Raw genomic sequence first — 68,437 nt, 5'->3', positions numbered from 1 at the left:
ATAAGATAATAAATTATAGCATTTTACATTCTTCAAAGAAGTTAAACAGCTTTGTTCCTAATGAAATCAAATTGCTATTCCACATATGCCTTTTTCTTTTTTTGAGCCCTTGCAAAAACAGTTGCCTCTGCCTATTATGAGTTCCCCTTCTCCCCTTCCAAACATTTTCTGGTGGACTTTTTCACTCATCGTTCGAGTCTCAGCCTCTCAGCCTCCTCCTCTGGGAAGCAGGCCTTGACTGAGGAAAGCTGCTTGGACGAGGCCTCCTGTGTTCTCTCACTATGCCCATTGTTATCTCTAGTGCCTTTTTAAAGCTCGTGATCAAAGCGGTTCACTTAGCCATTGATCTTCGCTGGCCCATGTCCTCTTTAATAGCAAGTACTGCCACTTCCTTACTTGGTACCTCCAGCCACCAAGTAAGTGCTTGGCACCTGGCGGCTGCCTGGCAAACATTGTTCAGAGGAGTAGATTATTGCTTCCCACAGGATCGTCCCACATTAGACAGCTTCCTGGTCACCAACTCAGGCCTCCTCGATCAGATAATAAAACAATCTGGTCTGCCACATGTATACTGTCTTTAGCGAGAGATGCTGTGGTACTTTTAGCAGTTGGTCATTCCTGGGATCAATATACAAGCCCCAGAAAATAGGCCGGCTGAAGTTTGTTGGGTCTCTATTTGATTCCGCTTTTGTACAGATGAGCTGTTTGGAAGCTTCGCTCTCGATACCAACTTGTTAAACCCGACCATCTGTCGGAGAGGATTTTATTTTAGACGACAGCATCTGGGTCCCCATTTACATTTGCTGAGGTTAATAGACCTGACAACCTTTCTCTGTTCTCAGCAGGAGCACATCCTGGAGCTGCTGGGGGTGGGGGGGAGGCGCCCGAACTTGTTCACTGGTTGTTGTCAGCTGCGCTCTCCCCACTGGAAGGCACTTTTATATTCCATCTTAATACTCTTATTTCTTAAAGTCATAGCTTTCAGGTCCAGAGACTGCACAGAATCCATAAGCTGTCTCAACTAAGATGAGGTGGTGGTAGGCAGTGAGGCGCAGGGGGAAGGAGAGTCAGAGACCTGCTCGGTTCCGACCCCAGTCGCTGCCACTTGGTAGCTAGCTCGGTTAGCCGGGCCAAAAATTATGACCTCTCTCAGCTTTGTATGTCTTACCTGAAAATAAAGGAACAAAGTCTACCTTGCCATTGTTTGAGAGAAATAGATCATATTTATTAAAGTGCTTAGCACCGTATTCTGTAAGTAGTTGTCATTATTTTTACCTTTCAGATGGTTTTCATTTCAGAGGTTCTGCGGAAATCCCACATACATTTGATTTCATTCTCCCAACAACCCTGTGGCAGGTTGCATTTCCTGGGAAGCAGGCTCTGAGACAGCTTAGTGGACAGGGTGTTTGTTATAAAGAATCCTTGGGATGATCAGTGAGGGAGGAGGAGGAAGGAAGCAGGATGGGGCAGAGGGAGAAGGTGAACTATGACGAAGGTCCAGTAAGTTTTGGTCAATGTCATGGAGGCTCTGGAGCTGGAAGGGTGCGCTGACAAATTGTCTTGCATCTGGCCAAGAGGTCCAGATCATTATACCCCTGCACCTGTCAGCCACTGAGTGAGGCTGCGCTGTGTTTGACGGACAGGAGGTCTTAGGCAAGGGTACTCTCTGCAGTGAAGCAATCACTGATGGAGATACAAGCTGAAGGCTTTCCACAAGAGCTCTTTCAGCAGCTGGGTGACAAATCCTTCACTGCAGGGCAATCTGGTAGTTGTCACATACCCCCGGCCTGGAGTTTCTTTTCTAAATAAATGAGAAGGGTACAGACTTTCCCTAAATGAGGTGGAAATGTGTGTGTGTGTGTGTGTGTGTGTGTGTGTGTGTGTGTGTGTGTGTTTGCAGAGAGAGTACAGAAAAAAAGAGGAGAGAGAGGGGAGAATAAAACCTAATACCGATTTCTTAACTAGAGATCTTTTGAGAGTAAAAAAAAAAACCATTTTGTGTTTTACAAAATGCATCTTGCTTTAGGCACCAAAATGATCTCCCTCAGTTTCCCAGGGAGATGAGGAATCCACTAAGAATCCTATTTCCCCTTGTTAAAAAAACCACTAATGATTCATAGGATGAGCCCAAGAGAGAGGGAGGTATCAACATAAGAACTGCCCGTAACAAAAGGTAAACGGGTGAGGAAGACTTCATGCAAGACGATTACAAAAGCAGAGGCAGATTGAATTCAAGTAAACAGGGGGATGTTCCAGGTGTCCAACATGAGTTCATAGATCTTGCTCACCAGAGGGTTTTCAAAAGCTGTGAAGGGGAAGTCAGAGCCACCAGTATTTCCTAATTGGCTTAACCCGAAGGCAAAGTAAACTTTCTCCCCTCTGCACAACTTGGGTCTTACTTAGTTTTACAACCCAGAACTGAGGTGCGCTGTGGAGTTAGGCTCCTGCTCTCCCACAGAGGCTCCTTCGATTTTCCCATTTTAAAGAGATGGTTTTCTGGTCCTTGAGAAAGACATTTCCTGAGTCGAAAAACCAGTGAAAGGCTTCTCAGGAGGTTTATTTATATTTCAAAGGGGGCAGGGAAAGAAATGGCATATACTAGTTTTCTAAAGGAAATGCTCTTAGAAAAGGGAGAACAGGGCCTATAATCAGGAAGAAGCTTGCCTAAACTTTAGTCACGATGAGGGGAATATTAAAGCCGTTCAGGCTGTCTTGATCAGAGCTTTGCAAAAGAGCTCAAAAGTCAGGACATGAATGCTGGGTTTTGACAAGGCAGGCCAATTAAACCTGCTCACAGCCTGCAGCACTCTGGAAGACGGGTCCTTGCTGGACTGCCTTCAGCTGGGTAATCAGACGCTAGCCGCCTGAAAGGATCTGTGTGAGCCAAGGTCCAGCCAGGTAATCAGAAAGCACCAAAAGCAGCAAGTGTTGTGAATTGAATAGCTTACAGTACCTTGTCTTTCAAACCTTAGAAACTAATGAAAGTAGCATCTTATATCTGAAATTTTTTTCTTTTTTTGATTATTACATTTTTATTTTTTTATTGTTCAATACAGTTGTCTACATTTTCTTGCCACCTCTCTTTCTCCTGCCCCACCCACTCTCACTTCCTCCCACTTTCAATCCTACCCCACTTTGGCTTTGTCCATGCGTCCTTTATACAAGTTCCTTGACAGTCCTTCCCCTTCTTTCCCTCATTATTCCCCTCCCCCACTCTCTTCTGGTTACTGTTAATTTGTTCTTTATTTCATTGTCTCTGGTTCTATTTTGTTGGCTTGTTTTGTTGATTAGATTCCACTTACAGGTGAGATCAATACTATTTGTCTTTCAACACCTGGCTTATTTCACTTAGCCTAATGCCCTCCAGTTCCATCCATGCTGTTGCAAAGGGTAGGAGCACCTTCTTTCTTTCTGCTGCATAGAATTCCATTGTGTAAATGTACCATAATTTTTTGATCCATTCATTTACTGACGGGCACCTAGGTTGCTTCCAGCTCTTGGCTATTGTAAACTGTGCTACTATGAACATGGGGGTGCATAGGTTCTTTTGAATTGGTGTTTCAGTGTTCTTAGGGCATAATCCCAGCAGTGGAATTGTCAGGTCAAAAGGCAGTTCCCTTTTTAGTTTTTTGAGGAAATTTCATACTGCTTTTCATAGTGGCTGCACCAGTCTGCATTCTCATCAACAGTGTACTAGGGTTCCCTTTTCTCCACAACCTCATCAGCAGTTGTTGTTGATTTGTTTATGATGGCCATTCTGATCAATGTGAGGAGGTATCTCATTGTGGTGTTTATTTACAACTCTCTAATGGCTAGCAATGTTGAGCATCCTTCCATATGTCTCTGGGCCCTCTGTATGTCCTATTTGGAGAAGTGTCTGTTCAGGGCCTTTGCCCATTTTTAAATTGGATTGTTTGTCTTCCTGGAGTGCAGTCATATGAGTTCTTTATATATTTTCAAGATCCAACCCTTGTCTGAGGAATCATTGGCAAATATGTTTTCCCATATGGTTGGTTCCCTTTTCATTTTGCTAATGTTTTCTGTAGCCATGCAGAAGCTTTTTAATTTGATGAACTCCCATTTGTTTATTCTTTCCTTTATGTCCCTTGCTCTGGGAGACATATGGGTAAACATATTTTGCATGGAATATCTAAGATTAGGGAAGTACAGACATGATCATCGCTTCTAATATTCTGATGTATTTGTTTTAGTCATGTGTATTAGTAATTTAAAATTTTCCAGGTATTGTCAGTCTTCAGGTAATGCAAGGTCCTATTTATGCTAATGATTGAAGTTTCACTGAATTCTTCTTCTTGAGTATTGGAGAAACTTTCATTTCCTTACCCCTGCCTAATCTCACCCAGAGATTTCTGGTATCCCCATCGGGAGAGAGAAGTTTCAGATGTCAAACATGAGTTCACAAACAATTGTCACATATATTTCCATTCCGGTTTATGGCTGCCATTCATGCTGGAGAGAGGCTAGCCTGGGCTTGTTGCACGTCGAGGGGCCAACACTGAAATCTGCATCTTGCATGTCTCAGTGCTGGTGAGTAACATGTGAAATACCTCATTACCAAAGGATTCCGTTTCTAAGGCCTTTTGCTGATTTGGACCTGTTTGCCCCTAGATCCATTCCTTGCCCTTCCTCTGCCAAACTGTTGGGACCCACCCTGCCTGGTTTCAGGAGCTGTAACCACCCCCCCACCCCCCCAGCTAAGTCTGAGTGAGTGACCTTCAGACCATAAGCCACTAATGAGACGAAGCTTATCTTCCTGGCAGGAGCACTGCTTCTGCTCCTTATAACTGGCCCCCAATGCTTGATCAGTTAGCCAATGACAGGTAAGATTTCCCAAGGGGAGAACAACCTAAGACAGGCACGATCATGTGGAGGCTCCAAGGGACTTGGCGGGCTACAGCAAAAGGGGGTGATGAACCCCTGCCCCTCGGCTATGACATAGCCTGAGTCCTCATTCTGTCTGGAAGAAGTCTCCTAATCTTTTGGTTGCCTTACTACCCCTGCCTGACTTAAGCCTGAAACAATGCTGGTGGTGGGTACCACCCTGTACTAGAAAAGGCAGGTTCCCTAGGGCAGTCAGGTCTAAGAAAGAGTATGTAAAATCCTGTGAAACCTGCTTTGTTTAGAATGCTCTTAATTAAATAAGAGTCCAAGCAAGAAGTGAGTTTGTTCCTCAAAGTTTTATAGCTCTTTAGCTATCTGACTCAAAATAGGCCCTCAGAGTTCTTTGTTATCTATTGTTTTACCCTTATTGCCTGAGAATGATTAATAAGCTTTACCTGCATTTCTGTGCAAAACAAACCTAGTAAAAGCTCATTGAGGAAAAGGCTCTTGGCCCTTCTCCTTTGAGAGATTGGCCACCTTTCCTCCCCAAGCAGATCATGTCTAGGTAGACTTATTCTCATCTGTGTTGGCCATGTCCAGGTAGACTTATTCTCATCTGTGGTGGCCAGGGGGTTCTGCCTGAAGGGCCCCCCACACAAAACCACTGGGATGTTTTTCTTCAGAGATTGGAGGGTGGGAAGAGGGGATAATTAAGGATAATTCTTTACTTTCCTCTCCGCCTCAAGCTTTACCTCCTCCATGGCCCCAACTCAGGCTGGACAAGCCCACCATAGTCTCAGTTAGCCTTGAGAGACCTAGCCCTTGATTTGTGGTGTTACTACCACCCACTTTATCCTAGGGGTACACACAGCTTCCTAATTTTCCTAGTCTCCAGTTTTTTCTTTTCCCCTGTTTTCACCCAGCTGTGTCTCCTATTCTATGAATTAAATTCTATTGAAAATATTCAGTCATGTCTCTTTTCCTTATCAAACCCTGACTTGTACAGACTTTCTCTGCATAGCCAAAATGTAATCAGATATAACCTTTATCTTTCAGGCTAGCTCTTATTTTCTCTGAGGAACCCCACAGGGCAAAAAAACTCTCTACAGTTTCAGCAATCTCTCCACCACTAAGAATAAAGGAGGGAATGTTGTATTAGCTGAATTCTTTTTCCCCTCCTGGCTATGTTTGCAGCACCAGACTGAAGGAAGGAAAACATGAGGTCATCTGTTAGCCCTCAGAGCTTTTCTTCTCTTTGTTGAGTGAAAGAGGGGAGATAGAAATTTGGTGGGTTACAGTGAGATATTTCAGGATCATCGCCAGCACCGTATTACGTAAAGGAATAGATTAAGAAACAATTCTCTTTATTTATGATATCAAAGCTTTCATTGTTTGATTAGTCACAAATACACACCTGCCTAAGGCAACTGGAATGTGCTGAGGTAAGTAAATAGCTTTAATTTTGTGTTTGTGTATGTATTATTTTTAGTTACTCCATTCTGATCACTTCTTTAAGGGAATTCTGTGGTTATCTTTTCCCAAAACATAGTGAATACATTAAATGCAGTTCAATAAACAAACAAATTAGAGTTTAATTACTGGAAATTGCAAGCAACCATTAATGCAAAAGGGCCCTCATTATTTGTGGTGAATTAAGAAAAAAAAATGGTATTCCATAAAGGTTATATGAAGTGTTTAGCATAGTAGGCTCTTGGTAAACATTAATTTCTTTTTCACTTCAACTAAAAATTCATTTTCCTTTTTGTTGTCTTGTTTAAACCACCTTTAAAATTGTTCTAGTGTGCTCTAAGCATTCATCTCTTATTTGCATATCCCCACCCTCTTAGCCTGGTAACAAGCTTGGATGGGCATAACCCATGGTTACCTCTCTGACTCTCATTTCCCTACACTTTCCTAAAACATTTGGATCTGCTTCTCAGGGCCATCCCCTTTGTATCCATCACTTTCCAATAAGTTTTTCTCCCTTTTGTCATTAGAAAATCAAAAACTCTAGAGTCCTTAAATATAAAAACAGGTTAACGAAAATAAACCTGTTATATTTGCACAAAACAACATATAGTGCAACAGCTACTATTTAGATATATGTGATATTTGAAATATAAGAATGTCTTTTAGGAATACATGTTAGGGTTAGTGAGTGTTCTATACCTAAGTTCTAGAATGCCTGACCACTCACTGTAAGAACTGAGAGCCTTAACAGTATATGTGTAATGACCATCTATCCAGGGATTCCTGAGGTTACTGGGCACAGAAAGAGCCTTTTAGGTAAAATCACTCTTCTTTATTGATGAGTTTCTTAAGGGCATATGCCAGTTTCCCATTTACTTTGTGTTGGGTCCCTTAGAAATAAGTCATCAACTGTTTGTTGAGTAGGAGTTGAATTGAGTGTTGCCTTTGTGAGCTGATTGATGTTGGCACTGGGGTTTCCTACATTAAGGGACAGAAGACAACATGCCTGTTATGAGGCCCATGCTCCACTATTGCTCTCCTAGATGAGTCATGAGTCTAGCATGAACTAGAGCTGAGTCCTAGCTTCAGAGCTTTTCAACTGTGCAGTCTTCAGTAGCTCATTTCACCCATTTGAGTCTTAGTGCCTTTATTTATAAAATGGAATAAAAATATAGTGAATATTTCACTAGATATTTCAAAGATAAAATTTGATAACTATGTATGCAAGGGTCATGTAAAATGTAGACTACAAAACAAGTATAATCAGTTATTATTAACTTGCATAGATATAATTATAAGATGAAAATTGAACAAAGAACGACTTGGTCAATATACACTTAGGTATTTGTGAATTTTTCAGATTTACTGCCCTATATTTTAGGATAGTGCGTACCCTCTTGTTTTTTTTTTTTTGTACCCTCTTGTTTTTAACCTTAATTGAATTCATTGCCATTGAATGTCTCAGTGTATGTTTCCTTCCATTCAACTTTGTGGCCAATAAATATAATTTATATAAAAACATCAGGGAGTTAAGGGAAAGGAGAAGGCAAGTCACAAATTTTCATCTTTCCTCATGGAAAATGTTGATCTGAATGTCCATCTACTCAAGATCTGATGATAGCCCCAATGATAAATTCACTTTACACTAGAATAAAAAATGGTCATGGAGAACACATTTTTAAAAAGCCATGAAGGAACATATTGTTTGAAATATTAGAGAGATTGAAATGAGAAGAGCTGGATGATCTGATCCCACTGTCTTTATTTGAAGTTGCACTCACAGGTGGGCTGAGTCTAGACACACTGCAGAAGTGGAGGGAGGCAAGAATGTTTTTTGTTTTTTTTAAGCATGGAGTTGTAGAGGAATAAGGAAGGGGTCAGTATCTTGTTTTTTTGGACAGTTGCCTGAGGGTTTCAAGATGTGAGTCAGGACAATAGGTATGGTAAAGGGCCAGGCTGTTCCCAGGTGCAGGAAGGTCAGTCTGACCACCTGCCATTATGGCTGGAGTGAGATGTACAAGGTGGGAGACGGTTTCAATTAAGCCGAAGACTAGCAAGTGAGTTGGGACAACTGAGTCATGGGCAATCTGGCAGGTCAGAAAACTGGCCTGACCCTTTTACATATAAATAAAAATAAAATAATATGTTGAAAAGAAAATTAAAATGAAATAAATAAAAACAATTTTCTTATTATATAAAAGCTTCTAATTCCATATTTTTTTCAAAGATATAATTGACAAGTCTTGGTCTACCTCAAGATTCCTACATTAAAGAAGATGGTCTGAGTTATTATGATAAAGAATGCATATACAACCTAGGAATCATAAGACTATTGTGTATGTGAGAGAATTCTTTATGACTTTTCAGACAAACCTAGGCAACTATTTGTAGATGTATGGTCTGTTTATTGTCAGTAATACTTGCCTATTTATTGTCTGTTCTATAGCAAGTATTGCTTGTGTATATGACACCATAAAATAGATTATATTAAAAAAACATTCAATCTGTCAAATGGCTTTTTTCTTGACACCTTGGCCAAATCACTGGAGAAATTGTTGAGGAAATAATACATGGACAGAGTGAATTTTTTTAAAGTATTTTTTAATCCTCACTTAAGGATATATTTTTATTGATTTTTAAGAAGATTTTATTTATTTATTTTTAGGCAGAAGGGAAGGGAGGGAGAAAGAGAGGGAAAGAAACATCATTGTGTGGTTGCCTCTCACATGCCCCAACTGGGGACCTGGCCCAGAATGTAGTCATGTGTCCTGACTGGGAATTAAGTTGGCAACCCTTTGTTTCACAGACTGGCGCTCAATCCACTGAGCTGCACCAGCCAGGTTTTGTTTGTTTTTGTTTTTGTTTTTTTAATTTAGGAGAGAGAAAAGGGGAGGGAGAGAGAGAGAGAAACATTTATTGGCTGCCTTCTGCATACACTCCACCTGGGATTGAACCACAATCTGTGTATGTGCTCTGACTGGGGATCAAACCCATAATCTTTTGGTATATAGGATGACGCTCCAACTAACAGTGCCACCTGGCCAGACCAGACTGAATTTTAATAAATTTTTCTCATGACGCAGACACAACTGGCAAGTATAACCTCACACAAGTCACATTTTTTGAATTTTAGTTGTATCATAAATGAGAGCAATAATAACTAACTTGCAGGCTGATATATTTAGTTCATCAGGTACTGAGACATTAATGAGACGGAATCATGATTAGAGTTGTAAGGATTAAATGTGTCAAATCTGATAGCCCCATGGCACCATATAGTAGCTATAGCTGCAATATGTCAACTCTATTTTCTGCCACAAAACTCACCCTGTTGACTGTTCCTTTACCCTCAAAATTACCATTAACAGTCACTGGGCATCAATTACATAAAACTACTTTGTGCTGGTAACAAATGAGCCAGGCCTTTAACAATATAAACAAACTGTGTTCCAGGTTATATACAGCTAGCATCCCAACTTTGGATGCTAGACCGGTACCTACCACAGTCACTGCTACCTCAGCTAGGGAATACATGCAGGAAAAATGCTGTAGGGAAACTTTCACTCTTTGTTGAAAACTTTCACCCCAAATCTTCATCTGATCTGATCTGATCTTCACTATGGCAAAACTCAAAGCCTGTATTTGGTACCAGAATTTCTGTGTTCCCTTTGGAGTTATTTCATTTTATGTTATTTCATTTCATTTTATTTTACTTGACTTTACTTTGCTTCTATTTCATTTTGTTTTTGGCTTATGAGGAATATGAGGTAGAGGGCAGGTGCATCTTCCACTGGCAACCTCCCTCCAACAGCTTCCCGGGGGTTGGCGGTGGGGGTGTAGAAATCAGGTAGTTCCAAGCAAAGAGGATTGTGATTTTTACCTTGTTCTATTCAGAATTGTGCTATTTCACCCATGCGAGCAAAACAAACAATAATAACAACACATTCCACTTTTTTTATGATGACCTCATTTTGTTACCTTAGGAGTACATTTTGTGTTTGTCTCAGAATAGAGTTCCTTCTTCTTGGGGGCAGAGGTGACCATGGCAGGGGGACAGAGGAAGGACAGAGTGCTTTACTGCCGACACAGAATGGGGAAGTATTTGTTTGGAAAATGGAGCTATACATATGTAAAAAAAAATGATTAAAATGAACAAAAGTGAACTGAAATCTTGTTTTGATTTTGACAGAGCCCATGCAGATTTGGGGGTTACCAGTGTCCTGAGGAAGGAGGGGGAAGGTACATAAACAATCCTGCGAAGATGGGAGCTATTCCAGGGACTAAGCTGTGAGCATGTGAGTATTGGGTGGGCCACAAAGTCCTTTTGTTTTCTTCCATAAAAGAAAAGACATTTCTCATTTTCACCAATAACTTTATTGATTTGGGTGTTTTGAGTATGTTGGCTATTTCCTGTGTGGTCAGACATTGATTGTTCTCAGTGTCTTGATTTGATTGCTATCAACTTCAACTGGTCTGCCTGGCTGCGGAGCATCTTCCAGTGAGAGATCTCCAGCAAGAAACTTTGCAAAGCACTTCTGACATGTTCGGTCAGTCACAGCACCTTGTCCATGCATTGCACAATTTTTGTGTGTGTGTGTGTTTCATTGCGTTTTTGTTTTTCTTGAAATAATAAAGCATATTATGCTAAAAAAAAGCATAAGTTGCTTATTTTCTTGTATTTCAATATTAAACTAGCTACACAAAAATTCACCATTTTTGATAAGTTTTTCAAAAAATGCACGCTGATATGACAGCTGTCACAATACAATCTAACAAAATTGTTTTGAATGAAGTTGAAGACTAACTGCTGTTAGAGCCATTGTATGGAGAAAACCAAATGGACTTTTTGACCATCCCAATAAATGAAATTTTCTCTGTGCCTGGGAGCATGTGTACACGTTGTGTCTAGTGGGAGGAAAGGGGATGGGTGGCAGAAGCTCATTTACAGGCCAAGATGTGTGGGCAGAACTATTTTTGGGAAACTCTGTTAACATGCACCAGCTACAGAGCACTGTGTATTGAGGAAGGGCCAGATTAACCCTCTGTGAACAATATTACTTCTGGCATTTCAGAGGCATGTTTACTTAGTTGCACAGGAACAGTGCTTGGGGCTTGCTTAAACACATTTCACTAAAGAAGTTATAGGTCTACGGTATTACTGCTGACCATGACTCGCCCAGCCAGAAATTTATGACTTATTACAGCACCTGTTTTTTCTGTCTGCAATTTACATGGTCTAGGTATGTGGGAGGACAAAAGTGGTTCTATGGAAAGTAGCCTCACAGGGTGATCTGATCATAAATTCCTAACTGGGCAGGTTATGGTGGGTAGTCACACCACAGACCTACTATCACTTCTTCAGTAAAAGGCTTAAGCAAATCCTACCCATTGTTTCTGTACATCTAGGTTAATGCTTCTTTGCAATACATCCTTTCAAACCTTCCTTCTAAAGTGTGAGAGTACATAATCATAACTAGCCTCTAATCTGACCTCCAGCTAGCTTTCTCTCACCTTCATGTCATCTTCCTTACTTAAGTCTTTCTTTAATTTTAGATGCATAAAAGAAGCTGCAAAATTGTTATTCTCCAGGGTATTTGATAGCTTGCTTCCCAGCATATATCATCAGTGTGGCTCCAAAAACCTTGAAAAAATTCTCCACAGGTTTGGATGTTGTCATACATGGTCTATGTGTATATACAGGGTCTATGTACATGTATGTAGTGTATATACATGGTCTATACATATTCACATGGTCTGTGTATATTGTTGATGTAAGAAACATTCAACACTGTGGAGTATTTTAGAAGAGATTTTTTTGTATAAGCCCAAACTGATAACAATTGCCTGAGAGCAAGTTCTCATATAATCTACAGAATGACAGTTTTGGAGTTTATGTTATGCATTTGAAATTAAGGAAGGAAGGTAAAGAAGGTTACATGAAGGTGGGAGAAAGCAAGGTGGGAATTGGTTATACCTTCAAGGGGTATTGTTTCTGGCACTTCAAAGGTGTGTTAACCTAGATGAACATGAACGATGGACAAGGCTTGCTTAAAAATCTTTCACTAAAGAAGTTATAGGCCTGGGGCATAACTACCAACCCTGACCTACCCAGTGGGGAATTTATGATTAATTACAGAACAATTTTTCATTCACATTTCCCCTGTTGGTCATAAATCAATGTGAAGGATACATCGATGATCGACCTTTGGTTGGATGTTGTGGTCTCACAGTGCTAGGAAAACTCATTTCTAGGAAATCTTGATATTAAAGTCTTCTTGTTGAAATGGTGAACTGTTGGGGCTGGTGCAATGCTGCAACCATGAAATAGGAATTGAGGCTGTATTTTTCCAAAAGGGGAGGGCAGGTCAATGGGAGGCAGTCAGATCTTATAGCCTTCATTGTAAAACAATACCCTGGATCATTTCCATCCTTTGAATGACCATGCTCTGAATTTTGCCTTCTGTCTCACTTTTTTTTTTGTATTTTATATCTATTACATTGTTTCCACAAATCACTGGGTATTAACAATTATTTTATATATGATTAATAATCATAAGACTTGGACTATGTACAAAAACCCACAGAACAAGTATAACTGTCATTATGACTAATATTATCAGCAGATGTGTGAAGACAAACAGCTGGTTAAACAGCTGAGTTAAACATCAATCAATAGGTATATAGGTCTTGTCAATGTCTGTCTACCTCTGATTTTACTGGCTTCCTGTAACATTCACCAGCTAAAGAATACACTGTGTATTGATGAAGGACCAAATTAACACCATTTAAGTAACTTAATGGAATCCACCAGAAATACTTTTCAAATGGAGCCCACTTCTACATCATCGTCTATAAATCTGAAGTAATCTAAGTGCAGAGAAGGAGGGAAAATGTTCTAGGAGATAATGCTTAAATACATCAGGCCTGGAAGTCACTGTAACCAGTGTATTAAATAGAAAAATTCATGATAGGTGATCTGAGAAAGCTTTCCCCGTGCTCCCACTCTGCCTTTAAAATGTAAGCCATGGAAATGATCCCTCCCCTGCTCCTGGGTGGAAACTTAGGCAAAACTTAGAAAACAAGTCCAGGCTCTTTCCAGTCACTCTCCTATAATAGAAAATCTCACCATCACTTTAAATCACAATTATAAACTCAGGCTATCAATTGAAAACGATCCGTTCCAAAGCATAATCAAAGCACAGAACTTGATTTTTAGGTTACCTCCCTTCCTCTGTGGAGGACTGGGGTGAGAGTGGAACACATTTTTTTTTTTCTTTTTCTTGCCTCATCTTTCCTGCAATTGCTAGCAATTAATTGTCCCTGTCAATGGCCAGGGTAGGAGATGGATGAGGGAGAAGAGAAGAGGCGAGACAGAAAATTTTCACCTGACAGTCCAGGTCTGGAGTTAACCTTGAGCCCCTTGCCCCATATAACGCTGTAAGTCGACCCCTCACTGGCACTTGGTGGAGTGTGAGGAGGCTGCCTTGCTGGTCTTCACTGATTATGCCTCTGTTGATTCAGGTGTGGTGCCTCCTACTGGCCTTTTCCTGCAGCTTCTGCCCTGTGATAGGATGGAGTGGTCAGCACCCCATGTGGTGTGGCTGTGGGGCCCCTTTTGCTCTGGCAAGTCACCTTGGGTAATCACTGCTTATTTTTGGCTCCCGGAGCAAGGCCATCCTTTCAACATGGAAAATTGAACAGCAAATTCACCACAAAAGAGCAATTTGAAGGTAGAATAAGTAAAGCCAAGGATGGGGACTAAAGGCAATAACAAAACAAAATAGTGAAATATTACAAAAGGGTGATAGAGTGCTTTGCCTTCTTTCTTCCAGAGAATGTTTTCCTCATAAGGTTCAGTGAGCTCCTTTCTTTTTGATTGGGCTATTATTCCGGACATTTGGTGGATGGGTAAGAGGGGAGCTATAGGTAAAGGAAGACAGGGGCTGAGAAGGCCTTTCTGAAGGTGAAGGGTGCCTGTTCGGTCCCTTTCCTCCTTCCTGGGGAGAAAGGAGTCTAATATGTGAGGAAAATTAAGAGAAAAGGGAAAATTTCTATGGATAGAGTGGGAAAGGCCCCTCTGAAGGTAGTTGAGAGCTCAGGACAGACCAAGAAGCAGAAACTAGAAATGGATATGATACTATGAACACTTCTGAAGCTAAGTGGGGGCAAGGCAGGGAGAGGGCAGGGAACTAACAGGAGATGATGGATCAGATAACCTGTGTTCTCATCCCCAAACCTCTAGAATGGAAGAATCCACCCCTTCCTTCTATGATTTCCCCTTCCTAATCAGTTAGATCAGTTCCCCTTTTCTCTTGGTTACCCGGTGGGTTTGGGATGGTGGCCATTGTGATTTATAGCTCTTGATGGGAGGCTTTGGATGAGATTTTTGGAAAAGTATCTTGGGAATTAAGAGCTAAATAAATCAATAGGAGGTAAATACTAAATGGGCAGATGGGAAAGGTAGACACTACGGGGAAATAGAGTTCCAAAGACCAAGATCCTTTTTAATACAACTCTGCTCTTTCATGGTGTCCATAGCTGATCTTTGGGCATCAGGCATATTTGCCCTATGGACAGATGAGTCTAAGAAAGCCAGCTGTCAAATGAAGCCCTCAACTCAGCCCTCCCAGGTCTAGTTGTTTCCCAGCTGCAAGGACACTTATCTAACACCCTCACAAGGCATAGAGTTAGCAGATTCCATTCTCCTTTCCTTCCTGGGATGTGGATGTGAGATTCAGACCAAGCCTCTCTGCAGATAAATCCTTTTCATAAATCCACTCTCTCTCTCTCTCTCTCTCTCTCTCCTTTTCTATCTTCCTTAAGGGTCAGTTATCTATTCACTCAGGCCAATGTCATTTATTGATTGTTTTCATGCATTATCTAGAGCTGAGTTATATAATCTAAGCACTGACTTAATATTGCCCAGTTCCTGGCCGTGATAAAACCTCCTTTGTGCGGTTGTGGGAAGGTTGGATTTAATCCTGTCTGCTTAACTCCTGCTAAAATACACTGCAGAGCAAAACTTCCTCAGACTCAGTAATTCCTTATACCCTCTCTTGCAATTGAAATGACTCCTGTCTCCTTATCTCTGTGGCAGAGGAAATGAACGGTGCTCCCTTCCCAAGATAAATGCTGCCACTAATGAGGTGCAGTGGGCAGCAGATCTGTTTCTCAACACCAAAGAGTCTGAATTTGTTGCCTTTTCTACTTTTCCCCACAGAGAAATAAACTCACTACCCATTATAGCAGAGACAGCACTGGAGATTCAGGAGATTTAGAAATCTTTCAGAGCCTTCATTTCCCTGCCAGCACTGAGTTTACCTTTGGAAGGACTTTTTAGGGATTGTATGAGTGTTCAGGGAGTTCTTTGTTGACAAATTTTCTGAAAAAAATCTCACTTGTAGCCCTCTAGACATTTTCCAGTTTTTAGTAGTGCCTTGTCAAGTTAGTGTCTAAATTTCCCCTAAATAGATTAGTATTGTATTTTCAAGCTATTATCTGTTATGTTGCTAATGGAAGGGAAGTTACCAAAAGGAAATGAGGCATTGGTGTTATATGATAGAGAACCTGTTCCTCTGCTAATACCTTCTCAGCTGTGTGCATTCACTGCTCATCTGTATTTTTTGAAGTACCTGAAACCTCAACTGGGACCATCTATGTGAGTCCATTTGGTCTGTGCTTCATATCTGCTTTATATTATTTTAACACTTTCTTGTGCAATATCCTCTATTTACGTTTTTAGTTTCTTCTTTTGTGAAATATCTGCTGGCAAGAGGAAACATTTGGCTAAAACAAACCATCTTTGGCTTCTTCCTCTTCTAGCAGTGTCAATGTGACTTACTATGTCTGAACCTCAATTTCCTGATCTGTGAAATGGGAATAGTTATAACGGTCCCACAGAATGGGAAGTGTTAAGGCACATAAAACTGTGTTAAAACCCTAGCTGGAAGGGTGCTCAATCAATATTTATTTAATGTATAGTAGCTAAAATTATGGACCATTTTGGAAAGTACCTGCCAGGTAAGGTGGTCTGGGGCCAGTGGATTGTTTATCACTATTGTAGTCCGCTCTTCTGGTGGCGATGCTCACAGAAATGTCGGACTTGGGGTAGATAAAAATTCTAACCCACTTTTTGCCCATGCCTACTGTATTCACTGTTCCTTGCACATCTTGGTATCATTTGTTAAACATCATGGCTTTAAAACATCAGTATTTTCACCTTATTCTACCAATTAATAGGATATTCTATGGGAAACGTTCCAAATAATTTAATACATTTAAAACCTGTTGTGAAATAAATTTTGTGTATAAATTGCTGAAGGGAAAAAAAACACCCTATCATTTCAAGGTTCTGGGATTGTCATTAATGCAAATAGTCATGCCCTCATGTATTTATTCACCTGTACATGTATTTATTTTCAAGGCTCATCATTTAGGGAATTTCTCAGAGGAACTAAGTGATCTTTTTTCTTGATAAGGCACAAAAGTTTAAAATTATAAATGATGCCTTTGAAAAAAACTAGGGGAGTGTGATAGTTCCAAATATGTTTCTCAGAGGAGTCACACAGGAGATCTAAGTATTCTACTGAAATAATATAATAATTATATATATCTCAGCCATTGGGAGCCCTCACACAGAGAATTAAAACAGAAATAAGTCTTTTTCTATTCTGCTTTTGGTTTAGTTTGTTCATTAGATTTCATCTAAGAGGCAAATGGACTCATGGACATGGACAACAGTGTGGTGATTGAAGGGATGGGGATACAGTATAATGGGGAAAAATGATAATGGGAAAAATATAATAAAGGTAAATTAAAAATAAAAAAATGAAAGACAAATAAAATGGCTATGAGATGGTTGGTGCAAAATTAATACCATTTTCAACACTTCTTAGGCTCAGAAACTTATAACAGATATTACTGAAAGAGAGAAAATGATATTAGGGTAAAGCAAAATTAAATCCGTATCAAATGTAGGAAACATTTCCTTTCTCACTCAATTCTACTTTTTATCTCTTCTTATACCTCAGTTAGTTCCTTTTTTACTACATGTTTTATATGCTTTGTTACTTTTCAAATTTTACTGGTATTACAAAGTTGCTAGTTCAAAATGTTTATTGGTTTTCTTTAGTACTTTTTAAAGTATGATTTTCTCTTCTTGAGTACTGGTCTCTCACTCATAGTTCAGAATATTTTACTAATCATCATCTTGTTGGTGGTGCCTTTTAAATTTTTAGTACCAATCATAGGTATAAATTATTTAGAGTTTAAATGAAATTATTTAGAGTTTAAAAGTACTGTCCTAAGCATTTTTCATGCACTGGTGGGAGTTTTTACATTACCTCTGGAAGGGTGTTAATTCACTTTTAAATGAATGAAATCTTTTCTGGCTTGGTGTTTTCCAAAAACAGGTGGGTCAGTTTTTCTTGGCTGCCCGTATTGTCCAGCTTGTTTGTATCAGATTCCCTTTCTCAGATCCTTCAGTTGGAAAGGAGGCTCTTGCCACCATCCCTGGAGGAGTTGCCAGGATTTAGCAGATCATGGAGGTTCCGTTGGACAGAGGGCATTCATTCCGTCTTTGTTTACCCAGCTGTGAAATTCTGAACCCTGAAATTTTTCTGGATATTTTGAAGTTATCTGCACTGCATAGAATTACTACAGCTCCCATCTATGTTTGAGTAGTAAGAATAGATTCTGACACTTGTCCAATTATGGACCGATATTATTAGTTTAAGTACTTTTATTTTTCATGTATATTTCAATAGGCAGCTGAAAAAAAATGAATCAATCTCTGCTATGTAGTTTCCCCAAACTTTGAAACTACTTTTATTTATTCTTTTATTTTTCTTATTCTTTAAATGTCATATTATTCACAGAATTATTGAAATCGGCTCTAACCTTTTCATGTGCCACCACAGAGATGTTGCTGTAAAGATCCCTGATAAAGTTGTTAAAAATATATGCATTAAAAAGTTTTTTATTGGCTAGAGAGAGAGGAGGAGGAAGGAAGAGAGAGGGAGAGGGTGAAACGCCCATTTGTGTTTCTATTTATGCATTCATTGGCTGCTGCTTCTTGTATGTGCTCTGACTGGAGGTTGAACCCACAAGCTTGGCATATTGGGACAGTGCTCTGACCAACTGACCTCCCTGGCCAGGGCTAAAAATATTTTTATCATTGGTTGGAATGTTCACTGTGCCAACCCAGAGCTGGTGAGTGAATATGTATTTTCTCTAAAATGAAAGTTATAATAAAAACACAGGCTTCTAATTTTGTTGTCAGGTTTTATTATTATGACTTGTGATAAGTCAGGAGAGAAATTTAAGACTCGTAAAGGGCTGGCTACAAGTTTCTGGCTCGCTTCCCACTGTTGTGGCATACGAATGCTAAGAATAAAGCCATCATCAGGAGATCAGTAAAAAGGAGATCAGTAAAGGAGATCAGTAAATGTGTTCGTGCTGGATAATTATTTCACCTAAAATATCTGAAACCTCATGGTTTTAAACTCAAGTTTCTCTAACTCATTCATTCAGCAAATACTCACTAAGTACCTGATGTGTTTTAGGTACATACCTGCTAGCTGGGATTCAGTAATGAAAGACCACTGCTTTCATGGAAATCACACTCAGTCAAGGGACACAGGCAATAATACATAATCAAATGAAGTAATTTCACAAGTGTTAAGGGTTAAGAAGAAAGAGAAAGTGATGGAGTGATGGGGAAGAGGAGACAGCGTTAGCTTAAACAGTCACTAAGGCCTCTCCAAGGTGAATTTTGATCTGAGGCCAGGATTATAGAAAGAAGTCATTCAAACAAAACTGGGAAATGATTTTCAGGCAGGGAAAGAGCAACACAACTTTCTAAGGCAGGTAAAATTTCTGTGTATGTTCCAGAGACAGAAAGAAGCCCATGAGGTGAAAGTATCACAGAAGAGGGAGACCCACGTGGTGGATGAAATTGGAGGGCCCCACAGAGGCCAGGGCACGTAGGGTCTTAGCCTATGCTAAGAATTTGTGGTTTCAAGTGTGATCATAAACCGCTGGAAGATTTTAAAGAAAAATGTGTCAGGATCTTATTTATATTGGGTTGGCCAAAAAGTTCATTTAGTTTTTTAATGTAAAATAAAAGACACATTTCCCATTTTTACCAATAACTTTATTGAGTTGAATATTTTGAATATGTTGGTTTTCTCCCATGTGGTAGAATACTGCTTGTTTTCAATATCTTGATTTGATCATTATCAACTTCAACTGGCCAGCTGACCATGGAGCATTGCACAGTGAGAAATCTCCAACATGGAACTGTGCAACCCACTTTTGACACATTTGATTAGTCACAGCATCTTCTCCATACACTGCACAAATCTTTTTTTTTTTTTTTTGCGTTTCAGTTGCGTTTTTACCTTTCTTGAAACAATAAAGCATAATATGCTGAAAATGTTGTGTATGTTCCATCTTCAATATTAACACGGCTACACAAGATTCACTAATTTTGATGTTTTTTTTACAATGCACACTGACATGACAGCTGTCACAATACAATCTAACAAAAGTGTTTCAAATGAAGTTAAAAACAACCAAGCACTACTAGAGCCATCTTATGGGAAAAAACAAACTTTTTGGCAAATCTAATAATTTTAAGAGATCACTTTAGCTGTTTGTGTGGAAAAGACTTAAAGTGGGGAGGCTGGGATTTGGAAATAGTGGTCAGGGGCTATTGCACAGCACTGCGATGCTGGCTTATATAGCACTGCAAAGGGGAAGCAGCAGACTGAGAATAGGTGTGTTTTGGAAGCAGAGCTGAGAGCATCTGCTATCCAGAGAATTGCTGTTTAGCCAAGGGCAATGATCACCTTTTATTTTTCAAACAGTATGAAAAGAAACATTTGAGACAAATATTTGCCTGCTTCCCCACCAATTCATTTTATTTTCTGTATTACATTTATTTCAATCCACAGAATGTATTTCTTTTTGATAATCGTTCATTATTTTCATACATATTATTCATTTAATCCTTATCCCAGCCCTCCAAGAGAAGCAATGCAGATTATTTTTAAATTTATTTTATTTTTCAATTAATCATTTACAATTATGTTAGTTTCACGTGTACAGCTTAGTGGTTAGATATTTATATAACTTATGACGTGGTCCCCCAGATAATTTCAGTACCCACCTGATTACAGGATCTATATAGAAACTGAGCTTCACCTAAGACCAGATGACTCACCCAAGAAGGCCCAGTCAGTGAAGCTATAATTTGAGATTCAAAGCTCAGTCCATCAGGTTGCTTTCCTCTAGTTGAGCACAAAGAGATGGAGCAGATGAAGTTGGTCTCCATTTTCTCCCTTCATTTGCAGTTATTTAGAAGTATGTCATCTGCCCTCACCCCTTCCCACACCCCCTTACTTCTCCTTGTCCACTGGAATGGTTCTGGGGAGGAAAGTTGAAGACATATGTTTTTCTCTTCCAGTTTTATTTGTCAGACCTGTGAAATACTGAGATTAGGCATTCTCCTCATCACTTCATTTTATTATGCTATGGCTAGGAGCTCTCTCTCTAACTTATTGCTTTGGATGGAGGTCTACAAAAAACAAGAAAGCAAGGAAGAAAGATAGAAAGAAAGAGAAAGAAAGAAAAAAGAAAGGGAAAGAAGGAAAGAAGGACAGAAAAGGAAGCCACAGGAGAATGAATCATCAAGGAAAAAGCCTTTGGAAAGTAAGCATTACTCACTCAGTATGGACAATTAAGAGTAATCAGTGCTTACTCAAAAGCCATGATGTACTCAAGCGATGAGAGTTATGGAGAAATGATAAGAGTAGTAAAAGTGATACTTTAACAATCAAGTTCCATTCAAATAAGTTAAATTCAATGAGTAAAGCTGGGTTATCATTGACTACAGCACACTTACTCTCAGGGAGTCTGGTGCATGCAACCCCAGATTTTTCATAAATCTGCAAGAGCTTGTGATCACCTCTTTAGTTTGCAGAGGGAACAACTGATTATTTCTTACCAGAAAGTATGATAGATTGATTGTGAGGACAACAATATATAAATAATTTAGTATTCTACCAAATTTATTATTAGTTTTATTCGTTGTTATTCAACAAATAGCTACTTAGTCTCTTCTGTAATCTAGGCACAGCAACAAAGTGGTCAGATTCTGCTCTTTCTCTCTCTTCTCACTCTGAAGTCCCTGGCCATCTTGCTATTTTTTGCACATTCCATGATAATCCTCAGAGCCTTAGCCTTAGCGTATGCTGTTCCCCTGCCTGAACCCTCTTCTTCCAGAATTTCATTTGACTCCCTCCTGCACTTCCCTCAGGTGTACCTCAACTCCCACCTTCTCAGTGAGTCCTTCTCTGATTTTTCCCTCTGAAATTTCATCCCCATCCCCCACTACCACAACACATAAACACTTTATATCTTCCAGAGTCTTCCCCCCCCCCCAAATATAAGCTATATAGAGAGAGGGATTTTCATCTTGATTGTGTCTTCTAGACCAGGGCAGTGCCTGTCACATGGCGGGCAATAATGTATTTTGAGCAGATGAATGAATGAAATTAATCTCTGTATCAAGGAACTCGAAGTCTAAAATTTCTGTGATCAGTATAATCACTGTCATGAAAAGGTCAGCAAAGGGTATCACGAAGTACAGAGGAAAGGTGGTAACTCACAGTGGGAGTGGGGTGTCAGGGATGTCTGCCGTGGGGAGATGCTGCTACCCAGGTACCCAAAAGTTGACTGGGAATTAGTCAGGCAAAAGAAGGATACTGGTTAAATTGTAAAACTTTGACTTAGATTTAATCACGGACATGAAGGAAGGATCATGTGCTCATCTGAACACATAGCTAGATCTACATCCATAAAACAAAAGTAAATAAAAACTAAGAAGCACCTTTCTAGTTACCATGAGACATCATCACATTTAAATCTTTGAATTGTGATATTTACACAGATGAGATACTGACATGAGCTCACTTCTGGGATATTTATAAAATCACCATTAGCCTTCACTTGGTTTATCACTCAAGATTCACAAGTTTGTTCTGGCCGGGTAGCTCAGCTGCTTAGAGCATTGTCCCAACAGGACAAGGATGCAGGTTTGACCTCCAGTCAGGGCACCTGCAAGAAGCAACCAATGAATGCATAAATAAGTGGAAAAGCAAAACTAATGTTTCTCTTTCTCTCTCTCCCATCTTCTTTCCCTCAAAAATCAATAAAGTAAAATAGTCACAAGTTTATCAATCAAGAAGATTTTATTTCTCTCCTACACACTATAACTTACGTTACCTGGAACCTTAGGTGCGTGATCAGAAGCATGTGCTAGAAGTTGAGATTCAGATCAAAACTGTAGATTTCCTAAATATTTATGTTATAAGTGATTTATTAATAACTGTTTATTATTGAACAAGTGACAACTCTGAAAGAACGAACATAAAGGTGATGCATGTTTATAGTAATATTGTAAAAGATTAGGTAGAGAGTAATATTGCAGAGAATTAGGTAGCAGAAAAAAGTAATTTATTTGCTGTTATCGAATCCTTCCTTACGCCTATTTTTCGCATAGGAGACAAAACATTGGTTTAACTACTGTCCCTTATCAGCACCCAACTGGGAAAGGCATCTGCCACTGGAGTTGAGAGTAGATCTCTATAATCTGAGTCAGGCTCACTTAGTTCCTTGAGGAACTTCTCAGGGACACACACTCCTGTTCTTAAGTGAAAAGAACTGGAACATGTCATGGGGTTAAGGATAACAGGGAGAATTAAAAAAAGACAGCCTCTGATTGCTGGCTGCTATCCCTCTATAGAGACCACACTGTTCTTTGAGGCAGAGGCCTTAATTACATAAACACACCTCCCAGTAAAGAGTAAAATGCTGATTTCCCAGTGCCAAAGGAACAAAAGTTCCAATTTCTACTTAAGGAAACAGAGAGTGTGCCCTTGTCCATAGCGTGTTCTAGCTGTGGGCTGCTCCAGACAGTGTTGCTCCACCGCTCAGCTGGTTTCTGTGGTAAATTGGATTGCCCTAGCAACCCTAACTTCGCTCAGACGGTTGTCTTTTGCAGAGTTAGCGATATAAACGCAAGTTTGTATTGGAACAGGATAGCATGGAAGTGGAAAATGCAACCAAATTATGAACATACCTTTAACATTTCACATTCAAGGGTTATCCTTTTGACTCTAACATTCAAGTGATTGTATATACATGGTTTACAACTTTGTTTGCATTTTAATATTACCTGGGGCACTTTTTAATAATTAACAATGCTGGGTCCTTCGCACAGAGACTCTTATTAGTTGATCAGGATGGGACCTGATTCCATTTTTATTTCTCTGACATGCCCAACCATTCTCAATATAATATCACAAAGTTGGGGGCACTGGTACCTCTAAGAACTCAGAGCACTTGGCTTTCACACTATCACCTTCTACCCACATGGCCCTACATGCATCTCTTAGCATTCCTGAGTCTTACCTTTCTCATTTTAAAAGTGAGAATATCAGTGTTTACTTATCCCTTTTTTTTTGTCTTCACCAAGGGACATTTTTTTCATTGCTCTTAAAAAGAGAGCGAGGGAGAGAGAAAGAGAAACATCAATGTCAGAGAGAGAAGCATCAATTGGTTGCCTCCTGTATATACCCAGACTGGGGATTGTACACACTTGGACTAGGGATCAAACCTGCAACCCAGGTATGTGCCCTGACTGAGAACTGAACTTGCAACTTTTGGTTGCAAGACGATGCTCCAACCAATTGAGCTACACCAGCCAGGTCTCCACTTCTTTGAGTGTGAGTTTCTTGGAATCAAGCAAAATAATATCTTTCAAGTACATTGAAAGTATGTTTTCAAATGTAATACATGTCATATTTGAGGACATATGTGGAAACTCAAATATCTTTTTAAAGTGTGCTGAGGTGGCTATTTGTTATTTGTAACTGCCTGCCATCTATATTATCTTGGGTTTGGAAGCAGTAGGCCAGACCTCATTTTCACATGTGACCCAAACAGACCTGGCAGAAGGTCCTTCCCTATAGGGCTGGAGAGCTTCTGTAGTCGGGTTTCCATTCACTCCCAGCCCCAGATCCAAGATCTGTCTGCCCTGAGATTCTTGGCATGGCCGAGTCTGCAATTGCCCCAGAGCCTCTGAATTTCCCAGCTGCACTCTCTGCCTTCCTTTTGTCATCACACAATTGCAACTACTCTCTTTTACACTAAACTGAAATGATACAGCCTTGACCTCTTTCAAATAGGTCATCGCATTGACATTTCCTCAAAGACCCAGGTTCTCCACAGACTCCGGCAGTCTGAGGACAGGAAGGGGAGGCTACTCCACCACTCTCACCCCTGCTGGCTGACTTTTTACATTCTCCTTTCTTCATTCTTCATGGGCTCCTCCGAGCAAGTGGTCCCATGCCCCTTTCATAGCATACATTCTCTTCTTTAACATGCCCAGGAAGAGAGGGGATGATCTCTTAGAAGAAAAGATCAGGAGAAATCAAGAACTTTCTTGGTGTGTTAAGTATTCAATCCAGGAAGGAAGGCTGCAGATGGGATAGAGGTATTGCTACAGGTTCCAGCCTTGGGTCCATCATTTTATGACCTTGGGCAAGTAATTTAACTTCTCTGGGTCTCAACATCAACATCCGTAAATAGAATTCATAAGTTGATTGTTTTAAATAATTAAGAGTGCTATATGTCAAGTCCTTTATAGGTAGCAGACAATTTTAAATGTTGAATAATGAGGCCAATGATAAGAATGAAGAAGCTGGGCTGTGCACTTAGTTTGAACAGTCCTTTTGTTTTGTTTTGTTTCGACTCCAGTAGCGACTGCAGATGGCCTGGAAGCAAATGCTTTTGCACATCAGTGTTGGGTGACCATACCTACCAAGGGAAGAGCCAGGACACAGAGCTGTGGATTGGTAGGATCTTCTGATTTCATGGATCTTTTGTTCTTCTAAAACAAGGAATTTATTTTGTGCCAAAGAGGGTTACGATGAACAGGCTGTGATTGTCCTGCTGGGAAAAATGTTTTTCTTTCTCATTATTCTGTTGCACATGTGTACACACACACACACACACATTTGGGTGAATCAATGTTAACTCCATCACCAGTACAAAAGGCAGGAAGTTGTAGCATTGGTGTGAAAATGACCCATTGTTATCCAATAAAATGCATCATTGTGAACTCGTGCTTCTACAAAATTTTTGCTGTATTGGCTGTGGGGCTCTGTTAAGAGACTAGGAGAAGGGCATATCCTCAATTTTCAGCTTTTATATGTACAGTTTCTGTCGATTTTGATGCCAACCTGGAGAGAAGTCATCTCATGTTTTTCAACTGGGTAAGGCAGGTGCTGCAAAGACCTATCTAAATTTGATAGCAAGGGTGTGTGGTGTAGTGATTAGTGACTTACTCTCTCCACCTCCCCTGATATTTGCCTGGGTCAAACATGTATTGATTTGGGTTGCTGCCTGGCAAGATGGTGCTGTAATTACAGAACAGACACTGTGAGAAGTGTGGCTACTCAGAGAAAGTGCCCAGAGGGATCATTCTTCTGAACTTTAATTGGAGGGTAAGTTAGGGTAGTCAGGAATTTGGGATATGTATATTTTTCTTGGCACAAGATTAGTATTTGAATGGATCTGGGAAGTGAAAGGAGGCTTAGAGATTGAACATGAGGGGTTAGTTATATGGGCTCAGCGTACCCAATATTAAGCCAACAGCTGAGTCCACAAAGGCACAGAACAGGGGGACTTGGAGTCTCAGGTTGAACTTTCTGGTGTGTCTGTGACACTACCTAGACATAATAGCTCGTGTTCCTGACAGATGAGGTGGGCTTTCGATGGTTTTGAAGCTTGGACAAGTTACTTTGCTACTCTGACACTCATTCTTCATTTTTGAAGGTGAGAATATAATACCTACAAGGCAGGCATATCATATGAGAGGAGGGCTTCTACGAGTTATAATAATTCAAAATGCACATAATTCAAGACTAATCCTGAAAGTAAGAGGCAAAGCCTTGATGAAGGCTGGAGGCAGGCTGCCTGAGTTTAAGTTCTACTTTGGCTACTCAACTTTTCCTCAAAATGGGAATAATAATAATAGTCCTACAACATTGGATGTTTTGTGAAAAATAAAGGGGATAATATCTATGAAGTGCTTAGTCAGTGTTCAATAAGTATTAGCTTTCACTCTAATAATTATTATTTTCCAGCAAAAGTAGCACACCTACAAGTTACCAAAGCATAAATACTATTTAAAATTCTCTAGGCTTGTCATTTAAATTCAGCTATTCCTCATACTCTTTAAAATTGGGAGATATTTGCTACATTTGAAGTTTTATAAATAAAGTCAGAATGTGTTGATAACTTTATATTAAATTACTTCAAATTTGCATAATTAAAGTTGGCATAATTTTAATTTCCATAAAATGTAAAAAGCTCTGGATCTCACTGAGTTATTGTGAGCATTAAACACGCTAATGTACATCTGTCTCACTTAGCCCAGGGCCTGGAATTGTTAATAACAATGACCTTCAGGCAGTGAAAACTGAGATTGGACACTTGGGATAATTACTTTTTCCCCATCATGCCTTGCAGTAATTCACCTAATAAATGTCTGTCCTTTTCCATTCTAGCACAGAGCTGGTTTAGGAGCATGAGGGAGAAACTTTGTAATTGTTGCCTACATATTCCTATGTCCAAGAGTATTTCAAGAAAGTACCACAAACTTACAAACTCCATCAGACTCTTCAAAAATCCACTCTGAGGGGTTGCTGATACTTGGGATAATTTCCTTATCTTTACAGCTTGGGCAAAAAGCATGTGAAATTTTAGGTTTTAGGCATAAATATCTTAGTATATGGGAAGTTGGTAAAAAACAAGTCCTCAGAACTCCTGCTTTCTGTATCACACTGACCTGAACAATGTATATAAGTTTTTAGTATAGACTCCAAAGTCAATTTATTCACTGTGGGTAAAAGTTTGTTGAAGTTTGTGCTAGAGACCAAAGGGAGTCTTGATCGTCTTCAACTCCTCCAAATCAAATTGTATGTATGTATGTATGTATGTGCCTATCTATCATGTATTCATTATCCATTCATTCACCTAACTTATGTTAAGACTCTGTGTTAAATGCTATGCTAAGTTCTGGATAAAAAGAGAAATAATGAATGGCTCATAGGCTCTTAACATACACACAGTCCAGTATGGGAGGGACTGATAGTCTGTTCTAATAGAAAGGAATAATAGTGCAGTGATAAGGGATGTTATGAAAGCCAAGGGAGAAATATTTAACTCAGCCTTGGGAACGAAGGCAAGAGAATCGGAAGAAGCTATGTTAGAGCTACTTGGAAAACAAGGACCTCTGAAAGATCCCAGAAAAAACAGATTATTTTTTCACTTACTTTTATTTTTTATTTATTTGATTTTAGAGAAAGGGAGGAAGAGAGAGACATTGATTTGTTGTTCTACTTATTTATACATTCATTAGTTGATTCTTGTATGTGCCCTGACCCTGGGGGTCAAACCTGCAACCTTGGCGTATTGGGATGATGCTCTGACCAACTGAGCTTCCTGGCCGGGGCATAAAACAGATTTTTAAAAATGAACTATCATAGTCAATTTGGTCTATAAGACTTGTCATTGGTAAAAATTAAAACTAAAAAATATACCAAGTCTACAGAGAACCAAACAGTAGCCCACATTCAAGTTCAGATAGCATTTTAAAAATAACTAGACAACACTTTGTGGAAAAATCTAAATAAATAATAACCACTAAATAACAAAATCAAAAGTATAGAGGTAGTGAAAAATAGATTAATTCAGAACCCAATAGTACCTAGAAAAGTCACCAAAATTAAGGTCTGTTTCTTTCTATAATTTTGGTTCTGGAAGTTTAACATGGTTTGTGCAGCTTTGGAAGAAAAGACACTACCCTGGTATTATTTGCTCATTTATTATTCAACAAATATCTTCTGTTTTTCTATCGTGTGCTCTTGCTAGGAACATAGCAATCAGCATGAAAGGTATGCTCAACTGTCAGCAGGGTTACTCAGGACACAAACCACTCACCATATTGTACTAACACAGTAATACAAGGTGTAAGTTGTTCACTTTGGATGTGAAAATAAGGCCCTGGGAGATATAACTCAGGGGCATGTGTAGATGATCCGTGAGTACAAATTGGGTAGAAAAATGGCTGACCCAGTGTAATGAATAAATCATGGTGAGTTGGCAAAGGATACTAACAGGAGGCTGGAAGAAACTTGAGTGAGTTGTCTTCAGATCAGAGCAGCTAAACAAGCTGCTCCTTCACTGTGGTTGGTTTTGTTCTCTGAGAATGGAGAAAGTACAAAGTTGATCAACAGGGAAAGATTCCCAGAAACTTCATTCTGACGTTAAACATCTTGCTTCTGTAAACATACTCTGAACAACAAGGTTCAATATCAAGAAAATTTCCAGATCCTTTTGTACTTTAGTTCATAAGCATGATGATTAAGTATTCACGCTTTTGTGTGAGATATGCCTCCCTGAAATCTTGTTACGTAAATCATTACCCATCTGATGCGGAAAAAAACACTTCCCTTTCTGAAGGGTAGTATGCCCTCTAACAATTTCTGACTTATAATAAACATCCTATTTAAAGACAAACTTAAGCTTGATATTTGATAGCAGAATATACACATCTATATAGTTCTTTTTCCTGGGAACAGTTCTCTTTTATAATTGTTAAAACATCTCTGAAAGTGTTGCCTTCTTCCAAATCTGGAGACACAACAATTTGTATGATTTTTCTGGCCACAGTGAGTGTTTTCCTCCTCCACCCCTTTGTCACAGGGATCTAAAAAGCACTTCAGACTAAAGGATATAATAGAAGACAACCTTGCAAATAAATTTCTGGTGCCATGTTACATTAATACCTTTCAATGACAGCAGAAAGGAGCGGTGTCAGAGTGTAATTTCACTTACAAAGTCAAGCAGAAAATGAATTTCTCATGGTAGGAGTCGGTACTGGAGCATGACTGTTTGGAGGCCGACTTCTGAAATCATGGGAGCCAGTTCAGGGGAGCATTAAATTAGCACCGAAAGGAAAACAATTTGCATCACTGAACTACAATCGAAGTGGGAGTAAATTTTACATGGCATCCAACCTTTCTAAAAGCTCTTTTATAAAAGACAACTTTGAAGCTATTTTAATGCTACACTAAGCCTAATTTTCTGAATCACCATTAGTATCCAATTAATTATCACTAAAGTTTTTAAAAATACATAGGAATATTCCCATTAGTGATGAGAAGGTGATTAATAATGACTGAAAATTGGTATGTACTCCAGGTCCCATACGGTCTATTAGAATGCCAGCCAGAACTGTACCTATGGTTTTCCTATAGCACAAAGAATTCTTTCTGGACACTTCAAGGAGAAGGTCTTGGTCTTTGGGGTCCCTAGTCTCCTGGATAAAAATTTCAACTTTGCCATTTACTGGCCACGTGACCCAAGACAGTTTGCCAAACATTCTGAGCCTCAACTTTCTTATCTGGAAAATGGAAAAAACAAAACTTATTTAAAAAATCCATGAGATGACATGAATAAAATACATGTACTAACATAGTCCCTTACTGACAAATGATGCCTATTTATCTCTTGTGGAATCTTTTCACATATATTATAGGGGTCAGACCTATCCCTTAAAGGGCATTTCAACAGGTTGTTTTGGTCTCCAGGAAGAATGAGGAGAATTGCTTAGAAGGCCTCTCTATTCTCTCAAGGACAGCTCATAAAGAAGTAGAATAAATGATCAAAGTCAAGAGAAAAGAATGTGAAAATAAGATAGATTAAAAATGTAGCACACTAATATTCTCATTAAGATTCATTACTTTGACTATTACAAAATAGACTAATCTTGACCACATAATTTTTACCATGAGTTTGAATGACTATCTTCAAAATTTCTGAATTCTTAAACTGTATTGGTGTCACTAGATTGCAAGGTCCTTTCTTTGTCATCAGCCTGATGTATAGGTTTCCAGATTTCAGCTGTCCTTTTCTGTAACTTTCTTTCCCCACTTGGTTTGACAAAACAGTGTCCAAAGAATTTCAGCTATTTTTGCCTTGTGTTATCTGATTAGGTTGTTTTATTCTCTGTTGCACGTCACAAAATATTGACCAAATTATAGTGGCATCACTGTAATCTGTTCCCCACACAGGCAGTCATGGTGATTTAAAAAGAAAAATCAATGAAAAATCCTGTTTTTTCTCTGTAAAACCTTCAAAGAGATCCTTTAACATTAAAAATAAAGTTCAAACATCTTATTATCCACATGATAGAGCTCCTATTTCTCTCTGACCTCATTACCTTCCACTCTCTCCCTCAGCCACTACATTCCAGCCACAGTGGCCTTTCTCCCCCTAGATTATTTTGCCATGCTCCTTCCAGATTCAGGCCCTCTGCCTCCATGATCTGGAGTGGGCATCCCCAGAGCCTCACGTGGCTGGCTCCTTGTAGCCATTCAGCTTCTAGTGTAAGAGTTTATGCCTCAGAAGGACCTTCTTTTGTCTAAAGGTGGAACTCTCTCCCTTTCATTCTGTTTTATTTTCCTCTTATGCTGAATCAAGATACAAACTTATTCAACCTATTTGCTCATTTTCTTTAGACTTTCTGTCCTTAGTCTCCCTTTCCCCATTAAAATGCAAGTTCTTCCTACCTGGAACAGTGCGTGCTGCTTATGCAATGAGTGAATAAAATGAATGATTTTGTTTTCTTTCTATTGTAAAGCATTCTTGTTAGTGTTTTTTGTCTTGGAAGGACTGGTTCATAAACACTCGAATCAAAAATTGTTTAGTAGAAGAATAAAAAACTGAAGAGCTACCCAAAATTTGTCCTTTACTCCCCAAGGAATAGTAAAAAGACCCCAAAGAAATAGTAAAAAGGATTTGAATTCTAGTCAATGACCTGGTATGAATTATCTGTGATACCTCTGGCAGGTCACCTCTCTGTGTCTTTGTTTCTTCACGTACCAGTGAAGAACTAGAAAATTTCTAAGATGTCTTCTACTTCCAATATTTTATAATTATTAATGGAAATACTAGATCTGATATTATGGTAAATGTTTATGAAATTTTACAGGGGGTTGAAGTTAATGGACAGATAAGCTATTGAAATCTCTGAACTTGGTTTTAGGCTTATGGCATAGGAGTTTCTAAGAAATTCCTTAGTTCCAGAATGGAAAACTAAGGGATTCCAGGGGGGAATCCCTTCCTTCTTCTGCCTGGCAGAGACAACAAGACTTCAGAGTTAATATTTGCAACCTACCAGATAGAAATGTGATGGAGAGCCATAATGTTTACATAGGATGTATGCTAAACCATGAGATTATAAAAGCAAACTCTCTGGCTGTGCTCTAGTATTATATTGATAGATTTATAAAAAGTTGTGAACAGTGCTGGTACATTCTATAAGACCTGGGTTCTAGTTTCACTCTTACTGGTAATTAGTTGTATGTCCTTAGTTATTTAAGGCTGTAGTGAACTCATTTTTGAAATAATCCCCCAGGTCCCATACAGTTCCTGAAATTATGATTCTGTCTTTAAATTTTCTGAGTTTATATCTACTATAAGAAAACTTCATTTAGACATATCCCTAAAAATCTACAAAAGTGAAAAATTGGTAAAAATATAAGTCACCATATAATTCTTAGGGAAGAAGTGTTATCTTAATGGTGCTCATTAACCATACCATCCTTCTTCAGGGTTGTGGCGGACCCTGGCCAGCAGAGTCCGCCTGTTGTGGCTGACAATGAGAATGAATGCACAGGCAACAACAATCCTGTGTGGAAAAAGGGAACAGGCACGACTACTCTCTCAAGGGGAGAGTGCCTATGGTGCCTCGGCTACTCCCTCAAGAGGGGAGTGCCCCGACCCTTGCCTAGACAGGCTTTTATTGTTTTCCTGGGGTCTTACATCAGAGAAAGATTTATTATCCATTACATAGAATATTATTGTTTACATTTTAGGTACAATCAAGAAAATGAAAATAACATGCAGAGGGGTATGACGATGAGCTCATTAGCTCTGTGCTTGAGAGAACTCATACAGGCTTTGGAAATTACCTTGAAGATAGACAATACACATTTGTTGTTTTAGACCAGGGTGATGGAGTTTTAACAAGAGCAAGCCATTACAGTCTGTAAGTATTTTCTAGGCCTGATTCCCATGGGAAAACTCGGTTTGTAGATCTGGCTCCTGCCCACCGCTTTGCTTCTGTAGGTTTTCTGTACAGAGCTGAGTCACATTTGCCAGACTTAAACAAACCAGTCCCCTACACAGGGTGGTGGAGAGTTTCAGATGAAGAGAAAGATTATAGCAGGTATTTCTTCCTGCCTCTTATGAGGGGAAATTTAGCACGAGACAGCCAGCATTTTCAGGATCATTACTATGGACCATTGTACAGTGATCTGTATAAAATGAGTTGGTTATTGGTCTATGGAGTGATCTCTCATGTAAAGCAAAGACTCCAAAGAACAATAGTGTCCAAACTGGGAAACCTATACTCTTAAAAAATCAATATACCTCCAGCTTTATGATGGAACCAGCAGGAGTCCACTGACCATTGCAAGTGATGTGAAGTGATTGGGTTACAATTCTAACCCTTTCCAGACACCTGAAAAAAAGTATTTGAGTTTTTCTTTTACAAATTTTTATTTTTTAAATAAGGAACTTTTCAAAGCGTATCTTAGTTTTTGTTACCATCTTTTCTGTTTGCATCTCCTTTTCTTCTTTCCCATCTCCTGTTTAAATAAAGATTTCTATATTGTCCAATTTCTAGCTCCATTTCATTTCTTATTTCGAAGATTGTTTTTGTGATGAAACCAATTTTGTGTTGGTTATCCTTAAATTTTCATTCCTAGATTCATGGAAAAATATATTTAAAATTATACCTTTAGAGCATCAAGACACTAGCATCCTGTGTATGTGTGTATGAGCGTGCTTGTGAGGGTTTTAATAGTCAAGGAAACAGTAGAGTTAGATTTGAAAATGGAATTTCAATGCATTTCTCAATATTGTGATTAAGAATGACTTATAAGAAAGATAGAGCCTTTGGTTATCTTTAAATATATTGTCAATAATTCTAAAAGGTAAGTCTCTGAGTCCAAGCTTTTATTTAACATCTAGCGTGTTAAACTAATTGATTGTCTTGGATAACTAATTAGTAGCTGCTGTGATTATCTATTGCTGTGCAACCAATCAAAATCTAATGGCTTAAAAAGACTGTTTCTTTAGGCTCATGAATCTGCTACACTTGCTAAATTTGACTGGTTGCATTTGTTGCCTGCTGTGGGTTTTAGTAGGTGTTACTCTTTGACTTTGGCATGTACACATTATGCCTACTTTGAAGTTTCTTATAGGGAAACATTTCTCTTAAAACTTTACACAATGCCGATGCATCTGCTACCTGATTCCTGATATTACCACGTGACTTTCTCAGTGCAGATATATCTCACAGTGATGGTGAGGGTCTCTCCTTGGCGTGTGTTCTTTCCATTGGCATGTTTAAGTACAAGATGGCTCTTAACTATAGTTGGCAACTCTGATTCTTAAAAAATGGTCTCATGAAAGAACTTAAGGCTGCATATCACTTTTACCAAAGTTCTTATTTAATAAATTGTCATTTAAAGTTATTAAATCCTAGGCAGAATTTAGAGTTTATTTTTAAGTAAAACTCTTTTGTGTGCCAAGAAAATTGGGCACAAAAAGAGGCTTATCTTCCTTGCATCTCCATAAACAACTTGTCTGTTTAAATAATTAGATTTATTAAGAACACTTATTTATAAACCAAAAGAGATATTCATCTATTTATTCATTCTATTTATCATCTATCTTTCTTTCATCTATCCCTAATGAGCCTGCTCCTTCTTTTCACCAATGTCAAAGGCCTCATTTTACTCTGCAACTGAATATTGTAGTAAAATAATTAGTATTGACTCTATCCTAGGACTATTTAATATAAAGTGTGAGGCAGCATCTTTCATTTTGCTACTCTAATTTCACAGTTCAAGCATAAGCAATTGAAGGGAGAAGCTAGCATCTGCCAGTCCTGATGTATTCTTGTATATTTTAGTTGTTTGCTGATGAAACATGAAGAATGTGCTATTTGGAGCCTTATAATAGTTACCTTGTATTATTTCCCCTACCATACTCCACAAATACTTCACATGACCAAACTATATTAGAAATCAAATAGAAAATCAGCATACCAAGATTGAACCACTTTCCTCTGGCATAAGGTACCATTCACCACTGCTAATGTAGTCATAATTTAGCCATTCCACAGTGAAAGACTCAGCACCAGCTAAACCCCTGGGAGTTAATGATTTCTTATCTTAGTTGCAGCGCTTGTGATGAAAAAAAATTCAATATTTCTGCACTTGGTGACTCAGGTAATCCTCAGGAAGTACAACTGAAATTTTAATATTAGCTGTACTTTAATATTTATATCTCTTATAAATTTATTATGTTTCCCTCAGGTGAAACAATTTCTTTATTCTTTTGACATGCAAACCTGAATCAAATTTAAAACATGTAACTTTGATACATGTAACTTAGAATGAAGTCACTTGCTATTATTGAGATTCTTGGTTACAAACATGGCAGATTTTTAATTTTAATAGTAGGAGAATAGTTTAAAGCACTGCTTCTGACCTGGGTCTTGGTTACCATTGGTTAAACGTACACACACACACACACACACACACACACACACACACACACAAACACACACACAAAAGGTCTGTCCAGAAAGTATCCAGCCAAGCATCTAGCCATACAATATGAAAAAATAGAAACATTTATTGAAGACAATACAAGTTAAAAGAACCATTGTACACAGGATAATGATGCTTCTGTCCCCTTCAAAGTAGATACCTTGGGACCTCACATAGTTCTCTCAGTGTCTCTTCCACTGTTCCAAACACCCTGCAAAATCCTCTGTTAGAATCACCAGCAACTGCCCTGTTATATATTCCTGAATCTCATCAGTGGTCTGAAATCTCTTCCCTTTCAAAGGTGATTTTACTTTTGGAGAAAGCCAAAAGTGGCAGGGTGCCAAATCTGGGCTGTGGTGGGGCTGAATCACCTGGGTGATTTGATGTTTTGCCAAAAACTCTGCATAAGATGTAATACACGAGTGGGTGTGTTGTTGTGATGAAGCTGCCGATCACCAGTTGCCCGTAGCTGTGGCTGTTTTCATTGTATTGCATCTCTCAACCAATGAAGAACATTGAGGTGTAGTACTCCTTATTAATTGTTGGGCCTGGAGGTGTGTAGTTATGAGGGACAACACCTTCCCAATCAAAAAACACAGTTAACATAGTCATGATCTTGCTGAGAATTTGTTGTACCTTCTTTGGGTGTGGAGAACCAGGTGACTTCTGTGTGGGACGACTGGACCTTTGCATCAAGATCATAGACCCATGATTCATCTCCAGTGATGACCTTCTTGAGGAAATCTGGTTCATTGGCAACAGTTTGAATCAAGTCATTAGCAACTGCAGCACAATGTCTTTCTGCTCTGGTAGCAGAAGCCACAAAACAAATTTTGCCACAACATGTTTCATGCCAGGATCCTGTGTCAAAATCTCAGACACAGCACGGTAGTTTTTAGAATCCCCAGGTCAGCTGCTGGTTCTCCCCCTGTCAGTCACCAGTTTTTGCTGATTGCAACCCATATACGTTCAACACTCTCAGGTGTTCTGATTGTCGCAGGCCTTCCAGAACATGGATCACTTTCGACAGATTCTTGACCATCTTTGAAGTATTTGTGCCACATTTTTATTTGCACTGCATTCATTGCATCATCCCTGAAAGGCTTCTGAATCATCCCAATAGTTTCCAGGGAGGAATGTTCAAGCTTAACACAAAATTTGATGCAGATTTATTGCTTAGTCATTTTGAATGCGATAGCCACACAGTACACATGCTCACTTAATGGTGTCTACTGCCCCCACTGACTAGTACAGTGAAGTTGTCATTGTTCATGCACATGCGTTCCAGTTGGCTCTCCTTGGCTGCCAGGCTACATTGATGTCACCCAAACTGTTTGTGCTATATTAACAATGGCTGGATTTTTCCAGACAGATCTTGTATAACCACCTATTTTTAAGGTAATGATTTTTTCTCTTTTATATTCTAGGTTTATGTTTTGCTAGGCACATCTTAATTTTTTTATGAACTTAGATCATTTTAATCAATCTCTGTTTTGGTTCCTCTTCTTGGCCCTCAGAGTTTTTCAAAATATTGACTAAAAAGTGGTCCTATTAATCTAGCCCACTGACCCTGTTTCACTCCTTCTGAAAACTCACTGTGTGAGTAAATGTTCAAACTCTTTTTTCCTTAAAGCAAAAGAAAACAAATGTTTTGGCACTAAGTATTCTAAATTCATGCAGATTAAATAAAACTACATTTTACTGTTCCAAAAAAGCACAACTTCCAGAGAAATGTGAAAGGCTTGTATGTCTTTTTTTACAATGTATTGAATTTATTGGGGTGGCATTTGTTAACAAAATTATACAGGTTTCAGGTGCACAATTCCATAACACATCATCTGTACACTGTATTGTGTGTTCACCACCTCAAGTCAAGTCTCTGTCCATCCCCATTTATCCCCCCATACCCACTTTCACCTCCTTCCACCCCCCACCCCCCAGCAATCACCACACTATTGTCCAGGTCTACGAGTTTTTTCTCTTTTTTCTTTTGTGCTTAATTCCCCCAGCTCCCCAGCCCCCTAATCCCCCAATCTCTCCATCCATCCCAACCACTGCATCCTGCTGTACATTTTCACAGCGAAGTAAATCCAACTCTTACCTTAGGTCTTTATTCTTCCCCGTTATAAAAATAAAACTCTACAGAGAATCCACATAGCACAGCGCACTCTGAGATCATGCTCTTTGCAAACCTGGAAGGACTGGGGGACTCATGATGCCTGATATTCTTAGCTCATATTTCTTCAAAAAACAACTTCTAGCTTCTGTTAAATGTGATAGTCTCAGTCCAAATGCTTCTCTCAATTTCATCTTGGGTTCCCACTAGAATTACATAAAAGGACTGGGCAAGAAAAAATAAGGCCACAGGGACAAAAAGAACTAGAAAGAAGGGTAACAGCAGGAGAAACATGGCCCCAGTTGAGAGAGTTATTACTGACACAGCTGAGAAAGATGAAACCTAACAGGATGCTAAATGGATACCAAGGAGAAATCCATGTCCCTTGCTCTACCCTGGAATGTCCCAGGCACTGGACAACCCGTGCAATATGGATAAGGCATGGGGCTGAGAAGAGGAATATTAAGTTAATGTATAAGGTGGTTACCATTCTTGCCTTCTGTACGCAACTCTGCCCATCTCTGAAAAAAGTGGAGGTCCATTGTTAGAAAAAAATAGAAACAGAGAGTCTTGAAGCTTTAGACATACAACATAGATAAAGTCAAAGGTAAAAAACACAAAGTCAAAACATGAAGATTACATTAAATTATGAGTCTCTCAGCAAACCTTCCTCCAGGATTTCAGAATGCCAGAATGAGGCTTATAATTCCCCAGGAGGGAGATGATGGAATTCTTCTCTAGAAATGAATAGGTCCCTCAGTAAAGGCCTACAGATATTGACATTTGGAGCTCCACAATAAAAAGGCTTTTTGAGAACAACAGGTTGAAATCGTATTAAATCTGCTCCATTATAGTATAGGCCTTTTGCAATATAGTCTCACTGGTTAAGGTTTTTTAGCTCAGCCACTGCATGTGTCAGTTTTATAGTTGAAGTCAAAAAGCGCTGGTTCATTCTGTTTGTGAGAATTAAAACTCTGAACAATTGTAAGGTGATGAGCCATGGGTTCATGATATCTTTAGGGAGGGAGTGTCCCAGAAGCAAACCTTGAGACAGACATTAAAGAACCAAAACCTATCTGGGAGGTGATCTCAGAGAACACTAGAAGGGAAGTGAGGAAGAGGAGGAGGATAGCTAGAACACACCTCAGAGTTGTCCCCATACCCGGGTATTGATACAATGACTCCAGTTGGTGGAGGGCTGGGTCAGGAGAACTGGGATGTCTCTGGCAAGTGCAGCCTGACATGGAGGCAGCAAGGCGATGCTCCAAAAGCCAGGGGAAGCTTCAAGGAAAGTGGGGATGCAGTTGGATGGGTATCAGATTTGCACCGAGTGGGAACTGCTGGGCTTTTTTGGTGGCGCACCAATGTCACCCATTACACACAATGAATTAATAATTTTCTGAAATTTGCTACATGAATTATGATCTATTTGGGACCTACAGATGGTTAAAGACCATAGAAATACATAATAGCCTTCTTTACTTTATTTTCTTTTAACATATAGATAATCTTTGTACAGAAATACTACTGAGTCTACTCAAGTTTTACAGGAAAGACTACTTTCAATTATTTTCCATGGGATTTTCCCCAGTATTTAAAAGTATATTTTAAACAACCTGATTATAAACTTTCTCTTCTCTTACCTAGATCCTGTCTTTACTTTCAGAAAAACAATATTTAAGATCCAACATGGTGCTAGTCCAGACACTGAATGTATTTTAAAATAAAAACCTTAGAAACTCTTCTAACAAACAGAGGCAGGGTCTGAAGGTGAAATAAGCCGAGAGGAGAAAAGGAACAGACCTTACAAATACAGGCCAAAATGTGTACAAGAAAATCAGTTAAAAAGCTTTGCAGCTTTTGAGGTTGAGGGCAAACAATCTATCTGCAAAGACTGATTTCTAGTGGCCCCTGAACACATAAGACACATCAAATGTTTAGCTGAGAGAAATCCCATTTTCAGTGTGCAGGGCTACCTTTACTTCTTGTTACTGATTCTACCTTAGTTTAGGGTTAGGGTTATTTCTCATTATGGCTCTGCAGTTTTTCCATATTTCTTAAAATAAAATTTATTATTAGGTTTAGTTGGTGCTTGGCTTGTTTAGCTTCTGTATTTTGAGGCAGGATTTTAGACCATTACTTCATGAGATATTTTTAAGTGTTACAAATGTTCAGAATTATTCACATGTTCATAATTTAAAGGCTGCTACAAAAACTTTTCCAATTGCTAAATTAATTGTCTGTTTTGCATGGAAAGAATTCAAAAAATAAATAATTTCTCTCAGCACATTCGTGGTACTTTTCTAGGTGCAGAATTATACTTTATCCTCATTTATTTGGCCTAATTTGATATTCCATAGAAGGTTGTCTTTAAATTAAAAACACGACAAAAAAAAAGCAACAATTCCTCTCCAGGGAAACCAAGTCTTCTTTTTTCTTTTTATTTTCATGACAGCTTTATTGAAGTGTAATTTACATACCATAAAATCGAGCCATTTGCCTTCATTTTTTATTCTTGTTCAATTACAGTTGTCCTCATTTCCCTCCACTACTCTCTCCCTGCCCTGCCCACCCTCACCTCCCACATTCAATCCTCCCCCACGTTGTCTTTGTCCACAGGGTCCTTTATACATGTTCCTCGACTGACAGTAACCAGAGGGGAGGGGGTCTGGAGGTAACGGGGAAAAGAAGGGGAAAGGTCATCAAGGATCAAGTCTTCTTTTTTAAAGAAAACATTCATTGCTACTTGTTATAAACTGAATGTTTCTGTGCCCCCTCCCCGAATTCATACTTTGAAGCCCTCACACTCCAGTGTGACTGTATTTGGTGACATGGTGGTTATTAAGGTTACATGAGGTCACGAGGATGGTCCCTGATCCAGTAGGATTGGAGTCTTTATAAGAAAAGACAGAAGAGAAGCCTATGTGCCCTCCCTCTCTTCACCAGGTGAAGACACGCTGAGAAGGTGGCCATCCGCGAGGCAGGAAACCAGCTGTCATCAGTAATCAAACCAGCTGTCACCCTGATCTTGAACTTGTATTAGGTACATATGAGGTGTACATATAAAATTATGTATTTCTATGAGTTGATGTTTTTATCATGAAATGTCCCTCTTTGTCTATAATATTATTCATATTCTCGAGGTTTACTTTTTCTAATACAAATATAGCCTTCCTAGCTTATGCTTAAAGTTTACATGGTCTATCTTTTCCCACCATTTTATTTTTAACATTTCTGGGGTCTTCATATTTAAAGTGTACTTCTTATAAACAGAAAAATTGAAATTGCTTTTTTATTTGGTATGACATACATTCAACTGTTTTCAGCCCATTAATATTTAATATAATTAATTGTATGGTTGGCAGTACACCTATCACGTGGGTGTTTGCTTTTTGCCTTATCTATTTTTCCTCATGTTGCTTTTTTATTACTCTTTTGGATGAGAAAATTATTTTTGTTAGTACCCTTTGTTTCATTTTCTGTTGATATTTAATCATGCTTCTCGATGTCATTTACTTAGTGATTGCTGTAAAAATTTCAATATGTATTTCTAATATTATTTTTATACTTTAAAATAATATTACTGTTAAGCAATTTAAGAATTTCACATTACAATTCCATTTACCTCCCCCTTTTCTGTTCTTGTTTCGTATTTACTTCTACATATGATGAAAACCTGACCATTTGTTATTACTATTTTTCTTTAAACAGTAAATGATGTTTTAGGGAAATGTATGTATGTGTATATAAGTATGTATGTGCATGGAATATATAGTATATATGTATTTATTTGTGCTTATGTACACACATATATGAGATAAAAAGTTCACTTTATAGTGCTCTTTAACACTTCTTGAAGATCCAAAAATAATCACTTGCTATCATTTTCCTTCAGCCTAAAGAAATTATTTTCATGTTTCTTATAGTGTAGGTTGGTTGTTGACAAATTCCCTCAGCTATATTTTAAATATTTTCATCTCCCATCTTAAGTGCTATCTTTAATTACTGAATATAGAATTTTGGGCTAACATTGTTTTTCTGTCAGTATTTTCAAAGACAATGTGCTATCTAGACTACATTATTTCTGATTAGAAGTAAGACATCATCCTTATTGCTGTGCTCTGTTTGGAATCAGCATGAGTCTCTGACTATTGTCCTGACACTCACTTTATCTCTGGTTCTCTGCAGTTTGACTGTGATATAATTTAGTGAGCTTCTTTTTTAATTTATCTTGCTTAAGGTTTATATGAGATTATTTCCTGGGTCTCTGGGTTGATTTCATTGATAAGATTTGATAAATCCTCATTTATCTCTTTGAATATTTATTTTGCTTCATTTTCTCTCTTCGCTTTTTCTGCTCCTCCAATTATTCACATGTGAAATTTTTGATATTATCTCACAGATCTTGATCTATTATATTTTCTTCTCAGTATTTTGCTGTTAGTATTTCAGTTTATATAAACTACTGACCTGTATTCGGTGTCTGATTCTTATCCTGCTAAGTCCAATCTACTTTTTATTTCATTAAGTGATTTTTTTTCATTTCCAATATTGTATTTTAATTACTGACATTTGTATTGGCTCACTTTATAGTTTCACATACTTGCTAAAATGTCATATCTATTAATGCCTGTTGTTTATTTTTTATAGTGGATCTTTTAATATAGTCTTCCCAGGTATTAATTTTTTTTTTTTATAATTCCAATATCTGTTTCTCCTCTGGAGCTATTTCTACTGAGAGTAGAAGAAATTTGCCTTTCCCATGGTCACATTTATGTGATTCTCTCTTCCTCATAAGCTCTGATTTTGTGCTTGTCCTTGTGTGTAAAATAATTAATAATACCCATGCCTCCAAGAAGACCTTGCACATTTTCCTGTGAGATTGCTAATATTGGGAACACATATAATTAATCTGTCATTGAAGTAGGTCTCAGCTTTGTTGTAACTTTTATTAAATTATGTTCACCATTGGCTTAGAATATTTTGAAATGGACTTTCTCTTTCGCAGGACTTAGGATCTGAGCATCTTCTGAGATCCTAGAAATCTCTTTATGTTTTGTTGCCCTGCTGCCAACTTTCTAAACCACTCACCTCACTCTGAACTTCAGTTTACTTCTTTGTTGTTGGCTCCCTGGATGGCTCTCTGGATGTCTTTGTTCTCCGTTTGCCACCACTGCCTTTCTGCTCTTAGAAAGGTCTGTCTGGTCCTGGAAGGCAAAATACAGTGCATTTGATGAGGCCTTTACCGTGCCCAACGCAGTCAGTGAAGGCTCAGGCAAATGTTTGTTGGGTGAATGCAGATTACTCTGTAGCCGAGGCTGCTTAGGATTCCAATTTATCATGTCATTCAACACACAACTTTAAAACCTTGTTACATTTTTTTCTTGTTCTTTTTATCCATGTTTAGGGGAGATTCTGCCTTCTTTCACTGCTTCACAAGGCATGAGCATGATTATGAATTGCTTCACTGCTAAGAATAAGTTGTCATGTTCCAGAAATTAGTTCATTTATACTTCTTTATATCCTCAGGTCTCAGACATATTTGCAAGCACTGACTTTATAGCTTATCTAGCTTGCTTGCGTTAGGATGGAAGCAATGGTAACTTGTGATTTTACTCTTCCCTTTGGAAGAGGAAGACCCTAACACTTTTAAAATGCAATTTGAAGGCATTCTGGTCTCATTATAAAGATTCTCAGTGGGCCCTGGCTGGTGTGGCTCAATGGGTTGAGCGTGGGCCTGCGAACCAGAGGATTGCAGTTCCATTCCCAGTCAGGGCACATGCCTGGGTTCCAGGCCAGTTCCCAGCAGGGGATGCACGAGAGGCAACCATACATTGATATTTCTCTCCCTCTCTCCTTTCCTTCTCCTCTAAAGATAAATAAATTAAAAATCTTAAAAAAAATCTTCAGTGGGATTTGCTAACAAAAATTTGCTAGCTTCATAGTACTTTGTTTTATGTTTGATTAACATCCATCAGCTGGCTAATTATTCCAATGATTAATGGGTTAGTAGATAGTGATTTTACTTTTGGTATGGTTTACTGGATGTTATTTCCTGGAACATAGACATTGGTTTAGGCCAGCCTGACACTTACTTAAAATTACTGCCACTGTATCTGATAAGCTATTGTATTTATTGATCATTGACTGTTATGATTTCCCATTTATTATTCTTGGATGAAATATCATCACCTTAGTGTTTAAAATTTTAAAATAATTCTATTTGTACATGTTCCTCTCTATTGCTCATGTCTACACTATATTTTCTTCCCCATTTAGTATCTATTTCTCTTTATGTTTCATTGAGAAAAAATAATCTGCATTTATTCATTCTCATTAAAAAAATTATGCTTACTTTTCCTTTAGAGCTTACATGTATATTTCATGACTATGACCTTCTCCGTGCTCCACCCCTACTTCAGTAATATGAGTTGTATAAGCCTCATTGCCTACATTTTATGGTTGCAAATGTGCTGGTTGATTCCATAATTATTTTGTTTATTCACTTACTAATTTATCTGTTAACAAATGGCAATGGAGCATCCACCCAGTACTCTGCATGAGCTCCATGCTTGGTAAACAGTAGTGAGAAAGAAACAGTCACCCACTAAACCGATCATACAGGGTGGGGCAAAAGTAGCTTTATAGTGGTTCATATGAAAAATAATACAGTAATTAATGAATGGCAATACAAAAAGAAACTCTGTGTTTTGTGTACTCACAACTGTAAACCCACTTTTGCTCCACCCTGCATTCTATTGTCCCACATTCCTCCCTGTTTATCTCTTTTTAAACCAATAATTTTGTGGGATGTTTTTTATAGATACTAACATCAGTACCCTAAGTCACTTTCCAATAATCACTTGCAGTGTGAAGAAGTTAAAAATAAAGAGGACTTATGTGGTTTCTAGCATCTTGGATTTATTGATTTAATGCTGTCCTCATTGACATTCCAGGAGGTAGGTCTAGTCCAGCAACTGGCAGATATTCTCAATAAGAATCATGTAAAAATGAGAAAATATACTCAACTAACAAGATTTCACATGTACTCTCATTTTCACCTTCTCTTAAAACAGACCAACAACCTAAGTTTGTATGAACAGAGGCTATCAGAACACATGGGTAAACGCATTGCAGCTTTTGGTATCATTTTTAGGTATCAGATATCTTGGGAGGTGTTTGTCTCTCCTTTCGTGGGCCCATTGCATTTTGTTCTATCATTACTTGTCAAAGGGGTGATAAATATTTTAAAAATTCCCAAGGTTGCCAGAGTTCCTTGAAACTTCATTAGTAAAGAATTTACATTCTAGTTGGGCCTAAAAGTGAGTTTGCAATATGTCAATACTTTTTGAGGAAAAGCTCGTCAGTTACTAAATCCTTGTTTTAGGATGAGAATAGGTATATGAGCCTGAGCTATTTATTTATTAATCAGCAGTGGATTATTTTAAATTTTTGGAACTGCCTATCATCATTATTAATACATCCTCCATCCTTAGAGTTTCATCTGCCCAATGAATAGCCTGCTAGTATAAATTTCAATCATCCTGTTTATTAATTATCTGTATTTAGATGCTAGTGTGATGGCCCGAGACTTTAGTATATTGGTTGCTTGAAATTTGGCCACTTGGTTGGACCAGAGATTAAAACCTGATTGTATTGTTTTTTAACATAGGAGGTAAAACTTTTGATAATAGAATTTAACTTCCGTATACCAATACTTGGATGTCCTTGGGATATTTTATCTGAATATTTCTTGTAGCAAAGGGAACACCAAGTCCCTTCCAATATTGGTTCTAAATATGTGATTCCAGGAGAGGTTCCCAAGAATGGTGGGTAGGAACCATCCACCATGACGTGTGATTTCCAGTAGAGCAGCCGACACCACTACACATCAATGACAGCTCCTTGGCGTCCTTCCTAGTCCACACTTATAAGCTCCTCCCTTTGTATTCCATTGTTGGGTGGCAGTAAGAGCAAGGTGGAGAATGTTTTTTCTTTAGAAATCACTACTTAGATTACATGTAAATGTAATGGATGTCAAATGAGGTCTTCTATAGATAATTTGAAATTCTTGAAGGAAAACACAAATCAGTTTACTGGTTTCAACTTCAAAATCAGACAGGTCATCCCATACTTTTTTTGGCAGTGGGTGGGGTAGAGGCAGAAAATCATCTACTTGTAACACCAAAGTGAAGATTGAAGCAAAAGAGAACATTTTTATACCCTAAAACTTACATGAGAGAGAGCCTATGTTATTGAAAGAAAACTTTTTTTAAAAGGCCCAAGAGTTCAGAGAATCATTTTCAATGGCATCGCTTCTGGAGTAAGCCAAAGAATGAGCTACAACCTCACATTTTATCATGTTTATATGCTTGATTTAATGGTTAATCACAATCTACAGTGTTTGAACTTAGCTAGAATGTTCAAGCTGAAGAAAACAAAATGCAGAAGTCACCCTGAGAGTATGTCTGGTGGGAAGTTAGGTACTCCAAGCTGAGATTCTTCTCTACACATATTTACTTCTTGAAAGAATCCTTAAATCTTAATTATAAATCTCCCTATTTTATTACACCCTTTCCCAAACTCTCTTCTCCTTCTTGGAGCTTGATATGATGATGGAGGTGTATCGGCTGGGTCTTGGGTCACTCAATTGGCTCCTCAGAAGCCTGTGTCATGCTCAGAACAGGAATATAACAGCTGTTTGATAGTTCATTTGTCCTTTCCACCATTTTGGATATTTCCCAGAATCCACTGATCGCTGTAAAAGAGGATGGATTGCTTTCTTATGCTCAGTTTCCAAGTGGTGATTCCACTTAACACACATGTATTGAGTGCCTGCATTATGCCAATTAAGGTGGTAGGAACTGGGCATGAATGTAGTCTGAACATCTGTGATGGCCTCCTATACATGGAAAACTTTATTAATTGCAATCTCAATTTTATTTCAGAATCCTTCCCCTACACTTCCAACACTTCTTTCCTTGTTTTTTTCCCTGACATTGCATTCATGCATCAGTGCACACAGTATTTCAGACCCATGCCAACCAGTAGGCAAGTGTAAATCCTGTGGTCATTTCCCATAGGAAATTGATTCATGCTCAGAGCTTTCTAATTTTGAAAACTTTAATGAAACTTTGAAGGATGGTGCAGAAGGATTACGTTATACACTTTCCTGTTTTCTTCCATCATTTTGGCTCTATCTCTCTCACTCTTCATCCTGTCCAAGGATTGTTCTTCCATCATTGACCATCCTGCCATATGCCTCTTACTAGTATAAAAATTCACCTTTTTAGGTGCTTTTCCTGTATAGGACAGCTCCAGCGATCATGGGTGTGTGTGTGTGTGTGTGTGTGTGTGTGTGTGTGTATAGTACAAGATATTGTCAAGATTTCTGTTGCTTGTGGAGTATTCTATTGTCCTGGCACCATTTATTGAAAAGACTGCCAGTTCCTACTTCTGCAGTAGCAACTTTTTTTTTTGTAAAATCAAGTGACCTCCTAAATATGCTTCCGCTGCTGAGCTCTTTATTCTGTGATGTCTGTCTTGCTTCTCATGCTGTCTTACTTCTTATTCCTTCACAATAAATAAATGAATTTGATATTTAACTGTAAGAGTTCTCCAGCATTGGCATTTTTCAGTATTGTTTTGGCTATTCTTGGCCCTTTGCTTTTGCAAATAAACTTTAAAATTATCTTGTCAATTTATACACACACGTAGCCCTGTGGGATTTTACCTGAAAGTATTTTGAAACTGTAGACCCATTGGTGTAGAATTTTAATGTTTTACAAAATTGAATCTTTCCAGAACATGATTTATTTCTTTATTTAGGTATTTAACATTTTTACAATTATGTGTTATAATTTTTAGTGTACAACATGTTATATTTATTCTTAGTTACTTGACATTTTTCATGCTATTGTAGATTTTAGTATTGTCTGTTTGTTGCTGGTATATAGAAATCTAAATTGACTTTATATTCTGTAAACTAGTTAAATTAGTTTTCTTATTGTTTAAGTCTCTTTTTTATCTGTAGTTAATTAACTTCTATATGTTTTTATTTTCTTATGAGTAAACTAGGAATACCAATAATAGTTCTAACTACACAAAGATACTATGTCAACCAGGTGAGATAATACAAATCTAATACTTAGAACAGTTTTTAGCATGTAATAATTGCTAAATAAATATCGTATATTATTATATTTACTAACATGAAATAATCTCTAAGACATCATTAACTCACCAAGTTATAAATCAAGACACTACAATTCCACTAGTTTGAACAGCCCTAACTTCGTGTATAAATGCATATTGGCATAAATGTCTATAAAAAGGTCTGATTAGACAATAACTAATAATATCTTAATAATGGTTACTTCTGGAATGAGAGTGGAGTGGGGAAGCGGTAAGAGACTTTTATGTGTATTTCTATATTTGTTTTGTTTTTCTTTCTAATTAGACTGCATTTGAATTTTATTTACATCTCCCAAAATTGTAATTTAAAAATAAAAAATCAGTTTTGGTGACTGTATGAAAGGCAGTGTAGAGGTGGTAAAACTGCAGGTTAGTAGAATCTGTGCTAGTGAGCTGGTTGGGATGAGAAATTTCCAGAGACAGCGGGCTAGGTAGGACAGGTGAGTGGGAGAGGCAGGCGTTCACTCTCAGGCTGTTTTCCGCTTTCGGTGACTGTGTGGATGGCTGTGCTGTGCACAGAGATGGCTAATGCCAGAGGGAGGGAGGTTTGTGGAAAACAAAAGATAACTTCTGTTTTAGGCCGGCTGCATCTGAGAAATCTGTGCAGCAGTCAGGTGTATCTCGTCAGTGGCGATTGGGAGCCCATGCACGGAGGTCGGGAGGGTGGTTTGGGCTGGAGATTATATTTTGCAGTGGTTTGCATGGGGCTGATATTTCAGCAGCACAAGGTGCCCAAGCAAAGCTCAGGGGAGATGGATGAGGAGAAGGCTGTGGCCATGAGGTTATTTCTTTAACCATTTTTAGTAAGAGCAAGTTTGGGGTACGGGATGGAAAAGCCAAATTTGCTAACAGGAGACAATAATCTTTTCTTTCTTACTCTCCTTGCAAGGTTATTTTTCTATACATAGAGTAGAAAATCAAACTCCTTTTCTGTGATGGTGCTTTCTCACAAAGCTGGACCACTCTTGAGAAAAAAGACAATGCATTCTGAATGCTTTTCTGCTTCTGTACAAACTGACAGGAACCCCAATGGCTGAGGCAAATGTTTCTCTTCCCCCTTTTCTCTCTAATTCCCTCAGGAGGGCTTCTGATTCTCCAGCAAGCCTTTCTAAAACGGGTGTGAGATTCTGAGGCCTCTGGGCATCTGATGGGAGGGTCGCTTTCTTGACTGACCAGTGGTAGGTAGTCTTCTCTACAAACATGCATAACTTCTGAAGGACAAGTAAAAAAATGCCATTATTTCTTTTTCATCTCACTGACACAAATTAGTTGATTCATTATTTTTCTTTTCCTTAAATTAGTTATAGCAACAATTCATTATTTGTAAAATTTTTGTTAAAATTTCCTGTAAATTCAGCAAGCTGGATTAGGTTTAGTATCTTGGATTTGAATAGTAGCCGGCCATAGACATTTTGATAGGTCTTAGAAGGGTCCTCAGTATTTTTCTATGTGACTCACACCACCTTACAACAGAATAGTAAATCACACTTTGGAATATAGAGTGTGGGATTTTCAGTATTTATTTATGGACAGAGTTGCAATTTTATAAATGTATCTAAACAACAAAAGTTTAATAAATGATCAGTTCAAATCATTAATATCTCAGGCCTAAAGAAACAAGGGGGCTTTTTCTTTGTCACCAAGAGGAGAAGTCTCTATTGGGTTTAATTTTCTCAGCATAAAATTAACAAGATTGACACATCTTGAAAGCTTTCTTTGTGTTGAGACATGGTCTAGCTTTGAGGATTTGTGATAATTAGTCTAGCGAAATACAGTTGAAGCTATCATTTACTATGTGCAACTAAAAAATTGTAGGCTAAGGGGAATTTTTAAAAAAGCAAATGTGGTGGTGTGTCATAAAATCTTGACAATGGTTTGCCAGGAATTATATCCTAACCCAAAGGAACAAATCTAATGCTACCTACTGTCAATCACAATGTCAGAATAAAGAACTGGCTTCTTTCATACATACATACACACCCACACAGTAAATAAAATAATACTCTGAATACTTTAGTTCAGAGCCAACATTCAATTAAGAGAATAGTTAACTAAAAAGACATTTCTTACTGAATTATCCACATTGACTTTCAAAGAGTTGTCACTGAAAAAAGCAAAAAGCAAACTGACATGAATTTCAGTGTCTTTTAGAAGTGTTTTAATAACCAGATGTGTTCATTTTCTATTACAGCTATAACAATGATTTGTCTTTCCCACACATACATGAATGCACCCTACTCCCAGGTCCTCAAAAGTCTCAACCCATTAGAGTATTAACTCAAGTTCAAAATGCCATCTAAGTCTCATGAGTTCTACAGTCCCAAGTCTCATCATTAAATTATTTAAATTAGGTATAAATGAAACTCTGGGTGTATTTTGTACAGACACACAATTCCTGCCCATCTGTGTACCTATGACATTTAAAATTCAAGTTATCTATTCCAAAAAGAAAATGATGGGACAGACACAGGATGAGCTATATGCATTCCCTTCCCCCTCGCCGAAAAAAGAATCCCAAGCAACTTTGAAATTGAACTGGGCAAACTCCAGTCAATTTTAAGACCCAGAAATAGTTGCATGTTCTGTGGCCCACGAGTCCACCTGGAAGATCTACATTCTGCCCACAGAACCATTTTTTTTTTTCAGTACGGGTAGTATGAGTTTGAAGCTGAGTAGTTGTATCAGTCTGTTTTCTGCTTGTCAAATTTTGGAAGTAAAAAAAGACTTCCTTTAAATTCATTCTATCTTAGTCACTTTCAGTCCCTGCAAATAGTGTATTTGCTGATATAACATCCTTTAACAACATTTGAGTCTCCTGTTACATCTCAGAAATTGATTTCATTAGACACAATGTTGCTCAATGTTGCACAATGTTGAATCTTTCCTAGATAATCTCATCTCTATTTCTCGTTTCTTTTGGTATGCCTGAGGGTATGCTAATCGCTTCAAAAGCTTTCTGTGGGACTGAATGCTGTGACCTTTTGTCCCTTCCAAGGATCTAGAGAAAGATGGTAGAGCCTCACCCTTGGATTTCTCTTCAGAGCTTACCTTCCTGACAGTGTTGGTATCTTTCTTTTGCAATCTGAATGGGCTAATCATTCCTTACCTCATCAAATCCTGGTTCCTTTTTTGCTGAATGGTTCTCTCAATGTATCTCTTTCTGCTCACTATAGGCAGCAAGAACAACCAGGCTGCATGTTTAACACTTTGCTTTGAAATCTCCTCAGCTAAATATCTAAACTCATTGCTTAGCTCTGCTTGTCACTCAACTCCATGACACAACTCAGCTGTGCTTTCTGCCATTAAATAACAAGAATTCTGTCTCCCAGCTTTCAATAACAGCACCATTTCTTTCTGAGCCTGTAGCCACAGCCTCTTTAATATATTTCTATCAACAGTCTTTTAATGACAATTGAAATATTCTCTGAAATGATATGGGTTTTCTCTATCATGCTGTTTAATTCCTTCTGAGCCTTCATAGCAGTGGCTTTGTAACAGTGGGGAATTGTAACCCACCCTTCCATTCTTTTGACATTGTTTCTATAAATGCTCACTCAGACTAATGTGTAGCTTGTCAACAAACAGCATGTTTGTATAAGAATCCTAGGAACTAACTTCAAAAGATACAGTCCTCTGGCCTTCAGCCATTCCAGCTCTGGGAGATTCGCTGACCCTTAACTGTAAAACAAGAATGACCCAACCCAGACTATCACTGGATCAGTTTTGGGATCCTTTTCAGAGTGGACTGTGCTAATCTGCACAGTCGAATTTTCTGCATATGTAGAATTTTTCAACTCCCTCCCTTTGATTTCTGTTCTTCTTTCCCTCTCCCTCGTTATACAAACCTCTGCTGGCATCAAGATGTGGAGACAGGCTTTGGGACAAGAGTCCCCCATCTCCTCGGGTGGCCAGCACTTGAATAAACCTCTCCTTCCCACCAGAACCTGTCTCATGAGTTTGGCTTTCACTGCAGCAGGCAGCCAGACATGTATTGGGTAACAGCTTTAATATCCATCTTGGTATCAATTGTCTGTTCAGTGGTATGTAGGCTGCCTTAGTCCTGTGCCCCTGAATTCTTCAACCCTCTGTGCATTTCCAGTTCCAAAGCCACAAGTATATTTGTAGGTATTTGTCACAGTAGCACTTCATTTCTAGGTACAAAATCTGTTCATTACTTATTGCTGCTGTAATAAGTTGTCACAAATTTAGTGCCTTAAAATGGCACAAATACATTCTCTTATGGTTCTGGAGGTCAGAAGTCTGACATAAATCTTAGGGGACTAAAATCAATGTACAGCTGGTTTGGTTCCTTCTGATGGCATTGAAGGAAGGATCTGTTTCTTTGCCCTTTTCGGCTTTGAGAGGCTCCTGCATTTCTTGACTCGTACCCCCAGCCCCCAACTTTTTTTTACATCACTCAAAGCCCTTGTTTTCATTGTCATCTCTTACTGCTCATATTTTCTACCCCCATTACAAAGATTCTTGTGATTATATCTAGCCCATCAGATAATCCAGGATAATCTCCCCACCTAAAAATCCTCAATTTAATCACACCTACAGATGTACCTTTTGCCTTGTAAGGTAACATATTCACAGGTTTAATCACAATTTTGCTCTATGTGACAGGCTTTAAACCTGACTTTTTCTTTAGCAAGAAGTGTTTTATGTATTTATCATAGCCATCCCCCATACCTTGGACAATCCTGGTCCCCAGCAACAGCCAACACAGTTCCAGAAGCATTGAAAATGTTTGCTAAATACTTGTCTGACTGAATTGAATTAAATTTGGATTTGAGTTGCATAGAAAGACTTTTGGGAAAAGCCCTGCTGTTATAGGTGTAACCGGGGAAAAGGATAATGAGATTCTTTTTTGTTTACTTTCACTTCAGCTGGTGGTCAGGAAAAAGAAGCTCTCGTGGGGGTAAAATGGAGAAGTGAGATCAGAAGAAAAAATAGTGCTGTTTGGGATTGGAGGAGTGATCAGGAGAGGTTTTTATTATTTATACTTTAGTTGACTCTATGGAGCCTTAATACTAGTATTCTCCCTAAAAACATGAGCCCAGACACTCTGTTTGCCATTGATACTCATCCTGCTGACCATCAGCTTTGCACTTGCCAACTGGTGACAAGTAGCCAATGCAACCTTTACAACTGCAGTCCAGGAGCACCGAGAGCCACAGAGAGCTGTTGGTCCAGATGGGCCACAGAAGCTACAGAGGAGCCAGGACTGTCTCCGTTGCAACACTATTCAATGCTCTCATTAGCAGGGCAGCCTTGGACAGGAACTCTGCTCCTGGCTCAGAAGAATGACACTATCTATCATCGATAGCAAAGCCTCATCCCACAGTAGACAAACTATGCTTGTGTGGCATCTCCTCATCTGCAATCTGCTGTGTTTCCAGAGGTCAGGGCTCAAGTTTATCCTTTCCCTGTGGACCACATTCATGGATTAAAGCGTTTTCTGAACAAATGGGTAAAATCAACATAAGCAGACTTTATCTGCCTTAAGGCTAAAGGCTAAAAGTTAATTTTAGCCTTTAACTAAAAGTTAAGTCCCAACATGAGTGTGCTAACTACCAATGACTCTAATCCATTAGTTAAAACATTCTAGAGACTAAAATCCAGAGCTTGTGTGTTTTGTCTCCCTTTTTCACCAATTTCTAGTGTCCTTTTTGTTATTTCCTCCACTATCATCATGTCAACTTGACATTTATTAAGCCCCTACCGTATACCATGCACTTTAATGAGCAGTTCATTTAAATGATCCACTAATGTCATTTAATCCATCCTCTTGTATGAAAAGTTTCCAATTCCAACATCAGTTTGGGTTGTTCTTAGCCCGCTCAATGGAAGCCCAAATTTCAGTAGCAACTACTTCCACACCCATAACCTTCACAGTATCCTAGGGCCCCTTTTATACTTTCAAATACCCTGATGTGAGTCAGGGGATGCTCTTATACAATGGCTAAATACTATGGCCTTCAACAATGCAAAGCATGGGCAAGGTGGTGGCCTACTTACATGGTGAAGAAATGGCTTGAGGTATAGGTCTCTAGGTATAGAATGGGTGATATTGTGACTTATTCAAGGCAGCTTAGTGGGTCTTAGCAAATTTCACCCCAGTGGGAACAGCAGGATTCTTGAGCCCCTCACACTTCTAGGCAGGAAAACACTGTCCATTGTACCAGTTCTTATCCTGGCCCACATGCTTGAGCACATTGCCAAGGCCCCACTGGTGGCTGGACTCCAAAGTTGCCACCCCTTCCAAGTTGACATCACTCTTTAAGTTTCCACCAATGTTCTTTTCTACCTTCTGCCCTCAAGCCCTCCTCTTGCTCCTTTTATCTCAAGAAAGAATACATGAAGTGTCTAGAAATGCTTAGTTTTCCTAGATCTGGGGAACCCAGATTAGGGAACCGCTATTCACAGAAACTGTACTTATTCCATCCTGAGGGTAAGAAGACCGTGGACTTTGAGGCAAAAACACAGGTGCTACGGCCTGTGTTTCAGAAAAAGAAAAAGAAAGTTGAGTTTTATATTAAAAATGAGAACAGGTTGCATATTACTGGGAGAAGATACAGAGTATTATATCTGGGCTCTGTGTATTCTCAGGCTGGTCAGGCTGGACTCAAAGCCAGATTCCACCACTGCCTAGCTGAATCCCCTAGGAATGGAGTTGGCAAACTCTTGTGTTACAGGTGAATAGCAAATCTTTCAGGGCTTTGTGGGCCACGAGTAGTGTGAGTTTTCACACTATTCAGCTCTACTATTGTAATATGAAAACAGCCATAGACATCATGTAAGCAAATGAGGATGACCGTGTTCCAATAAAAGTTTACTTAAAATACAGTTGTTTGGCAGGATTTGGTTCATGGGCTGTACTTTACAATCTCTGACCTCAGCCAGGTTACTTAATGTTATAGACTGAATGTGTGTGTGTCTCCAAAATTCACATTTTGAAGCCTAATCCCAGGGATAGTATTTAGAGGCGGGCCCTTTGGGAGGTGACTAAACCATGAGGGTGGAGTCCCCATGAATGGGATTAGTGTCCTTTTTTAAAAGACCCCAGAGACCTCCACCCCCACTTCTGCCATGCAAAGAACCAGGGAGGAGACAGCCATCTGTGAGCTACTAGACAATGAATCTGCGGATACCTTTATCTTGGAACTTCCAGCCCCCAGAACTATAAAAAATAAGTATTTGTTGTTTAAGCCATCAATGTCTGGTATTTTTGTTTCAGCAGCCCCAGTGGACTAAGATGCTTAACCTCTCTGACCTCATATATAATATAAGGATGGTAAAATAATGCTAATGCATGTGAATTACTTAGAAGCATACCTGGCACTCAAGAAATTCTGTTCTTATGGTTGTTGTTTGTGTTATTATGAATTATGACATTATACCCAACTGCCTACTCAGTATTTGTATTTGGTTGTCTGATTGATATTTCAAATACAGTAAGCCCAAAGCTGAACTCTTGACCCACTTTATCAAACCTGCCCCTTTCAGAGATTTCCCATCTCAGCTGATGATAGTTCCATCCGTCCTATTGCTCAGCCCAAAATGTTGGAATCAATGTCAGCTCCATTCTTCCTTTCAGATCATATGTCCAATCATTTAGGACATTCTGTTGGCTAAATTTTCTCAAAACCTGATCACTTCTCCCCATTTCTACTGTTACCACCAAGTGTAAGCTCCATTATCTCTTGGCTATAATTAGACCTTCTCATGAAACTTAAGAAAAACCATTCCCCTGTCTTTCCTTTTTGGCCAGCCCCACCCATCCTCTTGTGGCTCATTACAATATATTAGTTTTTATTCTATTTGTAACTATTTTGAAAACTTTATAAAGTAATTGGCAATTACTGACCAGTATTACCTATGGAGAATCTCCAGCATTAAACATCGGGGTGATTTAAATTTTCAGTGGCAGGTTAAATCCCTATACCTTACCTACCAGGTGCCAGGCAGAAGTTTTCTCCACAGGAGCCAGTCACCTCTTCCTTCTAACCAAGAGGTGTTCAATGTAGGCAGGGCCAGGACTAGGGGGAGGCCAGTGAGGTGTTTGCCCTTGGTGCAAAATTTAAGAGGGTGCCAAAAATTTGTAGTGAAGAAAAATGCTATTTTGATGCAATAGTCAAAATGAATCAAAGCAGTAAACTATGGCTCCTGGCATCACCACCTGTTTTTGTCAGTGAAATTTAATTAGAAGAGACCTCTTCATCTCTGAGGGAGATGAGTGGCAACCCTGGGGGGAAGAGCAGCAGGGAGCCCTTCAGGCAAAGCTGACCAGTGAGTCTCTGCACCTGTAATTGAATTCTATGGACAAGCATTACTTTCCAAAGCACCCTTATGCAATGGAAAGGAAATTGGCTTGGGACACTGGGGCCCATTGCCCTGGGCAAGACTTGTAAACTCTCCTCATCCATGAAATTGAAGGTTTGGACTTCATCATCCTCAAAGGTCTTATACTTCTATAATTCTACAAAATGTATTCTCTAAACATTCTCTGGGTACTTAGTTATGTATACAATTTGTCTCGTTCCCTAAATCCTGTGCAATCGCACTTTTCTTGTTTTTAAACCAAGTTCCTTTCATTCTTAGCTTAAACTTTGCGGTTGGTGCTTGAACCCTGGTGCGAGGGTAGTTCAAGCATACCTTGGAGCAGCCTCCAAATCCCACAGAAGACTGCCTCACCAGCATCTCCCCACAGCGCCCTCTGCTTTTCTTTTTATGCAGACGATCATGGTTATATAAGCTAGAATCCTTCTGATTCTGTTGGTTTAATTCTCCTTTTACATCCTGTTCATAAAATCTGCATAATAATGATAACTTTGAATGAGAGGCTCAGCTAACAGTCATTTCACTCTGAAGTTGGAGCAAAGTGAATGGACACAAAGCAGAAAGATTTACAAAGGCTAAAAGGAAGAATGTGGGCAGAACTCACTCAGGTAAGTGAGAGAGACTCCTTATCTGAAGAGCTCCAAGCCTGGCTTTGATGAGTGAAATGAAGACAGGGAATAAGAACGAGGATCAGGAAACAGAAGGCTCAACCCCCTTAAGCAGCGGCAGCTAATACCAAAACATCATCCAGTCTCTTGTGGTGCAGATGGCTTTTCTACAAATCGGTGTTAATTTGCCACTATTTTAGTGATGTATTGCAAAACACATTTAAACTAACAGAAAAGACAATGTGCTTGAGGTCACCATCTTCAAGCATAACAATTTTTTCTCCACCAATAAGTCTATTTCTTCCTTAAAAATTTAATAATGAATTTGTATGGATAATAGCATGAACCATCTCTTTATCTATCTTTTGCTGCTTTCATTTCTAACAAAAAAAGAAAGATAAACTCTCAACTCAAATTAGCATGTGTTCTAACCAACAGCATTCACAATTTTCCATACTTTTCCTGTCAATGAAAGACTTTTCCGAATGGAAAAGAAAACACACAGAAAACAGCATGCTGGCCTGTGGCTGATTGCCATGAAGGCATATATACATCTGGTACTAGAAGCAGTGGCTAATAAAGCAAACAACCAATCATTCCAGATCATTTGTCTTTAGGGTTGGCCTCGGAAACATCTCTGCCTTTCCCCCCAAAATAGTATCTGCCAGATCCTTAGTCTTCAGGTGACATTTACACCCAACTCCTTGGCTTGCCCTAAGCAGACCTCATCCTCATGAATGTGAAGCCTGGCAGCAAACATCAGACTCCACAATCCATTCCTGAAAGATTCATCAAAGAGAGGATTAAAATAACTGAGGCAAAATTCGAGCGTCCCTAAGAAGATATTAATTAACAAAATTATCTGGGTGTTATTAATTTTCATGTTAATATTTAATTTATTAAAATTCATTCAATACAAGGTTTTTTCTTGTTTTTAATTTTTATATTTTACTTATAAATTTAGCAAAATATAACACTCAGTTTTAAAGGGACTTCAACTAATTGTCTTATTTAAATGTTATGTTTTAAACTTTTGAACACTTTAAACTTACTTTATAAATTTATTTATTTTTTTCTTTTTTTTAAATTTATTTTTTATTGATTATGCCATTAATCAAAGGGGGGAATAGTTGTTCTATTCCCCCCTTCATTCCCCTCTACCCTACCCCCATTCCCACCATTACTCCCCTTTAGTTTATGACCATGTGTCTCAAGTTCTTTAGATTCTATATTTCCCATACTATTCTTGCCCCCCATCTATTTTCTATCTACTGTCTATGCTACTTATTTTGTGTACCTTCTCCCCCCTTCTCCTCCTCCCACTCCCCTGTTGCTAACCCTCCTTGAGATCTTCATTTCTATGTTTCCACTCCTAATCTAGCTGTCCTTTTAGTTTGCTTTTGTTTTAGGTGTGGTTGTTAATAACTGTGAGTTTGCTGTCCTTTCACTGTTCATCTTTTTTATCTTCTTTTTCTTAGGTAAGTCCCTTTAACATTTCATATAATAAGGGCTTGGTGATGATGAACTCCTTGAATTTGATCTTATCCGAGAAGCACTTTACTGTCCTTCCATTCTAAATGAAAGTTTTGCTGGATAGAGCAATCTTGGTTGTAGCTCTTTGGATTTCATGACTAGGAATACCTCTTTCCAGCCCCTTCTTGCCTGGAAGGTCTCTTTTGAGAAATCTGCTGACAGTCTGATGGGAACTCCTTTGTAAGTGACTGTCCCCTTATCTCTTGCTGCTTCTAGGATTCTCTCCTTCATTTTAATCTTGGCTAATGTAATTATGATGTGCCTTGGTGTGTTTCTTCTTGGGTCCAACTTCTTTGGGACTCTCTGAGCTTTCTGGATTTCCTGGAAGTCTATTTCCTTTGCCAGATTTAGGGAATTCTCCTTTATTATTTGTTCAAATAAGTTTTCCACTTGTTGCTGTTCCTCTTCTCCTTCTGGTACCCCTATAACTTGGATGTTGGAACGTTTAAAGATGTCCTGGAGGTTCCTAAGCCTCTTCTCATTTTTTTGAATTCTTGCTTCTTGACTCTTTTCTGTTTGGCCATTATTTGCTTTCTTCTGGTCCACTCCATTGATTTGAGTCCCAGTTTCCTTTTCATCGCTATTGGTTTCCTGTGCAATTCCATTCATTTCAATTAGTTTCTCCTTCATATGTTTCTCTAATTTGTGGCTATAATCAACCAGTTCTGTGAGGATCCTGATCACCAGTGTTTTAAACTGTGTGTCTGAGAGTTTTACTATTCCTTCGTCGCTTAGATTTATAGGCTCTGGGGCTTTGAGATCTTCTTGAGCCATTTTTGGTCTGTTCAAGCCCGTTAAGTACGGGGAGCGGAGCCTTGGACTCCCAGGTCACTGGGTTGTGATGCTGTATGTGGGGGCGTGGTCAGAGCGGGGAAATGGCAGTGCTCTCCACTGCCGCTCGCCGTGGGGACCCGCTGGTTCCCGTCCAATCGCCCACTCCCTCGCTTGTCTATCCATGCATGAATGTGCGACCACAGTCAACCTGCAGCCCTGCTCCCTTGCTGTTTCCCTGAGGTCTCTTGCTGTGTTGCTCAGTAGGTCCAACCCTGCGCCTGGATACCGCGTGCCTGAGTCTGTCTGACTGAGTTTTCCTGTGCAACCCCGCTCTGCCAGCTGCTGGTTTCGTCCCTCTTACCGGTCAGGCTGAAGAATTTGTTGTTAACAGACTTCCGAAAAGTTCAATTTTCTGTGTTCTGACTGTGTTTTCTATTGCTAATATTTAGTTGTCTCTAAACTTGGTTGTGTGAGAAAGCACGGCGTCTCCACCTATGCCTCCATCTTGGTGGAAGTCTATAAATTTAGTACATTCAATTTTCTTATTAAGAACTTTCAATAACAGACGTAAAAAAAATCTCCTTGAACACTTACAAGGTCTGTCCAGAAAAATTTCAGCCATTGTTAATATAAGGTGACATCGATGTAACCTGGCAGCCAAAGAGAGCGCCTGTGTGAACAATGACAACTGCACAGTACTAGTCAGTGGGGGCAGTAGACACTGTCGAGTGAGCATATATACTGCGTGGATGTCACATTCAAAATGACAGAGAGTAGGGCAATGAATCTGCATCAAATTTTGCATTAAAGTTGAACATTCCTCCACAGAAACTATGCAGATGATTCAGGCCACAGGTATAGGCAACTGGTGATTGGCAGCTTCATCACCATAACACACCACATGATGCCTGCTAATGCATCACATCTCATGCAGAGTTTTTTGTGAAACATCATACTGCCCAGGCGATTCAGTCCCCCTACAGCCCACATAGGGTGCCCTGTGACTTCCGGCTTTTTCCAAATCTAAAACCACCTTTGAAAGAGAAGAGACTTCAGACTGTCAGTGAGACTCAGGAAAACATGACAGGGAAGCTGATGGCGTTTGGGAGAACTGTGTGAGGTCCCAAGAGGCCTACTTTGAAGGGGACTGAGACATCATTGTCCTATGTACAATGTTTCTTGACTCTATTTTCATATTACATGGCAGGATACCTTCTGGACAGACCTCGTTTCTTTCAAGTCTACCAATTAAACTTATAAAAATATAAATTTAAAATTTATATTAAATAATCCCACAATGCATTTAGGTATAAGACAATTTTAACTTCAAATTACACTGCTTAAAATCATTAAGTTGATATAGTACCCTCAAAGGCAAAATTCTTCCAAATATTATAAACTCAAGATATTAAGTACATATTTAATACAAAATATCAATGTCATAATTCTCTTAAGCATGTCTACATTTATTTTCAATATTCTGAAGGTTAAAAGATTCTTGTTCATTAGCAAGAGTTGTATTATCTAAATAATTTTGCGGTTATCTTCTCAACTAATGAAGATTATATAAAAATCAGAGAAACTGCTTAGGACATTGATTAAAATTTGCTTGCAGGCCTTTAATGATCGCTGTGGCAGGGACTCCAGAATTTAAACAGGGTGGATTGTCCATCATTCCTAGTGTTAGTCCTCAGCATTTTATTCTTTCATCTGTTTAAGGAAATTTGCAATCCATGCTACCTTATGGCTTGATTGGATTCATCTACTGTGTTCTGTTTTGAATTATTTTCATTATTTTCCTAGCTATTAGGGCTACACAACTCATAGCTTTGTCTATTTCCATGTATCTCTAGAGTAAGACATGTCATTTTAATGGCACGCACAAAAAGGACTGGGGTGTACACTCTGTGAAAAGAAAGGGAAAAGGACTTAGGAAAGTGGAATCAGACTCTAGTGAACTAGTGTACCCGGGGTGGGGGGAGCAGTTTTCCTGTGTCAAGCTCAAAGCCATTGCTATGTACTGAAATCTCCATCCTGTTTTATTTATACAAACATTCCACACTGACAAGGTTAGGGAGCGGACCAAACCAGATACATACCCAGTAATAACTAGGTTTGCATCTAAAAGGTATAGACTTTGCCTCCAGTGAGGAACTCATCATTTAGGGAACGGAGGATGGCAGTGGTGGTGAGAAAAGGAAATAAACAGAAACAATAGAACCTGGAAAATGAAATGCTCAATGCTTATAGACCTTGCCCTTGGAGTTCAGACTGAGGGATATGTGTGTGTGTGTGTGTGTGTGTGTGTGTGTGTGTGTGAGCACCTGTGTGTGCATGTGTGTTGGAAATGGTATGGTAGTGATGGGAGATGGAGACATGGCAGTAAAACCTCAGAGCAGGTCTCTGCCTCTGAGACACGTTTAAGAATGTTTATCACCCGAGATCAATACACAGTGAGTATGAAAGATGTTGTCATATAACATTTTGGTAAACTAATTTTTAAAATGGCTACTTATCATGTCCCTCAATATCTTAAGAAAAGCGTTCAACTATTTCATATTGCTGCTTCATAATAAAGGGTTTTTTGGTGACGAATCATAGTAGGTGTATGACTGTGCATGGATCCCCAAGCCTTCTCTGGTCTCTTTCTTGAACAGTCTAACAGTGACTACTGTTGTAGGAAACTCTCTAACCACCCATGTGGCAGCTGCCTGGATTGAAAGAAAATGTACATTATGCCTTGCTGTACTTCCTGGTAGAGTAAATGCTCTTAAGGAACGACAGATGTTATGAGTGCAAGTCCAGTCTCAAGAGGGATTCTCCCATCTGTGTCAAATTCATACTCTTAACTTCTTGCTTTTCTATGTCTTTTTTTAATACCCCCATCCTCCTTATAATGCCCTTCCTTCTGACTGCTTCACTATTTGTTGCACTCTCTGAGTAAGAAAAAAAGAAAAGGCCCTGCTAATTAATGCTGTGTTAGGGAGGGGCCTCTGTGGGAAGGGTGTGTTCTGGGTTTTGCTTTGCATGATTGTTATGGTCACCGCCTTGGCTTCAGGGAGGCCAGCCAAGCACATCCCTGCTCCTGTCCCAGTCACTTTGCTCCTCTCTGTCTCCTTTTCTACTACGTTATCCTCCAAACAGCCTATTTTATCAGCGTTTTGCCATTTACAAGCTGGCTTGCAGCTAAAAACTTTTTATTTAGAAAATCTGTGTAGCGTCATGGTTGAACATGGAAACTCTCAAAGCAGAGTTCTTGTGTGCAGAATCCATGGCTATCCTGGCCTAGTGTGTGTCCTCGTGCTGATCATTTAAGCCCTTTGTGGCTCCATTTCATGCTGTCAAATGGGGACAATAACAATACCTACCTCATAAGTTTATTGTGGGGATTAAGTGAGCAAATATACCCAGAGCATTCGACAGCATACCAAGTGTATAACACGTGCTAGACAAAGGTTCACGATCAGTCTTATTTGACTGGGACAAGGGCTGAGCAGAGATTGACTAAAGAATGTAAACTTTGGGATAAAAGGGCACTGCCGTGGATTTTCCACTGGTCTGGCTCTCTAGACCCGCAGGCCGTGATTAAATGAGAGTCAGCTGTGGGTTTAGCTTCACTCCATTAGAATGAAAAATGTGCCAGAATTATTTCCATTTGGCCTGGATCCTTATATCCTTCCAACAGTGCCTCTTTCTTATGCTCAGAGCTCTCTTGGACTAAAAAATTTAAAATCCAGCCACCACAATAGCAACCAAAAGTGAGCTGTGTCCAAGGGAAAAATTGTAACTCTGTGCCCAAAGAATAGGAGCTAAGTGGCAGGAGGTGTCTCAATTTGCTCTGTGAGTACCACATTCTGAGGCTCCGAGATAATAATGGGTTGAATTTCCCTTGTGGTTTGCTGAGAAGTTGAATCTGTGATTCCGACTACTTTGGAGGCAGGTTCTTGAGGAATGTAGTTCTTATAACATTAACTGGGTTTTAAATTGTGAATTCTTCTCAGCTAGTTATGGGTGAGTATACAATAAAAGCCCTTGTTTTCTGAAGGTTGGGTCTAGTATTTCTGCCCCTTCCTGAGGTTTGATCAAGTGGGAGGTTCGCGAATAGGAACCCAGGAGTGCCATCTGGTCAGCCAGCTCTTTCATTCCTCTTCGGTGGGGTTTTCCACTGTGTTCCCTGTTGCATCTGCTTGGTGGGTGAATGCTGATTCCAGCCAGCACCTCCCCATTCTGTTACAAATGCCACCCTCATTATCATGTTTAGCAGACACAGACTACTGTTCTAAGGCCAGAAGTCCTTGCCTTGCAATCCTGAAATAATCCTGAATTACACAGATGGTATGTGGGCATGGGTTCAGCATTTTTGAATTAGAAAAGACCAATGACATCATCTGTACCAGCACTATTCAAAAGACCTTTCTGTGATGATGGGAGTGGTTTCTAATCTGTGCTAGTGTTATGGTAGCTGCTAACCACATGTGGCACTTTCAGTTTGATCAGTGTTACCGAGAAAGTAAAAATTAATTTAATTTAACTCACATGTGGCTGGGGGCTATTATATTGGACAACTCAGAACTCTACTTATTTTATAGAGGAGAAAGCTGAGGCCCAGAAAGAGGAAGAGTTGTTTGCCCAAAGTCACCGAGCTGGCGCCGGCAGAGCTGGGATTAGAGATTGGGTCCACATGCTTCCAGATGGTGGTCTCCCCATTTTACCACCCTGAAGCCATGAACACAGTTCTAGAATTGCATCGGCAAAGAAGATACCAGAACCTCGTTCTTTTGTGATATCCAGCTCCCAGGAGGCAGTTCTTAACTTCCACCACCTTCATGACACACTTCCCTTCTGTGGCAGTCCGTAGGGCTTAAAAGGATGATGTCTCTGCTAACTCTATGGAAAGACTTTATTCACCAAAAGCTGGATTGAATGAAATACTTGGTAACCTTCTCCAAAGCCTAACATTTTTTCTTGTTTTTAAATGTATTTAAGAAATTTTTATTGTTTTTCTATTACTTGTCCCAAATTCCCTCCCCCTTGCCCTCTTCTACCCAGCCCACCTGCTCCCATAGTCAATCTCCACATCATTGTCCATGTTCATGAGTCATTTATGTTTTTTGACTCCCTTCCTTCCCCTTCTTTCTACCACTATACCCACCCCCTCTCCTCCAGCTGCTTCTTCAGAAATGACATGAGCTCATTCACTTTGGGACCTGAATCTAGATTCCTCCAGAGGACTTGAGGTGGTGAGATGAAATCACATTCCTGAGTACTTTGCACACAGCCTTTGGCAAATCCCGTGATAAATAAGGTCCTGGGTTTTTAGCACATTTCCAAGCAAAGTTTCTTTCGTCAAAGTTTTGCTGGCCTCTGGGTAGTTTCTTAGGAGAACATTAGTATTAGTATAAAGAGTCATTTTAAAACACTGGAAATTGGCATTCATGCAGAGTATGGCTAAGGGCTCCACTCCAGGAAGATTTTCAGCAGCTGAATAGAGATGTGCAAAATAAATTAATAAGCAGTTTGTAAAAAGATTTCTTCCTGTGATTAGATACACATCGAGTTATCTAAATCTCTGGGACGACCAAGCCATCATTCAGGACCCTTGCTCCTGAAACATGGTCCCCTGTGTTGGTCAAGATGGACAAGTTGACCAGAACTGAAAGGCACTGAGTCCTTACAATGCCCACCTCTTCCCCCTCGCATCTTGTTCTTTTGATGATGCTGCTGAGGTTCCCTGCAAACAAAATAAACCATATCCCACACTTTTGGGTTCTCTTGCACAATTTTCTCTTCCTGGAAAAATTTTAGAGCCAAACTTATTTTTTTCCTTGGCATACACTGAGTTCTTGGTAATGCATTTTTTAATGTTAAACTTAAATGATTATTCTGTGTCTGTTTTAATCACTTTCTGGGAACTAGGGTGCATGGGGAATTGTAAACACGTCCTGTGGGATTTCTTTCTCAACAAGCAGTTTCTTAGTTCCATTGTTGATTCTGAGGGTCTCGCCCAAATCGCCTGGAGTCAAATGGAATGTTCTGCAAATGCCAATATAGGGGGAGTTACTTCAGTTATGCAAGGTGGGTAAGTTCTAGAGACCTGCTGTACAGCATAGTGCCTGTAGTTAATACTATACTGTGCACTTACAAATTTGAGAATGTAGTCCTTGTCTCAAGTTTCCTTGTTCCCATGCCTCACCCTCAACACAGACATACACCCCCCCCACACACACATAAAAAGAAAACACAAGGAAACTTTGGGAGGTGATAGTTATGTCACTTGATTGGGGTAATAGTTTCACAGGTGGGTATGTTCATATGTCCAAACTGCGCAGATTAAATCAAGTATATGCTAACATCAAATTGCATATATTAAATATGTTCAGTTTTTGTATATCCATTTATAGTAGAGTTGTTTAATAAATTTATTTCTTTTTTAAAAATAATCTGAACAGAATGAAACAAAGCAGGGACCCACAGTTAACATGTAAAAGAATTTCTTCTTAGTTAAAAAGATGCCACATAATTCTGTCCCTCTTAGGTGTGAAGGGTAAAATGCTCTTGGCAAATGTACATATTTATATAGGTGAATTTATGTTTCTGTTTTGAGAAGTCGGAGAAAGATTTTCTTCCTACTTAAAATACTCTCAGATTAACATGCACGAACGTGGTTATCTGATGGAGGGTGAAGGGTGACAGCAGAGCTGAGGGGCGCTTCATGGGCCAGTGATCACTCAGAGTTGTCCAAGGCCCCACAAACAGAATGAAATAGATTCAAGTTTGAACTTCATGATGGTTATGAAAATGCTGTGTACACAGAGAGGGAACCGTAATGCTGAATAGGTTCTGAGTAATTTCAGCATGGATAAGCAGTGGGAATAATAATGGGGCCACAAACTGTTCTCTGTAACCCAGTCTGTGGTGTTGACGTCATGGTCAATGTGATCTGCACAGCAGGTCCAAAGATCGCTGAAGCAGAGCAGGGATCGGCAGGCTTTGCAGTCAGTCAGGCTTGGGTTACTTGCTCTGAGCAAGTCACTTATCTTTCTAAGCCTCTGTTTTTCCATCTTTGAAATGCAGATACTAGTATTCAGTTTGAAGGATTCTTGTGAACAACTGTATATGTGTGTGTGTGTATATATATATACACATATACACATATATATGTATATAATCTAGTGCACAGGTTTTCATTCACCATCAGAGCATGGGCCATAGTTGTAAGGTGGCAAAGTCTATGCTTTTCCTAAATTAATAACTAGCTTATATAAAACTATATAATATTCACTGAAATTTTTATTGTATTTATTTATTATTATTTTTAAAGATTTTATTTATTTTTAGAGAGAGAGGGAGAAAAACATTGACATGAGAAAGAAACACTGATCCGTTGTCTCTTGTATGTGCTCCAACCAAGTACCGTACCCACAATGCCTGGCATGTACCCAGACTGGGAATTGAATCGAACCTGTGACCTTTCGCTTTGTGGGATGACACCCAACCAACTGAGCCACACCACTCAGGGCCATTCACTGGCATTAAAAAAAATCTGGACCACATCTTTCTGCTTTCCCAGAACTTTCCAGCCTGTGGGTACAGGGGAAGGAAATAACAGTGATATTCAAATTCAAATTTCCCTAATTCTCTTTTGCTCGACTGAGGCCCTGAGAAGTAGGAATTACTAAGCACCTCTAAGGAAGGCTCCAGTGGTTTCAGAACAAGTCTGTGCCCCCGGGGCATTCTTCTGGAACCTGTCACATCTACAATAGACCCGAGAGCCCCAGAATGACAAAGCTGACATGACATGATGGGGGAAGCTTTCTTTAACATTAATACATGAACAAAAATAGTATCTCACCTCCCATCACAGTTGCTTGAATGGGTGAAAAATAATCAAACAGTCAAATCATTTTGAAATGTAGTTTTACAAACTGACACACTCCCTTCCTCGTGCTTCCCCACGGGGGTGACACCGCCTCCCACTACAGCCAACTGCTGTCTGTTCTACGGCAGTGAGGGAAGGCTCTGGGTTCTTTTGTGTTACATGCATTTAGACAGGGGCTCACAAAGTGCTGCTCGGGTCACAGAGCTTCTCAGAAAATGGCCACCTCTCTGTAAAACTCACACATAAGTATTTGATTCCCGGTACTACGGGGTCACTCCACACACATGTGATTTTTTACAGGGTTCGAGTTGGTGTCCTTCTCATAGACGATGATGTGAATGGAAACCCTGGAGTTGGGCAGTGCACAACTTGCCCCACTGTGCACAGCCCTCTTGCACAAAGGGGTGGACAGCGAGGTCACTCTCCTTTTCAGGACCTGTTCCAGATACCTGTTCACAAACCTCCTTCATCTTGATGTCTTCTGAGTAGAAATCAGCCCATGCAAATAGATGCTTAAGAACTGATATGTATCCCTAGTGTATCCATGGACACAGCAATGTCTTACTACCCTCTACTACCAGTAAGAGCTAAGAAACAAATTAGCTCCCCCCTCAACCAAAGAGGGATCTGAGCTGGTGACTCACAGCCGAATGTAGTCTGTAGATATGCGGTGTTTTGTCAACATGATGCGTTAGGAGTTGGGAAACTGAATTTCTTAAAGCAGGGCTTAATTTTTACATTTTTGCCAGTACTTAAAACTCACTATTGCCTTATTCCACATGAATTTATGTTACCTGACTGGCCCTCCGAAACCTTTGAGTCACACATATGTGCACACATGCACACATGTGCACACCCCCCCTTCTTTTACCTAGCAATTGGGAGAAGTTTATAGGGTCTTTTGCTGCATGTAACATTCTATAAAATAAAATATTCACTTACCATTTGCTTAAGGTTCTAGTTTGTGAAGTCTATGCTTTAAAAACTTGTACACTGGAAATTTCATGCTCTAAACTGAATTTATACCCCAAAGAGTCTCCCTGCAAAGGCTCCCTAGAAGACATGAAGGAAAAGGTTCCCTTTCCCATCTAAAATCTGCTTTGACTTGGAGAATCGGAAAAGCATACTTTCTTACTTTGGTTTCATAAAGCCATTCCATTAGACAGGGAGCTATGGAGGGGGTGCCTCTAAAGAACAGTAAAAGAATAAATGCAGAAGGGATACCTTCTCTTATTCCATCCCTGCCAGTGATAGAGTAAGGAAAACAATCTACTTAGAGTGACAGATTTGGGGGTGAATTTTATCTTAAACACTTACCAGTTGTGCAATGCGGGGAAAAAAATTTAACCTCTCTGAACTTCAGGTTCTATATCAGTCAGCTATTCCTATAATGCTTTGTAACAAAACTCAGTTACAACAGTGGGTATTTATTCTCGTGTTCATAGCTTGTAGGTCCACGGTAGATTGACCAGGCTCAGCTGAGTGGTCCTACTTCAAGTTGTGAGCTGGACTTGCCTCCTCACTGTATCTTAGAATTTCCCTACTTGGATTAATTCTGAGGCCTAGGCTGAAGGCACAGAAACTATTTGGGATAAAGCTCTTCACATAATATTGGGAAATGTGCAAGAAAGCGTGCCCAACACCGCCAACTTGATTCATGCCTTTGCTTGCCTCATAGCCACCAAACATGCCATTGGCCAAAGCAAGACACATGACCAACCCAGACACCAATAAGGATAAGAAAATAGACAAGTGGTTAAGTATTTGACAAATAATTGAAACAACCATGGTTTCCTTTTACATAAAATAGGAATGATGAAAACTAATTTTAGGAGATATGAGGATAGAATGAAGTAACATACATCAACAGGTTTGTAAAGTAGGAAGAATTATTTGAAAACAAAATATTGCAATTATT

General features: G+C 39.1%; 1 non-coding gene across 1 annotated transcript; it reads left to right on the top strand.

Annotated features, from left to right (window-relative positions):
- Positions 1-28,773: 28,773 nt before the first annotated feature.
- Positions 28,774-28,878, top strand: LOC119043502 (small nucleolar RNA U13). Its single transcript, XR_005081424.2, has one exon. It is a non-coding gene; the product is annotated as a small nucleolar RNA U13 (small nucleolar RNA).
- Positions 28,879-68,437: the final 39,559 nt, after the last annotated feature.

Source organism: Artibeus jamaicensis, unplaced genomic scaffold (genome assembly GCF_021234435.1).
Source record: "Artibeus jamaicensis isolate MK-2021 breed Jamaican fruit bat unplaced genomic scaffold, CSHL_Jam_final contig_519, whole genome shotgun sequence".
NCBI classification, from domain to species: Eukaryota; Metazoa; Chordata; class Mammalia; order Chiroptera; family Phyllostomidae; genus Artibeus; species Artibeus jamaicensis.
This window is presented reverse-complemented; position numbering and strand designations above follow the sequence as displayed.